This window comes from Pongo abelii, chromosome 17 (genome assembly GCF_028885655.2).
Source record: "Pongo abelii isolate AG06213 chromosome 17, NHGRI_mPonAbe1-v2.0_pri, whole genome shotgun sequence".
Lineage (NCBI taxonomy): Eukaryota > Metazoa > Chordata > Mammalia > Primates > Hominidae > Pongo > Pongo abelii.
Window position 1 is genome coordinate 3,636,296 of NC_072002.2, and position 72,089 is coordinate 3,708,384.

A 72,089-nucleotide genomic window follows, 5' to 3' on the forward strand; every position below is an offset into this window, starting at 1 on the left:
ATCGCAAGAACAAAAAACCAAACACCACATATTCTCACTCATAAGTGGGAATTGAACAATGAGAACACGTGGACACAAGAAGGGGAACATCACACTTTGGGGACTGTTGTGCGGTGGGGGGAGGGGCGAGGGACAGCATTGGGAGATATACCTAATGCTAGATGACGAGTTGGTGGGTGCAGCGCACCAGCATGGCACATGTATACACATGTAGCTTACCTGCACGTTGCGCACATGTACCATAGAGCCGAAAGTATAATAATAATAATAATAATAATAATAATAATGATAAAAAGAAAAAAAATTAAAAAAAAAAGAAAGGGATAAATTCCTCGACACATACACTCTCCCATGACTAAACCAGGAAGAAGTTGAATCTCTGAATAGACTAATAACAGGAGCTGAAATTGTGGCAATAATCAATAGCTTACCAACCAAAAAGAGTCCAGGATCAGATGGGTTCACAGCCGAATTCTACCAGAGGTCCAAGGAGGAACTGGAACCATTACTTCAGAAACTATTCCAATCAATAGAAAAAGAGGGATTCCTTCCTAACTCATTTTATGAGGCCAGCATCATGCTGCTACCAAAGCTGGGCAGAGACACAATCAAAAAAGAGAATTTTAGACCAATATCCTTGATGAATATTGATGCAAAAATCCTCAATAAATTACTGGCAAACCGAATCCAGCAGCACATCAGACAGCTTATCCACCATGATCAACTGGGCTTCATCCCTGGGATGCAAGTCTGGTTCAATATACGCAAATCAATAAATGTAATCCAGCATATAAACAGAACCAAAGTCAAAAACCACATGATTATCTCAATACGTGAAGAAAAGGCCTTTGACAAAATTCAACAACCCTTCATGCTAAAAACTCTCAATAAATTGGGTATTGATGGGTCGTATCTCAAAATAATAAGAGCTATTTATGACAAACCCACAGCCAATATCATACTGAATGGGCAAAAACTGGAAGCATTCACTTTGAAAACTGGCACAAGACAGGGATGCCCTCTCTCACCACTTCTATTCAACATAGTGTTGGAAGTTCTGGCCAGGGCAATTAGGCAAGAGAAGGAAATCAAGGGTATTCAATTAGGAAAAAAAGAAGTCAAATTGTCCCTGTTTGCAGATGACGTGATAGTATATCTAGAAAACCCCATTGTCTCAGCCCAAAATCTCCTTAAGCTGATAAGCAACTTCAGCAAAGTCTCAGGATACAAAATCAATGGACAAAAATCGCAAGCATTCTTATACATCAATAACAGACAAACAGAGAGCCAAATCATGAGTGAACTCCCATTCACAATTGCTTCAAAGAGAATAAAATACCTAGGAATCCAACTTCCAAGGGATGTGAAGGACCTCTTCAAGGAGAAAACTACAAACCACTGCTCAAGGAAATAAAAGAGGAGACAAACAAATGGAAGAACATTCCATGCTCATGGGTAGGAAGAATCAATATCATGAAAATGGCCATCCTTCCCAAGGTAATTTACAGATTCAATGCCATCCCCATCAAGTTACCAATGACTTTCTTCACAGAATTGGAAAAAACTACTTTAAAGTTCATATGGAACCAAAAAAGAGCCCGCATCACCAAGTCAATCCTAAGCCAAAAGAACAAAGCTGGAGGCATCACGCTACCTGACTTCAAACTATACTACAAGGCTACAGTAACCAAAACAGCATGGTACTGGTACCAAACAGAGATATAGATCAATGGAACAGAACAGAGCCGTCAGAAATAATGCCACATATCTACAACAATCTGATCTTTGACAAACTTGACAAAAACAAGAAATGGAGAAAGGATTCCCTATTTAATAAATGGTGCTGGGAAAACTGGCTAGCCACATGTAGAAAGCTGAAACTGGATCCCTTCCTTACACCTTATACAAAAATCAACTCAAGATGGATTAAAGACTTAAACGTTAGACCTAAAACCATAAAAACCCTAGAAGAAAACCGAGGCAATACCATTCAGGACATAGGCATGGGCAAGGAATTCATGTCTAAAACACCAAAAGCAATGGCAACAAAAGCCAAAATTGACAAATGGGATCTAATTAAACTAAAGAGCTTCTGCACAGCAAAGGAAACTACCATCAGAGTGAACAGGCAACCTACACAATGGGAGAAAATTTTCGCAACCTACTCATCTGACAAAGGGCTAATATCCAGAATCTACAATGAACTCCAACAAATTTACAAGAAAACACCAAAGAACCCCATCAAAAAGTGGGCGAAGGACATGAACAGACACTCCTCCAAAGAAGACATTTATGCAGCCAAAAAACACATGAAAAAATGCTCACCATCACTGGCCATCAGAGAAATGCAAATCAAAACCACAATGAGATACCATCTCACACCAGTTAGAATGGCAATCATTAAAAAGTCAGGAAACAACAGGTGCTGGAGAGGATGTGGAGAAATAGGAACACTTTTACACTGTTGGTGGGACTGTAAACTAGTTCAACCCTTGTGGAAGTCACTGTGGCGATTCCTCAGGGATCTAGAACTAGAAATTCCATTTGACCCAGCCATCCCATTACTGGGTATATACCCAAAGGACCATAAATCATGCTGCTAGAAAGACACATGCACACGTATGTTTATAGCGGCATTATACACAATAGCAAAGACTTGGAAGCAACCCAAATGTCCAACAATGATAGACTGGATTAAGAAAATGTGGCACATATACACCATGGAATACTAGGCAGCCATAAAAAATGATGAGTTCATATCCTTTGTAGGGACATGGATGAAATTGGAAATCATCGTTCTCAGTAAACTATCGCAAGAAGAAAAAACCAAACACCACATATTCTCACTCATAGGTGGGAATTGAACAATGAGAACACGTGGACACAAGAAGGGGAACATCACACTTCGGGGACTGTTGTGGGGTGGGGGGAGGGGCGAGGGACAGCATTGGGAGATATACCTAATTCTAGATGACGAGTTGGTGGGTGCAGCGCACCACCATGGCACATGTATACACATGTAGCTTACCTGCACGTTGCGCACATGTAACATAGAGCCGAAAGTATAATAATAATAATAATAACAATAATAATAATAATAATGATAAAAAGAAAAAAAATTAAAAAAAAAAGAAAGGGATAAATTCCTCGACACATACACTCTCCCATGACTAAACCAGGAAGAAGTTGAATCTCTGAATAGACTAATAACAGGAGCTGAAATTGTGGCAATAATCAATAGCTTACCAACCAAAAAGAGTCCAGGATCAGATGGGTTCACAGCCGAATTCTACCAGAGGTCCAAGGAGGAACTGGAACCATTACTTCAGAAACTATTCCAATCAATAGAAAAAGAGGGATTCCTTCCTAACTCATTTTATGAGGCCAGCATCATGCTGCTACCAAAGCTGGGCAGAGACACAATCAAAAAAGAGAATTTTAGACCAATATCCTTGATGAATATTGATGCAAAAATCCTCAATAAATTACTGGCAAACCGAATCCAGCAGCACATCAGACAGCTTATCCACCATGATCAACTGGGCTTCATCCCTGGGATGCAAGTCTGGTTCAATATACGCAAATCAATAAATGTAATCCAGCATATAAACAGAACCAAAGTCAAAAACCACATGATTATCTCAATACGTGAAGAAAAGGCCTTTGACAAAATTCAACAACCCTTCATGCTAAAAACTCTCAATAAATTGGGTATTGATGGGTCGTATCTCAAAATAATAAGAGCTATTTATGACAAACCCACAGCCAATATCATACTGAATGGGCAAAAACTGGAAGCATTCACTTTGAAAACTGGCACAAGACAGGGATGCCCTCTCTCACCACTTCTATTCAACATAGTGTTGGAAGTTCTGGCCAGGGCAATTAGGCAAGAGAAGGAAATCAAGGGTATTCAATTAGGAAAAAAAGAAGTCAAATTGTCCCTGTTTGCAGATGACGTGATAGTATATCTAGAAAACCCCATTGTCTCAGCCCAAAATCTCCTTAAGCTGATAAGCAACTTCAGCAAAGTCTCAGGATACAAAATCAATGGACAAAAATCGCAAGCATTCTTATACATCAATAACAGACAAACAGAGAGCCAAATCATGAGTGAACTCCCATTCACAATTGCTTCAAAGAGAATAAAATACCTAGGAATCCAACTTCCAAGGGATGTGAAGGACCTCTTCAAGGAGAAAACTACAAACCACTGCTCAAGGAAATAAAAGAGGAGACAAACAAATGGAAGAACATTCCATGCTCATGGGTAGGAAGAATCAATATCATGAAAATGGCCATCCTTCCCAAGGTAATTTACAGATTCAATGCCATCCCCATCAAGTTACCAATGACTTTCTTCACAGAATTGGAAAAAACTACTTTAAAGTTCATATGGAACCAAAAAAGAGCCCGCATCACCAAGTCAATCCTAAGCCAAAAGAACAAAGCTGGAGGCATCACGCTACCTGACTTCAAACTATACTACAAGGCTACAGTAACCAAAACAGCATGGTACTGGTACCAAACAGAGATATAGATCAATGGAACAGAACAGAGCCGTCAGAAATAATGCCACATATCTACAACAATCTGATCTTTGACAAACTTGACAAAAACAAGAAATGGAGAAAGGATTCCCTATTTAATAAATGGTGCTGGGAAAACTGGCTAGCCACATGTAGAAAGCTGAAACTGGATCCCTTCCTTACACCTTATACAAAAATCAACTCAAGATGGATTAAAGACTTAAACGTTAGACCTAAAACCATAAAAACCCTAGAAGAAAACCGAGGCAATACCATTCAGGACATAGGCATGGGCAAGGAATTCATGTCTAAAACACCAAAAGCAATGGCAACAAAAGCCAAAATTGACAAATGGGATCTAATTAAACTAAAGAGCTTCTGCACAGCAAAGGAAACTACCATGAGTGAACAGGCAACCTACACAATGGGAGAAAATTTTCGCAACCTACTCATCTGACAAAGGGCTAATATCCAGAATCTACAATGAACTCCAACAAATTTACAAGAAAACACCAAAGAACCCCATCAAAAAGTGGGCGAAGGACATGAACAGACACTCCTCCAAAGAAGACATTTATGCAGCCAAAAAACACATGAAAAAATGCTCACCATCACTGGCCATCAGAGAAATGCAAATCAAAACCACAATGAGATACCATCTCACACCAGTTAGAATGGCAATCATTAAAAAGTCAGGAAACAACAGGTGCTGGAGAGGATGTGGAGAAATAGGAACACTTTTACACTGTTGGTGGGACTGTAAACTAGTTCAACCCTTGTGGAAGTCACTGTGGCGATTCCTCAGGGATCTAGAACTAGAAATTCCATTTGACCCAGCCATCCCATTACTGGGTATATACCCAAAGGACCATAAATCATGCTGCTAGAAAGACACATGCACACGTATGTTTATAGCGGCATTATACACAATAGCAAAGACTTGGAAGCAACCCAAATGTCCAACAATGATAGACTGGATTAAGAAAATGTGGCACATATACACCATGGAATACTAGGCAGCCATAAAAAATGATGAGTTCATATCCTTTGTAGGGACATGGATGAAATTGGAAATCATCGTTCTCAGTAAACTATAGCAAGAAGAAAAAACCAAACACCACATATTCTCACTCATAGGTGGGAATTGAACAATGAGAACACGTGGACACAAGAAGGGGAACATCACACTTCGGGGACTGTTGTGGGGTGGGGGGAGGGGCGAGGGACAGCATTGGGAGATATACCTAATTCTAGATGACGAGTTGGTGGGTGCAGCGCACCACCATGGCACATGTATACACATGTAGCTTACCTGCACGTTGCGCACATGTAACATAGAGCCGAAAGTATAATAATAATAATAATAACAATAATAATAATAATAATGATAAAAAGAAAAAAAATTAAAAAAAAAAGAAAGGGATAAATTCCTCGACACATACACTCTCCCATGACTAAACCAGGAAGAAGTTGAATCTCTGAATAGACTAATAACAGGAGCTGAAATTGTGGCAATAATCAATAGCTTACCAACCAAAAAGAGTCCAGGATCAGATGGGTTCACAGCCGAATTCTACCAGAGGTCCAAGGAGGAACTGGAACCATTACTTCAGAAACTATTCCAATCAATAGAAAAAGAGGGATTCCTTCCTAACTCATTTTATGAGGCCAGCATCATGCTGCTACCAAAGCTGGGCAGAGACACAATCAAAAAAGAGAATTTTAGACCAATATCCTTGATGAATATTGATGCAAAAATCCTCAATAAATTACTGGCAAACCGAATCCAGCAGCACATCAGACAGCTTATCCACCATGATCAACTGGGCTTCATCCCTGGGATGCAAGTCTGGTTCAATATACGCAAATCAATAAATGTAATCCAGCATATAAACAGAACCAAAGTCAAAAACCACATGATTATCTCAATACGTGAAGAAAAGGCCTTTGACAAAATTCAACAACCCTTCATGCTAAAAACTCTCAATAAATTGGGTATTGATGGGTCGTATCTCAAAATAATAAGAGCTATTTATGACAAACCCACAGCCAATATCATACTGAATGGGCAAAAACTGGAAGCATTCACTTTGAAAACTGGCACAAGACAGGGATGCCCTCTCTCACCACTTCTATTCAACATAGTGTTGGAAGTTCTGGCCAGGGCAATTAGGCAAGAGAAGGAAATCAAGGGTATTCAATTAGGAAAAAAAGAAGTCAAATTGTCCCTGTTTGCAGATGACGTGATAGTATATCTAGAAAACCCCATTGTCTCAGCCCAAAATCTCCTTAAGCTGATAAGCAACTTCAGCAAAGTCTCAGGATACAAAATCAATGGACAAAAATCGCAAGCATTCTTATACATCAATAACAGACAAACAGAGAGCCAAATCATGAGTGAACTCCCATTCACAATTGCTTCAAAGAGAATAAAATACCTAGGAATCCAACTTCCAAGGGATGTGAAGGACCTCTTCAAGGAGAAAACTACAAACCACTGCTCAAGGAAATAAAAGAGGAGACAAACAAATGGAAGAACATTCCATGCTCATGGGTAGGAAGAATCAATATCATGAAAATGGCCATCCTTCCCAAGGTAATTTACAGATTCAATGCCATCCCCATCAAGTTACCAATGACTTTCTTCACAGAATTGGAAAAAACTACTTTAAAGTTCATATGGAACCAAAAAAGAGCCCGCATCACCACGTCAATCCTAAGCCAAAAGAACAAAGCTGGAGGCATCACGCTACCTGACTTCAAACTATACTACAAGGCTACAGTAACCAAAACAGCATGGTACTGGTACCAAACAGAGATATAGATCAATGGAACAGAACACAGCCGTCATAAATAATGCCACATATCTACAACAATCTGCACTTTGACAAACTTGACAAAAACAAGAAATAGAGAAAGGATTCCCTATTTAATAAATGGTGCTGGGAAAACTGGCTAGCCACATGTAGAAAGCTGAAACTGGATCCCTTCCTTACACCTTATACAAAAATCAACTCAAGATGGATTAAAGACTTAAACGTTAGACCTAAAACCATAAAAACCCTAGAAGAAAACCTAGGCAATACCATTCAGGACATAGGCATGGGCAAGGACTTCATGTCTAAAACACCAAAAGCAATGGCAACAAAAGCCAAAATTGACAAATGGGATCTAATTAAACTAAAGAGCTTCTGCACAGCAAAGGAAACTACCATCAGAGTGAACAGGCAACCTACAAAATGGGAGAAAATTTTCGCAACCTACTCATCTGACAAAGGGCTAATATCCAGAATCTACAATGAACTCCAACAAATTTACAAGAAAACACCAAACAACCCCATCAAAAAGTGGGCGAAGGACATGAACAGACACTCCTCCAAAGAAGACATTTATGCAGCCAAAAAACACATGAAAAAATGCTCACCATCACTGGCCATCAGAGAAATGCAAATCAAAACCACAATGAGATACCATCTCACACCAGTTAGAATGGCAATCATTAAAAAGTCAGGAAACAACAGGTGCTGGAGAGGATGTGGAGAAATAGGAACACTTTTACACTGTTGGTGGGACTGTAAACTAGTTCAACCCTTGTGGAAGTCACTGTGGCGATTCCTCAGGGATCTAGAACTAGAAGTTCCATTTGACCCAGCCATCCCATTACTGGGTATATACCCAAAGGACTATAAATCATGCTGCTATAAAGACACATGCACACGTATGTTTATTGCGGCATTATACACAATAGCAAAGACTTGGAACCAACCCAAATGTCCAACAATGATAGACTGGAATAAGAAAATGTGGCACATATACACCATGGAATACTAGGCAGCCATAAAAAATGATGAGTTCATATCCTTTGTAGGGACATGGATGAAATTGGAAATCATCGTTCTCAGTAAACTATCGCAAGAACAAAAAACCAAACACCACATATTCTCACTCATAAGTGGGAATTGAACAATGAGAACACGTGGACACAAGAAGGGGAACATCACACTTTGGGGACTGTTGTGCGGTGGGGGGAGGGGCGAGGGACAGCATTGGGAGATATACCTAATGCTAGATGACGAGTTGGTGGGTGCAGCGCACCAGCATGGCACATGTATACACATGTAGCTTACCTGCACGTTGCGCACATGTACCATAGAGCCGAAAGTATAATAATAATAATAATAATAATAATAATAATGATAAAAAGAAAAAAAATTAAAAAAAAAAGAAAGGGATAAATTCCTCGACACATACACTCTCCCATGACTAAACCAGGAAGAAGTTGAATCTCTGAATAGACTAATAACAGGAGCTGAAATTGTGGCAATAATCAATAGCTTACCAACCAAAAAGAGTCCAGGATCAGATGGGTTCACAGCCGAATTCTACCAGAGGTCCAAGGAGGAACTGGAACCATTACTTCAGAAACTATTCCAATCAATAGAAAAAGAGGGATTCCTTCCTAACTCATTTTATGAGGCCAGCATCATGCTGCTACCAAAGCTGGGCAGAGACACAATCAAAAAAGAGAATTTTAGACCAATATCCTTGATGAATATTGATGCAAAAATCCTCAATAAATTACTGGCAAACCGAATCCAGCAGCACATCAGACAGCTTATCCACCATGATCAACTGGGCTTCATCCCTGGGATGCAAGTCTGGTTCAATATACGCAAATCAATAAATGTAATCCAGCATATAAACAGAACCAAAGTCAAAAACCACATGATTATCTCAATACGTGAAGAAAAGGCCTTTGACAAAATTCAACAACCCTTCATGCTAAAAACTCTCAATAAATTGGGTATTGATGGGTCGTATCTCAAAATAATAAGAGCTATTTATGACAAACCCACAGCCAATATCATACTGAATGGGCAAAAACTGGAAGCATTCACTTTGAAAACTGGCACAAGACAGGGATGCCCTCTCTCACCACTTCTATTCAACATAGTGTTGGAAGTTCTGGCCAGGGCAATTAGGCAAGAGAAGGAAATCAAGGGTATTCAATTAGGAAAAAAAGAAGTCAAATTGTCCCTGTTTGCAGATGACGTGATAGTATATCTAGAAAACCCCATTGTCTCAGCCCAAAATCTCCTTAAGCTGATAAGCAACTTCAGCAAAGTCTCAGGATACAAAATCAATGGACAAAAATCGCAAGCATTCTTATACATCAATAACAGACAAACAGAGAGCCAAATCATGAGTGAACTCCCATTCACAATTGCTTCAAAGAGAATAAAATACCTAGGAATCCAACTTCCAAGGGATGTGAAGGACCTCTTCAAGGAGAAAACTACAAACCACTGCTCAAGGAAATAAAAGAGGAGACAAACAAATGGAAGAACATTCCATGCTCATGGGTAGGAAGAATCAATATCATGAAAATGGCCATCCTTCCCAAGGTAATTTACAGATTCAATGCCATCCCCATCAAGTTACCAATGACTTTCTTCACAGAATTGGAAAAAACTACTTTAAAGTTCATATGGAACCAAAAAAGAGCCCGCATCACCACGTCAATCCTAAGCCAAAAGAACAAAGCTGGAGGCATCACGCTACCTGACTTCAAACTATACTACAAGGCTACAGTAACCAAAACAGCATGGTACTGGTACCAAACAGAGATATAGATCAATGGAACAGAACACAGCCGTCATAAATAATGCCACATATCTACAACAATCTGCACTTTGACAAACTTGACAAAAACAAGAAATAGAGAAAGGATTCCCTATTTAATAAATGGTGCTGGGAAAACTGGCTAGCCACATGTAGAAAGCTGAAACTGGATCCCTTCCTTACACCTTATACAAAAATCAACTCAAGATGGATTAAAGACTTAAACGTTAGACCTAAAACCATAAAAACCCTAGAAGAAAACCTAGGCAATACCATTCAGGACATAGGCATGGGCAAGGACTTCATGTCTAAAACACCAAAAGCAATGGCAACAAAAGCCAAAATTGACAAATGGGATCTAATTAAACTAAAGAGCTTCTGCACAGCAAAGGAAACTAAGATCAGAGTGAACAGGCAACCTACAAAATGGGAGAAAATTTTCGCAACCTACTCATCTGACAAAGGGCTAATATCCAGAATCTACAATGAACTCCAACAAATTTACAAGAAAACACCAAACAACCCCATCAAAAAGTGGGCGAAGGACATGAACAGACACTCCTCCAAAGAAGACATTTATGCAGCCAAAAAACACATGAAAAAATGCTCACCATCACTGGCCATCAGAGAAATGCAAATCAAAACCACAATGAGATACCATCTCACACCAGTTAGAATGGCAATCATTAAAAAGTCAGGAAACAACAGGTGCTGGAGAGGATGTGGAGAAATAGGAACACTTTTACACTGTTGGTGGGACTGTAAACTAGTTCAACCCTTGTGGAAGTCACTGTGGCGATTCCTCAGGGATCTAGAACTAGAAGTTCCATTTGACCCAGCCATCCCATTACTGGGTATATACCCAAAGGACTATAAATCATGCTGCTAGAAAGACACATGCACACGTATGTTTATAGCGGCATTATACACAATAGCAAAGACTTGGAAGCAACCCAAATGTCCAACAATGATAGACTGGAATAAGAAAATGTGGCACATATACACCATGGAATACTAGGCAGCCATAAAAAATGATGAGTTCATATCCTTTGTAGGGACATGGATGAAATTGGAAATCATCGTTCTCAGTAAACTATCGCAAGAACAAAAAACCAAACACCACATATTCTCACTCATAGGTGGGAATTGAACAATGAGAACACGTGGACACAAGAAGGGGAACATCACACTTCGGGGACTGTTGTGGGGTGGGGGGAGGGGCGAGGGACAGCATTGGGAGATATACCTAATTCTAGATGACGAGTTGGTGGGTGCAGCGCACCACCATGGCACATGTATACACATGTAGCTTACCTGCACGTTGCGCACATGTACCATAGAGCCGAAAGTATAATAATAATAATAATAATAATAATAATAATGATAAAAAGAAAAAAAATTAAAAAAAAAAGAAAGGGATAAATTCCTCGACACATACACTCTCCCATGACTAAACCAGGAAGAAGTTGAATCTCTGAATAGACTAATAACAGGAGCTGAAATTGTGGCAATAATCAATAGCTTACCAACCAAAAAGAGACCAGGATCAGATGGGTTCATAGCCGAATTCTACCAGAGGTCCAAGGAGGAACTGGAACCATTACTTCAGAAACTATTCCAATCAATAGAAAAAGAGGGAATCCTTCCTAACTCATTTTATGAGGCCAGCATCATGCTGATACCAAAGCTGGGCAGAGACACAATCAAAAAAGAGAATTTTAGACCAATATCCTTGATGAATATTGATGCAAAAATCCTCAATAAATTACTGGCAAACCGAATCCAGCAGCACATCAGACAGCTTATCCACCATGATCAAGTGGGCTTCATCCCTGGGATGCAAGTCTGGTTCAATATACGCAAATCAATAAATGTAATCCAGCATATAAACAGAACCAAAGTCAAAAACCACATGATTATCTCAATACGTGAAGAAACGGCCTTTGACAAAATTCAACAACCCTTCATGCTAAAAACTCTCAATAAATTGGGTATTGATGGGTCGTATCTCAAAATAATAAGAGCTATTTATGACAAACCCACAGCCAATATCATACTGAATGGGCAAAAACTGGAAGCATTCACTTTGAAAACTGGCACAAGACAGGGATGCCCTCTCTCACCACTTGTATTCAACATAGTGTTGGAAGTTGTGGCCAGGGCAATTAGGCAAGAGAAGGAAATCAAGGGTATTCAATTAGGAAAAAAAGAAGTCAAATTGTCCCTGTTTGCAGATGACGTGATAGTATATCTAGAAAACCCCATTGTCTCAGCCCAAAATCTCCTTAAGCTGATAAGCAACTTCAGCAAAGTCTCAGGATACAAAATCAATGGACAAAAATCACAAGCATTCTTATACATCAATAACAGACAAACAGAGAGCCAAATCATGAGTGAACTCCCATTCACAATTGCTTCAAAGAGAATAAAATACCTAGGAATCCAACTTCCAAGGGATGTGAAGGACCTCTTCAAGGAGAAAACTACAAACCACTGCTCAAGGAAATAAAAGAGGATACAAACAAATGGAAGAACATTCCATGCTCATGGGTAGGAAGAATCAATATCATGAAAATGGCCATCGTTCCCAAGGTAATTTACAGATTCAATGCCATCCCCATCAAGTTACCAATGACTTTCTTCACAGAATTGGAAAAAACTACTTTAAAGTTCATATGGAACCAAAAAAGAGCCCGCATCACCAAGTCAATCCTAAGCCAAAAGAACAAAGCTGGAGGCATCACGCTACCTGATTTCAAACTGTACTACAAGGCTACAGTAACCAAAACAGCATGGTACTGGTACCAATCAGAGATATAGATCAATGGAACAGAAAAGAGCCGTCAGAAATAATACCACATATCTACAACAATCTGATCTTTGACAAACTTGACAAAAACAAGAAATGGAGAAAGGATTCCCTATTTAATAAATGGTGCTGGGAAAACTGGCTAGCCACATGTAGAAAGCTGAAACTGGATCCCTTCCTTACACCTTATACAAAAATCAACTCAAGATGGATTAAAGACTTAAACGTTAGACCTAAAACCATAAAAACCCTAGAAAAAATCCTAGGCAATACCATTCAGGACATAGGCATGGGCAAGGACTTCATGTCTAAAACACCAAAAGCAATGGCAACAAAAGCCAAAATTGACAAATGGGATCTAATTAAACTAAAGAGCTTCTGCACAGCAAAGGAAACTACCATCAGAGTGAACAGGCAACCTACAAAATGGGAGAAAATTTTCTCAACCTACTCATCTGACAAAGGGCTAATATCCAGAATCTACAATGAACTCCAACAAATTTACAAGAAAACACCAAACAACCCCATCAAAAAGTGGGCAAAGGACATGAACAGACACTCCTCCAAAGAAGACATTTATGCAGCCAAAAAACACATGAAAAAATGCTCACCATCACTGGCCATCAGAGAAATGCAAATCAAAACCACAATGAGATACCATCTCACACCAGTTAGAATGGCAATCATTAAAAAGTCAGGAAACAACAGGTGCTGGAGAGGATGTGGAGAAATAGGAACACTTTTACACCGTTGGTGGGACTGTAAACTAGTTCAACCCTTGTGGAAGTCACTGTGGCGATTCCTCAGGGATCTAGAACTAGAAATTCCATTTGACCCAGCCATCCCATTACTGGGTATATACCCAAAGGACCATAAATCATGCTGCTATGAAGACACATGCACACGTATGTTTATTGCGGCATTATGCACAATAGCAAAGACTTGGAACCAACCCAAATGTCCAACAATGATAGACTGGATTAAGAAAATGTGGAACATATACACCATGGAATACTAGGCAGCCATAAAAAATGATGAGTTCATATCCTTTGTAGGGACATGGATGAAATTGGAAATCATAGTTCTCAGTAAACTATAGCAAGAACAAAAAACCAAACACCACATATTCTCACTCATAGGTGGGAATTGAACAATGAGAACACGTGGACACAAGAAGGGGAACATCACACTTCGGGGACTGTTGTGGGGTGGGGGGAGGGGCGAGGGACAGCATTGGGAGATATACCTAATGCTAGATGACGAGTTGGTGGGTGCAGCGCACCAGCATGGCACATGTATACACATGTAGCTTACCTGCACGTTGCGCACATGTACCATAGAGCCGAAAGTATAATAATAATAATAATAATAATAAAAATAATGATAAAAAGAAAAAAAATTAAAAAAAAAAAGAAAGGGATAAATACCTCGACACATACACTCTCCCATGACTAAACCAGGAAGAAGTTGAATCTCTGAATAGACTAATAACAGGAGCTGAAATTGTGGCAATAATCAATAGCTTACCAACCAAAAAGAGTCCAGGATCAGATGGGTTCACAGCCGAATTCTACCAGAGGTCCAAGGAGGAACTGGAACCATTACTTCAGAAACTATTCCAATCAATAGAAAAAGAGGGAATCCTTCCTAACTCATTTTATGAGGCCAGCATCATGCTGATACCAAAGCTGGGCAGAGACACAATCAAAAAAGAGAATTTTAGACCAATATCCTTGATGAATATTGATGCAAAAATCCTCAATAAATTACTGGCAAACCGAATCCAGCAGCACATCAGACAGCTTATCCACCATGATCAAGTGGGCTTCATCCCTGGGATGCAAGTCTGGTTCAATATACGCAAATCAATAAATGTAATCCAGCATATAAACAGAACCAAAGTCAAAAACCACATGATTATCTCAATACGTGAAGAAACGGCCTTTGACAAAATTCAACAACCCTTCCTGCTAAAAACTCTCAATAAATTGGGTATTGATGGGTCGTATCTCAAAATAATAAGAGCTATTTATGACAAACCCACAGCCAATATCATACTGAATGGGCAAAAACTGGAAGCATTCACTTTGAAAACTGGCACAAGACAGGGATGCCCTCTCTCACCACTTGTATTCAACATAGTGTTGGAAGTTCTGGCCAGGGCAATTAGGCAAGAGAAGGAAATCAAGGGTATTCAATTAGGAAAAAAAGAAGTCAAATTGTCCCTGTTTGCAGATGACGTGATAGTATATCTAGAAAACCCCATTGTCTCAGCCCAAAATCTCCTTAAGCTGATAAGCAACTTCAGCAAAGTCTCAGGATACAAAATCAATGCACAAAAATCACAAGCATTCTTATACATCAATAACAGACAAACAGAGAGCCAAATCATGAGTGAACTCCCATTCACAATTGCTTCAAAGAGAATAAAATACCTAGGAATCCAACTTCCAAGGGATGTGAAGGACCTCTTCAAGGAGAAAACTACAAACCACTGCTCAAGGAAATAAAAGAGGATACAAACAAATGGAAGAACATTCCATGCTCATGGGTAGGAAGAATCAATATCATGAAAATGGCCATCCTTCCCAAGGTAATTTACAGATTCAATGCCATCCCCATCAAGTTACCAATGACTTTCTTCACAGAATTGGAAAAAACTACTTTAAAGTTCATATGGAACCAAAAAAGAGCCCGCATCACCAAGTCAATCCTAAGCCAAAAGAACAAAGCTGGAGGCATCACGCTACCTGACTTCAAACTATACTACAAGGCTACATTAACCAAAACAGCATGGTACTGGTACCAAACAGAGATATAGATCAATGGAACAGAACAGAGCCGTCAGAAATAATGCCACATATCTACAACAATCTGATCTTTGACAAACTTGACAAAAACAAGAAATAGAGAAAGGATTCCCTATTTAATAAATGGTGCTGGGAAAACTGGCTAGCCACATGTAGAAAGCTGAAACTGGATCCCTTCCCTACACCTTATGCAAAAATCAACTCAAGATGGATTAAAGACTTAAACGTTAGACCTAAAACCATAAAAACCCTAGAAGAAAACCTAGGCAATACCATTCAGGACATAGGCATGGGCAAGGACTTCATGTCTAAAACACCAAAAGCAATGGCAACAAAAGCCAAAATTGACAAATGGGATCTAATTAAACTAAAGAGCTTCTGCACAGCAAAGGAAACTACCATCAGAGTGAACAGGCAACCTACACAATGGGAGAAAATTTTCGCAACCTACTCATCTGACAAAGGGCTAATATCCAGAATCTACAATGAACTCCAACAAATTTACAAGAAAACACCAAAGAACCCCATCAAAAAGTGGGCGAAGGACATGAACAGACACTCCTCCAAAGAAGACATTTATGCAGCCAAAAAACACATGAAAAAATGCTCACCATCACTGGCCATCAGAGAAATGCAAATCAAAACCACAATGAGATACCATCTCACACCAGTTAGAATGGCAATCATTAAAAAGTCAGGAAACAACAGGTGCTGGAGAGGATGTGGAGAAATAGGAACACTTTTACACTGTTGGTGGGACTGTAAACTAGTTCAACCCTTGTGGAAGTCACTGTGGCGATTCCTCAGGGATCTAGAACTAGACATTCCATTTGACCCAGCCATCCCATTACTGGGTATATACCCAAAGGACTATAAATCATGCTGCTATAAAGACACATGCACACGTATGTTTATTGCGGCATTATACACAATAGCAAAGACTTGGAACCAACCCAAATGTCCAACAATGATAGACTGGATTAAGAAAATGTGGCACATATACACCATGGAATACTAGGCAGCCATAAAAAATGATGAGTTCATATCCTTTGTAGGGACATGGATGAAATTGGAAATCATCGTTCTCAGTAAACTACCGCAAGAACAAAAAACCAAACACCACATATTCTCACTCATAGGTGGGAATTGAACAATGAGAACACGTGGACACAAGAAGGGGAACATCACACTTCGGGGACTGTTGTGGGGTGGGGGGAGGGGCGAGGGACAGCATTGGGAGATATACCTAATGCTAGATGACGAGTTGGTGGGTGCAGCGCACCAGCATGGCACATGTATACACATGTAGCTTACCTGCACGTTGCGCACATGTACCATAGAGCCGAAAGTGTAATAATAATAATAATAATAATAATGATAAAAAGAAAAAAAATTAAAAAAAAAAGAAAGGGATAAATTCCTCGACACATACACTCTCCCATGACTAAACCAGGAAGAAGTTGAATCTCTGAATAGACTAATAACAGGAGCTGAAATTGTGGCAATAATCAATAGCTTACCAACCAAAAAGAGTCCAGGATCAGATGGGTTCACAGCCGAATTCTACCAGAGGTCCAAGGAGGAACTGGAACCATTACTTCAGAAACTATTCCAATCAATAGAAAAAGAGGGAATCCTTCCTAACTCATTTTATGAGGCCAGCATCATGCTGCTACCAAAGCTGGGCAGAGACACAATCAAAAAAGAGAATTTTAGACCAATATCCTTGATGAATATTGATGCAAAAATCCTCAATAAATTACTGGCAAACTGAATCCAGCAGCACATCAGACAGCTTATCCACCATGATCAAGTGGGCTTCATCCCTGGGATGCAAGTCTGGTTCAATATATGCAAATCAATAAATGTAATCCAGCATATAAACAGAACCAAAGTCAAAAACCACATGATTATCTCAATACGTGAAGAAACGGCCTTTGACAAAATTCAACAACCCTTCATGCTAAAAACTCTCAATAAACTGGGCATTGATGGGTCGTATCTCAAAATAATAAGAGCTATTTATGACAAACCCACAGCCAATATCATACTGAATGGGCAAAAACTGGAAGCATTCACTTTGAAAAGTGGCACAAGACAGGGATGCCCTCTCTCACCACTTGTATTCAACATAGTGTTGGAAGTTCTGGCCAGGGCAATTAGGCAAGAGAAGGAAATCAAGGGTATTCAATTAGGAAAAAAAGAAGTCAAATTGTCCCTGTTTGCAGATGACGTGATAGTATATCTAGAAAACCCCATTGTCTCAGCCCAAAATCTCCTTAAGCTGATAAGCAACTTCAGCAAAGTCTCAGGATACAAAATCAATGGACAAAAATCACAAGCATTCTTATACATCAATAACAGACAAACAGAGAGCCAAATCATGAGTGAACTCCCATTCACAATTGCTTCAAAGAGAATAAAATACCTAGGAATCCAACTTCCAAGGGATGTGAAGGACCTCTTCAAGGAGAAAACTACAAACCACTGCTCAAGGAAATAAAAGAGGATACAAACAAATGGAAGAACATTCCATGCTCATGGGTAGGAAGAATCAATATCATGAAAATGGCCATCCTTCCCAAGGTAATTTACAGATTCAATGCCATCCCCATCAATTTACCAATGACTTTCTTCACAGAATTGGAAAAAACTACTTTAAAGTTCATATGGAACCAAAAAAGAACCCGCATCACCACGTCAATCCTAAGCCAAAAGAACAAAGCTGGAGGCATCACGCTACCTGACTTCAAACTATACTACAAGGCTACAGTAACCAAAACAGCATGGTACTGGTACCAAACAGAGGTATAGATCAATGGAACAGAACACAGCCGTCATAAATAATGCCACATATCTACAACTATCTGATCTTTGACAAACCTGACAAAAACAAGAAATGGAGAAAGGATTCCCTATTTAATAAATGGTGCTGGGAAAACTGGCTAGCCACATGTAGAAAGCTGAAACTGGATCCCTTCCTTACACCTTATACAAAAATCAACTCAAGATGGATTAAAGACTTAAACGTTAGACCTAAAACCATAAAAACCCTAGAAGAAAACCTAGGCAATACCATTCAGGACATAGGCATGGGCAAGGACTTCATGTCTAAAACACCAAAAGCAATGGCAACAAAAGCCAAAATTGACAAATGGGATCTAATTAAACTAAAGAGCTTCTGCACAGCAAAGGAAACTACCATCAGAGTGAACAGGCAACCTACAAAATGGGAGAAAATTTTCGCAACCTACTCATCTGACAAAGGGCTAATATCCAGAATCTACAATGAACTCCAACAAATTTAGAAGAAAACACCAAAGAACCCCATCAAAAAGTGGGCGAAGGACATGAACAGACACTCCTCCAAAGAAGACATTTATGCAGCCAAAAAACACATGAAAAAATGCTCACCATCACTGGCCATCAGAGAAATGCAAATCAAAACCACAATGAGATACCATCTCACACCAGTTAGAATGGCAATCATTAAAAAGTCAGGAAACAACAGGTGCTGGAGAGGATGTGGAGAAATAGGAACACTTTTACACTGTTGGTGGGACTGTAAACTAGTTCAACCCTTGTGGAAGTCACTGTGGCGATTCCTCAGGGATCTAGAACTAGAAATTCCATTTGACCCAGCCATCCCATTACTGGGTATATACCCAAAGGACTATAAATCATGCTGCTATAAAGACACATGCACACGTATGTTTATTGCGGCATTATACACAATAGCAAAGACTTGGAACCAACCCAAATGTCCAACAATGATAGACTGGATTAAGAAAATGTGGCACATATACACCATGGAATACTAGGCAGCCATAAAAAATGATGAGTTCATATCCTTTGTAGGGACATGGTTGAAATTGGAAATCATCGTTCTCAGTAAACTATCACAAGAACAAAAAACCAAACACCGCATATTCTCACTCATAGGTGGGAATTGAACAATGAGAACACGTGGACACAAGAAGGGGAACATCACACTTCGGGGACTGTTGTGGGGTGGGGGGAGGGGCGAGGGACAGCATTGGGAGATATACCTAATGCTAGATGACGAGTTGGTGGGTGCAGCGCACCAGCATGGCACATGTATACACATGTAGCTTACCTGCACGTTGCGCACATGTACCATAGAGCCTAAAGTATAATAATAATAATAATAATAATAAAAATAATGATGAAAAGAAAAAAAATTAAAAAAAAAAAATGGATAAATTCCTCGACACATACACTCTCCCATGACTAAACCAGGAAGAAGTTGAATCTCTGAATAGACTAATAACAGGAGCTGAAATTGTGGCAATAATCAATAGCTTACCAACCAAAAAGAGTCCAGGATCAGATGGGTTCACAGCCGAATTCTACCAGAGGTCCAAGGAGGAACTGGAACCATTACTTCAGAAACTATTCCAATCAATAGAAAAAGAGGGAATCCTTCCTAACTCATTTTATGAGGCCAGCATCATGCTGATACCAAAGCTGGGCAGAGACACAATCAAAAAAGAGAATTTTAGACCAATATCCTTGATGAATATTGATGCAAAAATCCTCAATAAATTACTGGCAAACCGAATCCAGCAGCACATCAGACAGCTTATCCACCATGATCAAGTGGGCTTCATCCCTGGGATGCAAGTCTGGTTCAATATACGCAAATCAATAAATGTAATCCAGCATATAAACAGAACCAAAGTCAAAAACCACATGATTATCTCAATACGTGAAGAAACGGCCTTTGACAAAATTCAACAACCCTTCCTGCTAAAAACTCTCAATAAATTGGGTATTGATGGGTCGTATCTCAAAATAATAAGAGCTATTTATGACAAACCCACAGCCAATATCATACTGAATGGGCAAAAACTGGAAGCATTCACTTTGAAAACTGGCACAAGACAGGGATGCCCTCTCTCACCACTTGTATTCAACATAGTGTTGGAAGTTCTGGCCAGGGCAATTAGGCAAGAGAAGGAAATCAAGGGTATTCAATTAGGAAAAAAAGAAGTCAAATTGTCCCTGTTTGCAGATGACGTGATAGTATATCTAGAAAACCCCATTGTCTCAGCCCAAAATCTCCTTAAGCTGATAAGCAACTTCAGCAAAGTCTCAGGATACAAAATCAATGCACAAAAATCACAAGCATTCTTATACATCAATAACAGACAAACAGAGAGCCAAATCATGAGTGAACTCCCATTCACAATTGCTTCAAAGAGAATAAAATACCTAGGAATCCAACTTCCAAGGGATGTGAAGGACCTCTTCAAGGAGAAAACTACAAACCACTGCTCAAGGAAATAAAAGAGGATACAAACAAATGGAAGAACATTCCATGCTCATGGGTAGGAAGAATCAATATCATGAAAATGGCCATCCTTCCCAAGGTAATTTACAGATTCAATGCCATCCCCATCAAGTTACCAATGACTTTCTTCACAGAATTGGAAAAAACTACTTTAAAGTTCATATGGAACCAAAAAAGAGCCCGCATCACCAAGTCAATCCTAAGCCAAAAGAACAAAGCTGGAGGCATCACGCTACCTGACTTCAAACTATACTACAAGGCTACAGTAACCAAAACAGCATGGTACTGGTACCAAACAGAGATATAGATCAATGGAACAGAACAGAGCCGTCAGAAATAATGCCACATATCTACAACAATCTGATCTTTGACAAACTTGACAAAAACAAGAAATGGAGAAAGGATTCCCTATTTAATAAATGGTGCTGGGAAAACTGGCTAGCCACATGTAGAAAGCTGAAACTGGATCCCTTCCTTACACCTTATACAAAAATCAACTCAAGATGGATTAAAGACTTAAACGTTAGACCTAAAACCATAAAAACCCTAGAAGAAAACCTAGGCAATACCATTCAGGACATAGGCATGGGCAAGGACTTCATGTCTAAAACACCAAAAGCAATGGCAACAAAAGCCAAAATTGACAAATGGGATCTAATTAAACTAAAGAGCTTCTGCACAGCAAAGGAAACTACCATCAGAGTGAACAGGAAACCTACACAATGGGAGAAAATTTTCGCAACCTACTCATCTGACAAAGGGCTAATATCCAGAATCTACAAAGAACTCCAACAAATTTACAAGAAAACACCAAAGAACCCCATCAAAAAGTGGGCGAAGGACATGAACAGACACTCCTCCAAAGAAGACATTTATGCAGCCAAAAAACACATGAAAAAATGCTCACCATCACTGGCCATCAGAGAAATGCAAATCAAAACCACAATGAGATACTATCTCACACCAGTTAGAATGGCAATCATTAAAAAGTCAGGAAACAACAGGTGCTGGAGAGGATGTGGAGAAATAGAAACACTTTAACACTGTTGGTGGGACTGTAAACTAGTTCAACCCTTGTGGAAGTCACTGTGGCGATTCCTCAGGGATCTAGAACTAGAAATTCCATTTGACCCAGCCATCCCATTACTGGGTATATACCCAAAGGACTATAAATCATGCTGCTATAAAGACACATGCACACGTATGTTTATTGCGGCATTATACACAATAGCAAAGACTTGGAACCAACCCAAATGTCCAACAATGATAGACTGGATTAAGAAAATGTGGCACATATACACCATGGAATACTAGGCAGCCATAAAAAATGATGAGTTCATATCCTTTGTAGGGACATGGATGAAATTGGAAATCATCGTTCTCAGTAAACTATCGCAAGAACAAAAAACCAAACACCACATATTCTCACTCATAGGTGGGAATTGAACAATGAGAACACGTGGACACAAGAAGGGGAACATCACACTTCGGGGACTGTTGTGGGGTGGGGGGAGGGGCGAGGGACAGCATTGGGAGATATACCTAATGCTAGATGACGAGTTGGTGGGTGCAGCGCACCAGCATGGCACATGTATACACATGTAGCTTACCTGCACGTTGCGCACATGTACCATAGAGCCTAAAGTATAATAATAATGATAATAATAATAAAAATAATGATAAAAAGAAAAAAAATTAAAAAAAAAAAGAAAGGGATAAATACCTCGACACATACACTCTCCCATGACTAAACCAGGAAGAAGTTGAATCTCTGAATAGACTAATAACAGGAGCTGAAATTGTGGCAATAATCAATAGCTTACCAACCAAAAAGAGTCCAGGATCAGATGGGTTCACAGCCGAATTCTACCAGAGGTCCAAGGAGGAACTGGAACCATTACTTCAGAAACTATTCCAATCAATAGAAAAAGAGGGAATCCTTCCTAACTCATTTTATGAGGCCAGCATCATGCTGATACCAAAGCTGGGCAGAGACACAATCAAAAAAGAGAATTTTAGACCAATATCCTTGATGAATATTGATGCAAAAATCCTCAATAAATTACTGGCAAACCGAATCCAGCAGCACATCAGACAGCTTATCCACCATGATCAAGTGGGCTTCATCCCTGGGATGCAAGTCTGGTTCAATATACGCAAATCAATAAATGTAATCCAGCATATAAACAGAACCAAAGTCAAAAACCACATGATTATCTCAATACGTGAAGAAACGGCCTTTGACAAAATTCAACAACCCTTCCTGCTAAAAACTCTCAATAAATTGGGTATTGATGGGTCGTATTTCAAAATAATAAGAGCTATTTATGACAAACCCACAGCCAATATCATACTGAATGGGCAAAAACTGGAAGCATTCACTTTGAAAACTGGCACAAGACAGGGATGCCCTCTCTCACCACTTGTATTCAACATAGTGTTGGAAGTTCTGGCCAGGGCAATTAGGCAAGAGAAGGAAATCAAGTGTATTCAATTAGGAAAAAAAGAAGTCAAATTGTCCCTGTTTGCAGATGACGTGATAGTATATCTAGAAAACCCCATTGTCTCAGCCCAAAATCTCCTTAAGCTGATAAGCAACTTCAGCAAATTCTCAGGATACAAAATCAATGCACAAAAATCACAAGCATTCTTATACATCAATAACAGACAAACAGAGAGCCAAATCATGAGTGAACTCCCATTCACAATTGCTTCAAAGAGAATAAAATACCTAGGAATCCAACTTCCAAGGGATGTGAAGGACCTCTTCAAGGAGAAAACTACAAACCACTGCTCAAGGAAATAAAAGAGGATACAAACAAATGGAAGAACATTCCATGCTCATGGGTAGGAAGAATCAATATCATGAAAATGGCCATCCTTCCCAAGGTAATTTACAGATTCAATGCCATCCCCATCAAGTTACCAATGACTTTCTTCACAGAATTGGAAAAAACTACTTTAAAGTTCATATGGAACCAAAAAAGAGCCCGCATCACCAAGTCAATCCTAAGCCAAAAGAACAAAGCTGGAGGCATCACGCTACCTGACTTCAAACTATACTACAAGGCTACATTAACCAAAACAGCATGGTACTGGTACCAAACAGAGATATAGATCAATGGAACAGAACAGAGCCGTCAGAAATAATGCCACATATCTACAACAATCTGATCTTTGACAAACTTGACAAAAACAAGAAATAGAGAAAGGATTCCCTATTTAATAAATGGTGCTGGGAAAACTGGCTAGCCACATGTAGAAAGCTGAAACTGGATCCCTTCCCTACACCTTATGCAAAAATCAACTCAAGATGGATTAAAGACTTAAACGTTAGACCTAAAACCATAAAAACCCTAGAAGAAAACCTAGGCAATACCATTCAGGACATAGGCATGGGCAAGGACTTCATGTCTAAAACACCAAAAGCAATGGCAACAAAAGCCAAAATTGACAAATGGGATCTAATTAAACTAAAGAGCTTCTGCACAGCAAAGGAAACTACCATCAGAGTGAACAGGCAACCTACACAATGGGAGAAAATTTTCGCAACCTACTCATCTGACAAAGGGCTAATATCCAGAATCTACAATGAACTCCAACAAATTTACAAGAAAACACCAAAGAACCCCATCAAAAAGTGGGCGAAGGACATGAACAGACACTCCTCCAAAGAAGACATTTATGCAGCCAAAAAACACATGAAAAAATGCTCACCATCACTGGCCATCAGAGAAATGCAAATCAAAACCACAATGAGATACCATCTCACACCAGTTAGAATGGCAATCATTAAAAAGTCAGGAAACAACAGGTGCTGGAGAGGATGTGGAGAAATAGGAACACTTTTACACTGTTGGTGGGACTGTAAACTAGTTCAACCCTTGTGGAAGTCACTGTGGCGATTCCTCAGGGATCTAGAACTAGACATTCCATTTGACCCAGCCATCCCATTACTGGGTATATACCCAAAGGACTATAAATCATGCTGCTATAAAGACACATGCACACGTATGTTTATTGCGGCATTATACACAATAGCAAAGACTTGGAACCAACCCAAATGTCCAACAATGATAGACTGGATTAAGAAAATGTGGCACATATACACCATGGAATACTAGGCAGCCATAAAAAATGATGAGTTCATATCCTTTGTAGGGACATGGATGAAATTGGAAATCATCGTTCTCAGTAAACTACCGCAAGAACAAAAAACCAAACACCACATATTCTCACTCATAGGTGGGAATTGAACAATGAGAACACGTGGACACAAGAAGGGGAACATCACACTTCGGGGACTGTTGTGGGGTGGGGGGAGGGGCGAGGGACAGCATTGGGAGATATACCTAATGCTAGATGACGAGTTGGTGGGTGCAGCGCACCAGCATGGCACATGTATACACATGTAGCTTACCTGCACGTTGCGCACATGTACCATAGAGCCGAAAGTGTAATAATAATAATAATAATAATAATGATAAAAAGAAAAAAAATTAAAAAAAAAAGAAAGGGATAAATTCCTCGACACATACACTCTCCCATGACTAAACCAGGAAGAAGTTGAATCTCTGAATAGACTAATAACAGGAGCTGAAATTGTGGCAATAATCAATAGCTTACCAACCAAAAAGAGTCCAGGATCAGATGGGTTCACAGCCGAATTCTACCAGAGGTCCAAGGAGGAACTGGAACCATTACTTCAGAAACTATTCCAATCAATAGAAAAAGAGGGAATCCTTCCTAACTCATTTTATGAGGCCAGCATCATGCTGCTACCAAAGCTGGGCAGAGACACAATCAAAAAAGAGAATTTTAGACCAATATCCTTGATGAATATTGATGCAAAAATCCTCAATAAATTACTGGCAAACTGAATCCAGCAGCACATCAGACAGCTTATCCACCATGATCAAGTGGGCTTCATCCCTGGGATGCAAGTCTGGTTCAATATATGCAAATCAATAAATGTAATCCAGCATATAAACAGAACCAAAGTCAAAAACCACATGATTATCTCAATACGTGAAGAAACGGCCTTTGACAAAATTCAACAACCCTTCATGCTAAAAACTCTCAATAAACTGGGCATTGATGGGTCGTATCTCAAAATAATAAGAGCTATTTATGACAAACCCACAGCCAATATCATACTGAATGGGCAAAAACTGGAAGCATTCACTTTGAAAAGTGGCACAAGACAGGGATGCCCTCTCTCACCACTTGTATTCAACATAGTGTTGGAAGTTCTGGCCAGGGCAATTAGGCAAGAGAAGGAAATCAAGGGTATTCAATTAGGAAAAAAAGAAGTCAAATTGTCCCTGTTTGCAGATGACGTGATAGTATATCTAGAAAACCCCATTGTCTCAGCCCAAAATCTCCTTAAGCTGATAAGCAACTTCAGCAAAGTCTCAGGATACAAAATCAATGGACAAAAATCACAAGCATTCTTATACATCAATAACAGACAAACAGAGAGCCAAATCATGAGTGAACTCCCATTCACAATTGCTTCAAAGAGAATAAAATACCTAGGAATCCAACTTCCAAGGGATGTGAAGGACCTCTTCAAGGAGAAAACTACAAACCACTGCTCAAGGAAATAAAAGAGGATACAAACAAATGGAAGAACATTCCATGCTCATGGGTAGGAAGAATCAATATCATGAAAATGGCCATCCTTCCCAAGGTAATTTACAGATTCAATGCCATCCCCATCAATTTACCAATGACTTTCTTCACAGAATTGGAAAAAACTACTTTAAAGTTCATATGGAACCAAAAAAGAACCCGCATCACCACGTCAATCCTAAGCCAAAAGAACAAAGCTGGAGGCATCACGCTACCTGACTTCAAACTATACTACAAGGCTACAGTAACCAAAACAGCATGGTACTGGTACCAAACAGAGGTATAGATCAATGGAACAGAACACAGCCGTCATAAATAATGCCACATATCTACAACTATCTGATCTTTGACAAACCTGACAAAAACAAGAAATGGAGAAAGGATTCCCTATTTAATAAATGGTGCTGGGAAAACTGGCTAGCCACATGTAGAAAGCTGAAACTGGATCCCTTCCTTACACCTTATACAAAAATCAACTCAAGATGGATTAAAGACTTAAACGTTAGACCTAAAACCATAAAAACCCTAGAAGAAAACCTAGGCAATATCATTCAGGACATAGGCATGGGCAAGGACTTCATGTCTAAAACACCAAAAGCAATGGCAACAAAAGCCAAAATTGACAAATGGGATCTAATTAAACTAAAGAGCTTCTGCACAGCAAAGGAAACTACCATCAGAGTGAACAGGCAACCTACAAAATGGGAGAAAATTTTCGCAACCTACTCATCTGACAAAGGGCTAATATCCAGAATCTACAATGAACTCCAACAAATTTAGAAGAAAACACCAAAGAACCCCATCAAAAAGTGGGCGAAGGACATGAACAGACACTCCTCCAAAGAAGACATTTATGCAGCCAAAAAACACATGAAAAAATGCTCACCATCACTGGCCATCAGAGAAATGCAAATCAAAACCACAATGAGATACCATCTCACACCAGTTAGAATGGCAATCATTAAAAAGTCAGGAAACAACAGGTGCTGGAGAGGATGTGGAGAAATAGGAACACTTTTACACTGTTGGTGGGACTGTAAACTAGTTCAACCCTTGTGGAAGTCACTGTGGCGATTCCTCAGGGATCTAGAACTAGAAATTCCATTTGACCCAGCCATCCCATTACTGGGTATATACCCAAAGGACTATAAATCATGCTGCTATAAAGACACATGCACACGTATGTTTATTGCGGCATTATACACAATAGCAAAGACTTGGAACCAACCCAAATGTCCAACAATGATAGACTGGATTAAGAAAATGTGGCACATATACACCATGGAATACTAGGCAGCCATAAAAAATGATGAGTTCATATCCTTTGTAGGGACATGGATGAAATTGGAAATCATCGTTCTCAGTAAACTATCACAAGAACAAAAAACCAAACACCGCATATTCTCACTCATAGGTGGGAATTGAACAATGAGAACACGTGGACACAAGAAGGGGAACATCACACTTCGGGGACTGTTGTGGGGTGGGGGGAGGGGCGAGGGACAGCATTGGGAGATATACCTAATGCTAGATGACGAGTTGGTGGGTGCAGCGCACCAGCATGGCACATGTATACACATGTAGCTTACCTGCACGTTGCGCACATGTACCATAGAGCCTAAAGTATAATAATAATAATAATAATAATAAAAATAATGATGAAAAGAAAAAAAATTAAAAAAAAAAAAATGGATAAATTCCTCGACACATACACTCTCCCATGACTAAACCAGGAAGAAGTTGAATCTCTGAATAGACTAATAACAGGAGCTGAAATTGTGGCAATAATCAATAGCTTACCAACCAAAAAGAGTCCAGGATCAGATGGGTTCACAGCCGAATTCTACCAGAGGTCCAAGGAGGAACTGGAACCATTACTTCAGAAACTATTCCAATCAATAGAAAAAGAGGGAATCCTTCCTAACTCATTTTATGAGGCCAGCATCATGCTGATACCAAAGCTGGGCAGAGACACAATCAAAAAAGAGAATTTTAGACCAATATCCTTGATGAATATTGATGCAAAAATCCTCAATAAATTACTGGCAAACCGAATCCAGCAGCACATCAGACAGCTTATCCACCATGATCAAGTGGGCTTCATCCCTGGGATGCAAGTCTGGTTCAATATACGCAAATCAATAAATGTAATCCAGCATATAAACAGAACCAAAGTCAAAAACCACATGATTATCTCAATACGTGAAGAAACGGCCTTTGACAAAATTCAACAACCCTTCCTGCTAAAAACTCTCAATAAATTGGGTATTGATGGGTCGTATCTCAAAATAATAAGAGCTATTTATGACAAACCCACAGCCAATATCATACTGAATGGGCAAAAACTGGAAGCATTCACTTTGAAAACTGGCACAAGACAGGGATGCCCTCTCTCACCACTTGTATTCAACATAGTGTTGGAAGTTCTGGCCAGGGCAATTAGGCAAGAGAAGGAAATCAAGGGTATTCAATTAGGAAAAAAAGAAGTCAAATTGTCCCTGTTTGCAGATGACGTGATAGTATATCTAGAAAACCCCATTGTCTCAGCCCAAAATCTCCTTAAGCTGATAAGCAACTTCAGCAAAGTCTCAGGATACAAAATCAATGCACAAAAATCACAAGCATTCTTATACATCAATAACAGACAAACAGAGAGCCAAATCATGAGTGAACTCCCATTCACAATTGCTTCAAAGAGAATAAAATACCTAGGAATCCAACTTCCAAGGGATGTGAAGGACCTCTTCAAGGAGAAAACTACAAACCACTGCTCAAGGAAATAAAAGAGGATACAAACAAATGGAAGAACATTCCATGCTCATGGGTAGGAAGAATCAATATCATGAAAATGGCCATCCTTCCCAAGGTAATTTACAGATTCAATGCCATCCCCATCAAGTTACCAATGACTTTCTTCACAGAATTGGAAAAAACTACTTTAAAGTTCATATGGAACCAAAAAAGAGCCCGCATCACCAAGTCAATCCTAAGCCAAAAGAACAAAGCTGGAGGCATCACGCTACCTGACTTCAAACTATACTACAAGGCTACAGTAACCAAAACAGCATGGTACTGGTACCAAACAGAGATATAGATCAATGGAACAGAACAGAGCCGTCAGAAATAATGCCACATATCTACAACAATCTGATCTTTGACAAACTTGACAAAAACAAGAAATGGAGAAAGGATTCCCTATTTAATAAATGGTGCTGGGAAAACTGGCTAGCCACATGTAGAAAGCTGAAACTGGATCCCTTCCTTACACCTTATACAAAAATCAACTCAAGATGGATTAAAGACTTAAACGTTAGACCTAAAACCATAAAAACCCTAGAAGAAAACCTAGGCAATACCATTCAGGACATAGGCATGGGCAAGGACTTCATGTCTAAAACACCAAAAGCAATGGCAACAAAAGCCAAAATTGACAAATGGGATCTAATTAAACTAAAGAGCTTCTGCACAGCAAAGGAAACTACCATCAGAGTGAACAGGCAACCTACACAATGGGAGAAAATTTTCGCAACCTACTCATCTGACAAAGGGCTAATATCCAGAATCTACAAAGAACTCCAACAAATTTACAAGAAAACACCAAAGAACCCCATCAAAAAGTGGGCGAAGGACATGAACAGACACTCCTCCAAAGAAGACATTTATGCAGCCAAAAAACACATGAAAAAATGCTCACCATCACTGGCCATCAGAGAAATGCAAATCAAAACCACAATGAGATACTATCTCACACCAGTTAGAATGGCAATCATTAAAAAGTCAGGAAACAACAGGTGCTGGAGAGGATGTGGAGAAATAGAAACACTTTAACACTGTTGGTGGGACTGTAAACTAGTTCAACCCTTGTGGAAGTCACTGTGGCGATTCCTCAGGGATCTAGAACTAGAAATTCCATTTGACCCAGCCATCCCATTACTGGGTATATACCCAAAGGACTATAAATCATGCTGCTATAAAGACACATGCACACGTATGTTTATTGCGGCATTATACACAATAGCAAAGACTTGGAACCAACCCAAATGTCCAACAATGATAGACTGGATTAAGAAAATGTGGCACATATACACCATGGAATACTAGGCAGCCATAAAAAATGATGAGTTCATATCCTTTGTAGGGACATGGATGAAATTGGAAATCATCGTTCTCAGTAAACTATCACAAGAACAAAAAACCAAACACCACATATTCTCACTCATAGGTGGGAATTGAACAATGAGAACACGTGGACACAAGAAGGGGAACATCACACTTCGGGGACTGTTGTGGGGTGGGGGGAGGGGCGAGGGACAGCATTGGGAGATATACCTAATGCTAGATGACGAGTTGGTGGGTGCAGCGCACCAGCATGGCACATGTATACACATGTAGCTTACCTGCACGTTGCGCACATGTACCATAGAGCCTAAAGTATAATAATAATAATAATAATAATAAAAATAATGATAAAAAGAAAAAAAATTAAAAAAAAAAAGAAAGGGATAAATACCTCGACACATACACTCTCCCATGACTAAACCAGGAAGAAGTTGAATCTCTGAATAGACTAATAACAGGAGCTGAAATTGTGGCAATAATCAATAGCTTACCAACCAAAAAGAGTCCAGGATCAGATGGGTTCACAGCCGAATTCTACCAGAGGTCCAAGGAGGAACTGGAACCATTACTTCAGAAACTATTCCAATCAATAGAAAAAGAGGGAATCCTTCCTAACTCATTTTATGAGGCCAGCATCATGCTGATACCAAAGCTGGGCAGAGACACAATCAAAAAAGAGAATTTTAGACCAATATCCTTGATGAATATTGATGCAAAAATCCTCAATAAATTACTGGCAAACCGAATCCAGCAGCACATCAGACAGCTTATCCACCATGATCAAGTGGGCTTCATCCCTGGGATGCAAGTCTTGTTCAATATACGCAAATCAATAAATGTAATCCAGCATATAAACAGAACCAAAGTCAAAAACCACATGATTATCTCAATACGTGAAGAAACGGCCTTTGACAAAATTCAACAACCCTTCCTGCTAAAAACTCTCAATAAATTGGGTATTGATGGGTCGTATTTCAAAATAATAAGAGCTATTTATGACAAACCCACAGCCAATATCATACTGAATGGGCAAAAACTGGAAGCATTCACTTTGAAAACTGGCACAAGACAGGGATGCCCTCTCTCACCACTTGTATTCAACATAGTGTTGGAAGTTCTGGCCAGGGCAATTAGGCAAGAGAAGGAAATCAAGTGTATTCAATTAGGAAAAAAAGAAGTCAAATTGTCCCTGTTTGCAGATGACGTGATAGTATATCTAGAAAACCCCATTGTCTCAGCCCAAAATCTCCTTAAGCTGATAAGCAACTTCAGCAAATTCTCAGGATACAAAATCAATGCACAAAAATCACAAGCATTCTTATACATCAATAACAGACAAACAGAGAGCCAAATCATGAGTGAACTCCCATTCACAATTGCTTCAAAGAGAATAAAATACCTAGGAATCCAACTTCCAAGGGATGTGAAGGACCTCTTCAAGGAGAAAACTACAAACCACTGCTCAAGGAAATAAAAGAGGATACAAACAAATGGAAGAACATTCCATGCTCATGGGTAGGAAGAATCAATATCATGAAAATGGCCATCCTTCCCAAGGTAATTTACAGATTCAATGCCATCCCCATCAAGTTACCAATGACTTTCTTCACAGAATTGGAAAAAACTACTTTAAAGTTCATATGGAACCAAAAAAGAGCCCGCATCACCAAGTCAATCCTAAGCCAAAAGAACAAAGCTGGAGGCATCACGCTACCTGACTTCAAACTATACTACAAGGCTACATTAACCAAAACAGCATGGTACTGGTACCAAACAGAGATATAGATCAATGGAACAGAACAGAGCCGTCAGAAATAATGCCACATATCTACAACAATCTGATCTTTGACAAACTTGACAAAAACAAGAAATAGAGAAAGGATTCCCTATTTAATAAATGGTGCTGGGAAAACTGGCTAGCCACATGTAGAAAGCTGAAACTGGATCCCTTCCCTACACCTTATGCAAAAATCAACTCAAGATGGATTAAAGACTTAAACGTTAGACCTAAAACCATAAAAACCCTAGAAGAAAACCTAGGCAATACCATTCAGGACATAGGCATGGGCAAGGACTTCATGTCTAAAACACCAAAAGCAATGGCAACAAAAGCCAAAATTGACAAATGGGATCTAATTAAACTAAAGAGCTTCTGCACAGCAAAGGAAACTACCATCAGAGTGAACAGGCAACCTACACAATGGGAGAAAATTTTCGCAACCTACTCATCTGACAAAGGGCTAATATCCAGAATCTACAATGAACTCCAACAAATTTACAAGAAAACACCAAAGAACCCCATCAAAAAGTGGGCGAAGGACATGAACAGACACTCCTCCAAAGAAGACATTTATGCAGCCAAAAAACACATGAAAAAATGCTCACCATCACTGGCCATCAGAGAAATGCAAATCAAAACCACAATGAGATACCATCTCACACCAGTTAGAATGGCAATCATTAAAAAGTCAGGAAACAACAGGTGCTGGAGAGGATGTGGAGAAATAGGAACACTTTTACACTGTTGGTGGGACTGTAAACTAGTTCAACCCTTGTGGAAGTCACTGTGGCGATTCCTCAGGGATCTAGAACTAGAAATTCCATTTGACCCAGCCATCCCATTACTGGGTATATACCCAAAGGACCATAAATCATGCTGCTATAAAGACACATGCACACGTATGTTTATTGCGGCATTATACACAATAGCAAAGACTTGGAACCAACCCAAATGTCCAACAATGATAGACTGGATTAAGAAAATGTGGCACATATACACCATGGAATACTAGGCAGCCATAAAAAATGATGAGTTCATATCCTTTGTAGGGACATGGATGAAATTGGAAATCATCGTTCTCAGTAAACTACCGCAAGAACAAAAAACCAAACACCACATATTCTCACTCATAGGTGGGAATTGAACAATGAGAACACGTGGACACAAGAAGGGGAACATCACACTTCGGGGACTGTTGTGGGGTGGGGGGAGGGGCGAGGGACAGCATTGGGAGATATACCTAATGCTAGATGACGAGTTGGTGGGTGCAGCGCACCAGCATGGCACATGTATACACATGTAGCTTACCTGCACGTTGCGCACATGTACCATAGAGCCGAAAGTGTAATAATAATAATAATAATAATAATGATAAAAAGAAAAAAAATTAAAAAAAAAAGAAAGGGATAAATTCCTCGACACATACACTCTCCCATGACTAAACCAGGAAGAAGTTGAATCTCTGAATAGACTAATAACAGGAGCTGAAATTGTGGCAATAATCAATAGCTTACCAACCAAAAAGAGTCCAGGATCAGATGGGTTCACAGCCGAATTCTACCAGAGGTCCAAGGAGGAACTGGAACCATTACTTCAGAAACTATTCCAATCAATAGAAAAAGAGGGAATCCTTCCTAACTCATTTTATGAGGCCAGCATCATGCTGCTACCAAAGCTGGGCAGAGACACAATCAAAAAAGAGAATTTTAGACCAATATCCTTGATGAATATTGATGCAAAAATCCTCAATAAATTACTCTCAAACTGAATCCAGCAGCACATCAGACAGCTTATCCACCATGATCAAGTGGGCTTCATCCCTGGGATGCAAGTCTGGTTCAATATATGCAAATCAATAAATGTAATCCAGCATATAAACAGAACCAAAGTCAAAAACCACATGATTATCTCAATACGTGAAGAAACGGCCTTTGACAAAATTCAACAACCCTTCATGCTAAAAACTCTCAATAAACTGGGCATTGATGGGTCGTATCTCAAAATAATAAGAGCTATTTATGACAAACCCACAGCCAATATCATACTGAATGGGCAAAAACTGGAAGCATTCACTTTGAAAAGTGGCACAAGACAGGGATGCCCTCTCTCACCACTTGTATTCAACATAGTGTTGGAAGTTCTGGCCAGGGCAATTAGGCAAGAGAAGGAAATCAAGGGTATTCAATTAGGAAAAAAAGAAGTCAAATTGTCCCTGTTTGCAGATGACGTGATAGTATATCTAGAAAACCCCATTGTCTCAGCCCAAAATCTCCTTAAGCTGATAAGCAACTTCAGCAAAGTCTCAGGATACAAAATCAATGGACAAAAATCACAAGCATTCTTATACATCAATAACAGACAAACAGATAGCCAAATCATGAGTGAACTCCCATTCACAATTGCTTCAAAGAGAATAAAATACCTAGGAATCCAACTTCCAAGGGATGTGAAGGACCTCTTCAAGGAGAAAACTACAAACCACTGCTCAAGGAAATAAAAGAGGATACAAACAAATGGAAGAACATTCCATGCTCATGGGTAGGAAGAATCAATATCATGAAAATGGCCATCCTTCCCAAGGTAATTTACAGATTCAATGCCATCCCCATCAAGTTACCAATGACTTTCTTCACAGAATTGGAAAAAACTACTTTAAAGTTCATATGGAACCAAAAAAGAACCCGCATCACCACGTCAATCCTAAGCCAAAAGAAGAAAGCTGGAGGCATCACGCTACCTGACTTCAAACTATACTACAAGGCTACAGTAACCAAAACAGCATGGTACTGGTACCAAACAGAGGTATAGATCAATGGAACAGAACACAGCCGTCATAAATAATGCCACATATCTACAACTATCTGATCTTTGACAAACCTGACAAAAACAAGAAATGGAGAAAGGATTCCCTATTTAATAAATGGTGCTGGGAAAACTGGCTAGCCACATGTAGAAAGCTGAAACTGGATCCCTTCCTTACACCTTATACAAAAATCAACTCAAGATGGATTAAAGACTTAAACGTTAGACCTAAAACCATAAAAACCCTAGAAGAAAACCTAGGCAATATCATTCAGGACATAGGCATGGGCAAGGACTTCATGTCTAAAACACCAAAAGCAATGGCAACAAAAGCCAAAATTGACAAATGGGATCTAATTAAACTAAAGAGCTTCTGCACAGCAAAGGAAACTACCATCAGAGTGAACAGGCAACCTACAAAATGGGAGAAAATTTTCGCAACCTACTCATCTGACAAAGGGCTAATATCCAGAATCTACAATGAACTCCAACAAATTTAGAAGAAAACACCAAAGAACCCCATCAAAAAGTGGGCGAAGGACATGAACAGACACTCCTCCAAAGAAGACATTTATGCAGCCAAAAAACACATGAAAAAATGCTCACCATCACTGGCCATCAGAGAAATGCAAATCAAAACCACAATGAGATACCATCTCACACCAGTTAGAATGGCAATCATTAAAAAGTCAGGAAACAACAGGTGCTGGAGAGGATGTGGAGAAATAGGAACACTTTTACACTGTTGGTGGGACTGTAAACTAGTTCAACCCTTGTGGAAGTCACTGTGGCGATTCCTCAGGGATCTAGAACTAGAAATTCCATTTGACCCAGCCATCCCATTACTGGGTATATACCCAAAGGACTATAAATCATGCTGCTATAAAGACACATGCACACGTATGTTTATTGCGGCATTATACACAATAGCAAAGACTTGGAACCAACCCAAATGTCCAACAATGATAGACTGGATTAAGAAAATGTGGCACATATACACCATGGAATACTAGGCAGCCATAAAAAATGATGAGTTCATATCCTTTGTAGGGACATGGATGAAATTGGAAATCATCGTTCTCAGTAAACTATCACAAGAACAAAAAACCAAACACCACATATTCTCACTCATAGGTGGGAATTGAACAATGAGAACACGTGGACACAAGAAGGGGAACATCACACTTCGGGGACTGTTGTGGGGTGGGGGGAGGGGCGAGGGACAGCATTGGGAGATATACCTAATGCTAGATGACGAGTTGGTGGGTGCAGCGCACCAGCATGGCACATGTATACACATGTAGCTTACCTGCACGTTGCGCACATGTACCATAGAGCCTAAAGTATAATAATAATAATAATAATAATAAAAATAATGATGAAAAGAAAAAAAATTAAAAAAAAAAGAAAGGGATAAATTCCTCGACACATACACTCTCCCATGACTAAACCAGGAAGAAGTTGAATCTCTGAATAGACTAATAACAGGAGCTGAAATTGTGGCAATAATCAATAGCTTACCAACCAAAAAGAGTCCAGGATCAGATGGGTTCACAGCCGAATTCTACCAGAGGTCCAAGGAGGAACTGGAACCATTACTTCAGAAACTATTCCAATCAATAGAAAAAGAGGGAATCCTTCCTAACTCATTTTATGAGGCCAGCATCATGCTGATACCAAAGCTGGGCAGAGACACAATCAAAAAAGAGAATTTTAGACCAATATCCTTGATGAATATTGATGCAAAAATCCTCAATAAATTACTGGCAAACCGAATCCAGCAGCACATCAGACAGCTTATCCACCATGATCAAGTGGGCTTCATCCCTGGGATGCAAGTCTGGTTCAATATACGCAAATCAATAAATGTAATCCAGCATATAAACAGAACCAAAGTCAAAAACCACATGATTATCTCAATACGTGAAGAAACGGCCTTTGACAAAATTCAACAACCCTTCCTGCTAAAAACTCTCAATAAATTGGGTATTGATGGGTCGTATCTCAAAATAATAAGAGCTATTTATGACAAACCCACAGCCAATATCATACTGAATGGGCAAAAACTGGAAGCATTCACTTTGAAAACTGGCACAAGACAGGGATGCCCTCTCTCACCACTTGTATTCAACATAGTGTTGGAAGTTCTGGCCAGGGCAATTAGGCAAGAGAAGGAAATCAAGGGTATTCAATTAGGAAAAAAAGAAGTCAAATTGTCCCTGTTTGCAGATGACGTGATAGTATATCTAGAAAACCCCATTGTCTCAGCCCAAAATCTCCTTAAGCTGATAAGCAACTTCAGCAAAGTCTCAGGATACAAAATCAATGCACAAAAATCACAAGCATTCTTATACATCAATAACAGACAAACAGAGAGCCAAATCATGAGTGAACTCCCATTCACAATTGCTTCAAAGAGAATAAAATACCTAGGAATCCAACTTCCAAGGGATGTGAAGGACCTCTTCAAGGAGAAAACTACAAACCACTGCTCAAGGAAATAAAAGAGGATACAAACAAATGGAAGAACATTCCATGCTCATGGGTAGGAAGAATCAATATCATGAAAATGGCCATCCTTCCCAAGGTAATTTACAGATTCAATGCCATCCCCATCAAGTTACCAATGACTTTCTTCACAGAATTGGAAAAAACTACTTTAAAGTTCATATGGAACCAAAAAAGAGCCCGCATCACCAAGTCAATCCTAAGCCAAAAGAACAAAGCTGGAGGCATCACGCTACCTGACTTCAAACTATACTACAAGGCTACAGTAACCAAAACAGCATGGTACTGGTACCAAACAGAGATATAGATCAATGGAACAGAACAGAGCCGTCAGAAATAATGCCACATATCTACAACAATCTGATCTTTGACAAACTTGACAAAAACAAGAAATGGAGAAAGGATTCCCTATTTAATAAATGGTGCTGGGAAAACTGGCTAGCCACATGTAGAAAGCTGAAACTGGATCCCTTCCTTACACCTTATACAAAAATCAACTCAAGATGGATTAAAGACTTAAACGTTAGACCTAAAACCATAAAAACCCTAGAAGAAAACCTAGGCAATACCATTCAGGACATAGGCATGGGCAAGGACTTCATGTCTAAAACACCAAAAGCAATGGCAACAAAAGCCAAAATTGACAAATGGGATCTAATTAAACTAAAGAGCTTCTGCACAGCAAAGGAAACTACCATCAGAGTGAACAGGCAACCTACACAATGGGAGAAAATTTTCGCAACCTACTCATCTGACAAAGGGCTAATATCCAGAATCTACAAAGAACTCCAACAAATTTACAAGAAAACACCAAAGAACCCCATCAAAAAGTGGGCGAAGGACATGAACAGACACTCCTCCAAAGAAGACATTTATGCAGCCAAAAAACACATGAAAAAATGCTCACCATCACTGGCCATCAGAGAAATGCAAATCAAAACCACAATGAGATACTATCTCACACCAGTTAGAATGGCAATCATTAAAAAGTCAGGAAACAACAGGTGCTGGAGAGGATGTGGAGAAATAGGAACACTTTAACACTGTTGGTGGGACTGTAAACTAGTTCAACCCTTGTGGAAGTCACTGTGGCGATTCCTCAGGGATCTAGAACTAGAAATTCCATTTGACCCAGCCATCCCATTACTGGGTATATACCCAAAGGACTATAAATCATGCTGCTATAAAGACACATGCACACGTATGTTTATTGCGGCATTATACACAATAGCAAAGACTTGGAACCAACCCAAATGTCCAACAATGATAGACTGGATTAAGAAAATGTGGCACATATACACCATGGAATACTAGGCAGCCATAAAAAATGATGAGTTCATATCCTTTGTAGGGACATGGATGAAATTGGAAATCATCGTTCTCAGTAAACTATCGCAAGAACAAAAAACCAAACACCACATATTCTCACTCATAGGTGGGAATTGAACAATGAGAACACGTGGACACAAGAAGGGGAACATCACACTTCGGGGACTGTTGTGGGGTGGGGGGAGGGGCGAGGGACAGCATTGGGAGATATACCTAATGCTAGATGACGAGTTGGTGGGTGCAGCGCACCAGCATGGCACATGTATACACATGTAGCTTACCTGCACGTTGCGCACATGTACCATAGAGCCTAAAGTATAATAATAATAATAATAATAATAAAAATAATGATAAAAAGAAAAAAAATTAAAAAAAAAAAGAAAGGGATAAATACCTCGACACATACACTCTCCCATGACTAAACCAGGAAGAAGTTGAATCTCTGAATAGACTAATAACAGGAGCTGAAATTGTGGCAATAATCAATAGCTTACCAACCAAAAAGAGTCCAGGATCAGATGGGTTCACAGCCGAATTCTACCAGAGGTCCAAGGAGGAACTGGAACCATTACTTCAGAAACTATTCCAATCAATAGAAAAAGAGGGAATCCTTCCTAACTCATTTTATGAGGCCAGCATCATGCTGATACCAAAGCTGGGCAGAGACACAATCAAAAAAGAGAATTTTAGACCAATATCCTTGATGAATATTGATGCAAAAATCCTCAATAAATTACTGGCAAACCGAATCCAGCAGCACATCAGACAGCTTATCCACCATGATCAAGTGGGCTTCATCCCTGGGATGCAAGTCTGGTTCAATATACGCAAATCAATAAATGTAATCCAGCATATAAACAGAACCAAAGTCAAAAACCACATGATTATCTCAATACGTGAAGAAACGGCCTTTGACAAAATTCAACAACCCTTCCTGCTAAAAACTCTCAATAAATTGGGTATTGATGGGTCGTATCTCAAAATAATAAGAGCTATTTATGACAAACCCACAGCCAATATCATACTGAATGGGCAAAAACTGGAAGCATTCACTTTGAAAACTGGCACAAGACAGGGATGCCCTCTCTCACCACTTGTATTCAACATAGTGTTGGAAGTTCTGGCCAGGGCAATTAGGCAAGAGAAGGAAATCAAGGGTATTCAATTAGGAAAAAAAGAAGTCAAATTGTCCCTGTTTGCAGATGACGTGATAGTATATCTAGAAAACCCCATTGTCTCAGCCCAAAATCTCCTTAAGCTGATAAGCAACTTCAGCAAATTCTCAGGATACAAAATCAATGCACAAAAATCACAAGCATTCTTATACATCAATAACAGACAAACAGAGAGCCAAATCATGAGTGAACTCCCATTCACAATTGCTTCAAAGAGAATAAAATACCTAGGAATCCAACTTCCAAGGGATGTGAAGGACCTCTTCAAGGAGAAAACTACAAACCACTGCTCAAGGAAATAAAAGAGGATACAAACAAATGGAAGAACATTCCATGCTCATGGGTAGGAAGAATCAATATCATGAAAATGGCCATCCTTCCCAAGGTAATTTACAGATTCAATGCCATCCCCATCAAGTTACCAATGACTTTCTTCACAGAATTGGAAAAAACTACTTTAAAGTTCATATGGAACCAAAAAAGAGCCCGCATCACCAAGTCAATCCTAAGCCAAAAGAACAAAGCTGGAGGCATCACGCTACCTGACTTCAAACTATACTACAAGGCTACATTAACCAAAACAGCATGGTACTGGTACCAAACAGAGATATAGATCAATGGAACAGAACAGAGCCGTCAGAAATAATGCCACATATCTACAACAATCTGATCTTTGACAAACTTGACAAAAACAAGAAATAGAGAAAGGATTCCCTATTTAATAAATGGTGCTGGGAAAACTGGCTAGCCACATGTAGAAAGCTGAAACTGGATCCCTTCCCTACACCTTATGCAAAAATCAACTCAAGATGGATTAAAGACTTAAACGTTAGACCTAAAACCATAAAAACCCTAGAAGAAAACCTAGGCAATACCATTCAGGACATAGGCATGGGCAAGGACTTCATGTCTAAAACACCAAAAGCAATGGCAACAAAAGCCAAAATTGACAAATGGGATCTAATTAAACTAAAGAGCTTCTGCACAGCAAAGGAAACTACCATCAGAGTGAACAGGCAACCTACACAATGGGAGAAAATTTTCGCAACCTACTCATCTGACAAAGGGCTAATATCCAGAATCTACAATGAACTCCAACAAATTTACAAGAAAACACCAAAGAACCCCATCAAAAAGTGGGCGAAGGACATGAACAGACACTCCTCCAAAGAAGACATTTATGCAGCCAAAAAACACATGAAAAAATGCTCACCATCACTGGCCATCAGAGAAATGCAAATCAAAACCACAATGAGATACCATCTCACACCAGTTAGAATGGCAATCATTCAAAAGTCAGGAAACAACAGGTGCTGGAGAGGATGTGGAGAAATAGGAACACTTTTACACTGTTGGTGGGACTGTAAACTAGTTCAACCCTTGTGGAAGTCACTGTGGCGATTCCTCAGGGATCTAGAACTAGAAATTCCATTTGACCCAGCCATCCCATTACTGGGTATATACCCAAAGGACTATAAATCATGCTGCTATAAAGACACATGCACACGTATGTTTATTGCGGCATTATACACAATAGCAAAGACTTGGAACCAACCCAAATGTCCAACAATGATAGACTGGATTAAGAAAATGTGGCACATATACACCATGGAATACTAGGCAGCCATAAAAAATGATGAGTTCATATCCTTTGTAGGGACATGGATGAAATTGGAAATCATCGTTCTCAGTAAACTACCGCAAGAACAAAAAACCAAACACCACATATTCTCACTCATAGGTGGGAATTGAACAATGAGAACACGTGGACACAAGAAGGGGAACATCACACTTCGGGGACTGTTGTGGGGTGGGGGGAGGGGCGAGGGACAGCATTGGGAGATATACCTAATGCTAGATGACGAGTTGGTGGGTGCAGCGCACCAGCATGGCACATGTATACACATGTAGCTTACCTGCACGTTGCGCACATGTACCATAGAGCCGAAAGTGTAATAATAATAATAATAATAATAATGATAAAAAGAAAAAAAATTAAAAAAAAAAGAAAGGGATAAATTCCTCGACACATACACTCTCCCATGACTAAACCAGGAAGAAGTTGAATCTCTGAATAGACTAATAACAGGAGCTGAAATTGTGGCAATAATCAATAGCTTACCAACCAAAAAGAGTCCAGGATCAGATGGGTTCACAGCCGAATTCTACCAGAGGTCCAAGGAGGAACTGGAACCATTACTTCAGAAACTATTCCAATCAATAGAAAAAGAGGGAATCCTTCCTAACTCATTTTATGAGGCCAGCATCATGCTGCTACCAAAGCTGGGCAGAGACACAATCAAAAAAGAGAATTTTAGACCAATATCCTTGATGAATATTGATGCAAAAATCCTCAATAAATTACTGGCAAACTGAATCCAGCAGCACATCAGACAGCTTATCCACCATGATCAAGTGGGCTTCATCCCTGGGATGCAAGTCTGGTTCAATATATGCAAATCAATAAATGTAATCCAGCATATAAACAGAACCAAAGTCAAAAACCACATGATTATCTCAATACGTGAAGAAACGGCCTTTGACAAAATTCAACAACCCTTCATGCTAAAAACTCTCAATAAACTGGGCATTGATGGGTCGTATCTCAAAATAATAAGAGCTATTTATGACAAACCCACAGCCAATATCATACTGAATGGGCAAAAACTGGAAGCATTCACTTTGAAAACTGGCACAAGACAGGGATGCCCTCTCTCACCACTTGTATTCAACATAGTGTTGGAAGTTCTGGCCAGTTCAATTAGGCAAGAGAAGGAAATCAAGGGTATTCAATTAGGAAAAAAAGAAGTCAAATTGTCCCTGTTTGCAGATGACGTGATAGTATATCTAGAAAACCCCATTGTCTCAGCCCAAAATCTCCTTAAGCTGATAAGCAACTTCAGCAAAGTCTCAGGATACAAAATCAATGGACAAAAATCACAAGCATTCTTATACATCAATAACAGACAAACAGAGAGCCAAATCATGAGTGAACTCCCATTCACAATTGCTTCAAAGAGAATAAAATACCTAGGAATCCAACTTCCAAGGGATGTGAAGGACCTCCTCAAGGAGAAAACTACAAACCACTGCTCAAGGAAATAAAAGAGGATACAAACAAATGGAAGAACATTCCATGCTCATGGGTAGGAAGAATCAATATCATGAAAATGGCCATCCTTCCCAAGGTAATTTACAGATTCAATGCCATCCCCATCAAGTTACCAATGACTTTCTTCACAGAATTGGAAAAAACTACTTTAAAGTTCATATGGAACCAAAAAAGAGCCCGCATCACCAAGTCAATCCTAAGCCAAAAGAACAAAGCTGGAGGCATCACGCTACCTGACTTCAAACTATACTACAAGGCTACAGTAACCAAAACAGCATGGTACTGGTACCAAACAGAGATATAGATCAATGGAACAGAACAGAGCCGTCAGAAATAATGCCACATATCTACAACAATCTGATCTTTGACAAACTTGACAAAAACAAGAAATGGAGAAAGGATTCCCTATTTAATAAATGGTGCTGGGAAAACTGGCTAGCCACATGTAGAAAGCTGAAACTGGATCCCTTCCTTACACCTTATACAAAAATCAACTCAAGATGGATTAAAGACTTAAACGTTAGACCTAAAACCATAAAAACCCTAGAAGAAAACCTAGGCAATACCATTCAGGACATAGGCATGGGCAAGGAATTCATGTCTAAAACACCAAAAGCAATGGCAACAAAAGCCAAAATTGACAAATGGGATCTAATTAAACTAAAGAGCTTCTGCACAGCAAAGGAAACTACCATCAGAGTGAACAGGCAACCTACACAATGGGAGAAAATTTTCGCAACCTACTCATCTGACAAAGGGCTAATATCCAGAATCTACAAAGAACTCCAACAAATTTACAAGAAAACACCAAAGAACCCCATCAAAAAGTGGGCGAAGGACATGAACAGACACTCCTCCAAAGAAGACATTTATGCAGCCAAAAAACACATGAAAAAATGCTCACCATCACTGGCCATCAGAGAAATGCAAATCAAAACCACAATGAGATACTATCTCACACCAGTTAGAATGGCAATCATTAAAAAGTCAGGAAACAACAGGTGCTGGAGAGGATGTGGAGAAATAGGAACACTTTAACACTGTTGGTGGGACTGTAAACTAGTTCAACCCTTGTGGAAGTCACTGTGGCGATTCCTCAGGGATCTAGAACTAGAAATTCCATTTGACCCAGCCATCCCATTACTGGGTATATACCCAAAGGACTATAAATCATGCTGCTATAAAGACACATGCACACGTATGTTTATTGCGGCATTATACACAATAGCAAAGACTTGGAACCAACCCAAATGTCCAACAATGATAGACTGGATTAAGAAAATGTGGCACATATACACCATGGAATACTAGGCAGCCATAAAAAATGATGAGTTCATATCCTTTGTAGGGACATGGATGAAATTGGAAATCATCGTTCTCAGTAAACTATCGCAAGAACAAAAAACCAAACACCACATATTCTCACTCATAGGTGGGAATTGAACAATGAGAACACGTGGACACAAGAAGGGGAACATCACACTTCGGGGACTGTTGTGGGGTGGGGGGAGGGGCGAGGGACAGCATTGGGAGATATACCTAATGCTAGATGACGAGTTGGTGGGTGCAGCGCACCAGCATGGCACATGTATACACATGTAGCTTACCTGCACGTTGCGCACATGTACCATAGAGCCTAAAGTATAATAATAATAATAATAATAATAAAAATAATGATAAAAAGAAAAAAAATTAAAAAAAAAAAGAAAGGGATAAATACCTCGACACATACACTCTCCCATGACTAAACCAGGAAGAAGTTGAATCTCTGAATAGACTAATAACAGGAGCTGAAATTGTGGCAATAATCAATAGCTTACCAACCAAAAAGAGTCCAGGATCAGATGGGTTCACAGCCGAATTCTACCAGAGGTCCAAGGAGGAACTGGAACCATTACTTCAGAAACTATTCCAATCAATAGAAAAAGAGGGAATCCTTCCTAACTCATTTTATGAGGCCAGCATCATGCTGATACCAAAGCTGGGCAGAGACACAATCAAAAAAGAGAATTTTAGACCAATATCCTTGATGAATATTGATGCAAAAATCCTCAATAAATTACTGGCAAACCGAATCCAGCAGCACATCAGACAGCTTATCCACCATGATCAAGTGGGCTTCATCCCTGGGATGCAAGTCTGGTTCAATATACGCAAATCAATAAATGTAATCCAGCATATAAACAGAACCAAAGTCAAAAACCACATGATTATCTCAATACGTGAAGAAACGGCCTTTGACAAAATTCAACAACCCTTCATGCTAAAAACTCTCAATAAATTGGGTATTGATGGGTCGTATCTCAAAATAATAAGAGCTATTTTTGACAAACCCACAGCCAATATCATACTGAATGGGCAAAAACTGGAAGCATTCACTTTGAAAACTGGCACAAGACAGGGATGCCCTCTCTCACCACTTGTATTCAACATAGTGTTGGAAGTTCCGGCCAGGGCAATTAGGCAAGAGAAGGAAATCAAGGGTATTCAATTAGGAAAAAAAGAAGTCAAATTGTCCCTGTTTGCAGATGACGTGATAGTATATCTAGAAAACCCCATTGTCTCAGCCCAAAATCTCCTTAAGCTGATAAGCAACTTCAGCAAAGTCTCAGGATACAAAATCAATGCACAAAAATCACAAGCATTCTTATACATCAATAACAGACAAACAGAGAGCCAAATCATGAGTGAACTCCCATTCACAATTGCTTCAAAGAGAATAAAATACCTAGGAATCCAACTTCCAAGGGATGTGAAGGACCTCTTCAAGGAGAAAACTACAAACCACTGCTCAAGGAAATAAAAGAGGAGACAAACAAATGGAAGAACATTCCATGCTCATGGGTAGGAAGAATCAATATCATGAAAATGGCCATCCTTCCCAAGGTAATTTACAGATTCAATGCCATCCCCATCAAGTTACCAATGACTTTCTTCACAGAATTGGAAAAAACTACTTTAAAGTTCATATGGAACCAAAAAAGAGCCCGCATCACCACGTCAATCCTAAGCCAAAAGAACAAAGCTGGAGGCATCACGCTACCTGACTTCAAACTATACTACAAGGCTACAGTAACCAAAACAGCATGGTACTGGTACCAAACAGAGATATAGATCAATGGAACAGAACACAGCCGTCATAAATAATGCCACATATCTACAACAATCTGCACTTTGACAAACTTCACAAAAACAAGAAATAGAGAAAGGATTCCCTATTTAATAAATGGTGCTGGGAAAACTGGCTAGCCACATGTAGAAAGCTGAAACTGGATCCCTTCCTTACACCTTATACAAAAATCAACTCAAGATGGATTAAAGACTTAAACGTTAGACCTAAAACCATAAAAACCTTAGAAGAAAACCTAGGCAATACCATTCAGGACATAGGCATGGGCAAGGACTTCATGTCTAAAACACCAAAAGCAATGGCAACAAAAGCCAAAATTGACAAATGGGATCTAATTAAACTAAAGAGCTTCTGCACAGCAAAGGAAACTACCATCAGAGTGAACAGGCAACCTACAAAATGGGAGAAAATTTTCGCAACCTACTCATCTGACAAAGGGCTAATATCCAGAATCTACAATGAACTCCAACAAATTTACAAGAAAACACCAAACAACCCCATCAAAAAGTGGGCGAAGGACATGAACAGACACTCCTCCAAAGAAGACATTTATGCAGCCAAAAAACACATGAAAAAATGCTCACCATCACTGGCCATCAGAGAAATGCAAATCAAAACCACAATGAGATACCATCTCACACCAGTTAGAATGGCAATCATTAAAAAGTCAGGAAACAACAGGTGCTGGAGAGGATGTGGAGAAATAGGAACACTTTTACACTGTTGGTGGGACTGTAAACTAGTTCAACCCTTGTGGAAGTCACTGTGGCGATTCCTCAGGGATCTAGAACTAGAAGTTCCATTTGACCCAGCCATCCCATTACTGGGTATATACCCAAAGGACTATAAATCATGCTGCTATAAAGACACATGCACACGTATGATTATTGCGGCATTATACACAATAGCAAAGACTTGGAACCAACCCAAATGTCCAACAATGATAGACTGGAATAAGAAAATGTGGCACATATACACCATGGAATACTAGGCAGCCATAAAAAATGATGAGTTCATATCCTTTGTAGGGACATGGATGAAATTGGAAATCATCGTTCTCAGTAAACTATCGCAAGAACAAAAAACCAAACACCACATATTCTCACTCATAATTGGGAATTGAACAATGAGAACACGTGGACACAAGAAGGGGAACATCACACTTTGGGGACTGTTGTGGGGTGGGGGGAGGGGCGAGGGACAGCATTGGGAGATATACCTAATGCTAGATGACGAGTTGGTGGGTGCAGCACACCAGCATGGCACATGTATACACATGTAGCTTACCTGCACGTTGCGCACATGTACCATAGAGCCGAAAGTATAATAATAATAATAATAATAATAATAATAATGATAAAAAGAAAAAAAATTAAAAAAAAAAGAAAGGGATAAATTCCTCGACACATACACTCTCCCATGACTAAACCAGGAAGAAGTTGAATCTCTGAATAGACTAATAACAGGAGCTGAAATTGTGGCAATAATCAATAGCTTACCAACCAAAAAGAGTCCAGGATCAGATGGGTTCACAGCCGAATTCTACCAGAGGTCCAAGGAGGAACTGGAACCATTACTTCAGAAACTATTCCAATCAATAGAAAAAGAGGGATTCCTTTCTAACTCATTTTATGAGGCCAGCATCATGCTGCTACCAAAGCTGGGCAGAGACACAATCAAAAAAGAGAATTTTAGACCAATATCCTTGATGAATATTAATGCAAAAATCCTCAATAAATTACTGGCAAACCAAATCAAGCAGCACATCAGACAGCTTATCCACCATGATCAACTGGGCTTCATCCCTGGGATGCAAGGCTGGTTCAATGTACGCAAATCAATAAATGTAATCCAGCATATAAACAGAACCAAAGTCAAAAACCACATGATTATCTCAATACGTGAAGAAAAGGCCTTTGACAAAATTCAACAACCCTTCATGCTAAAAACTCTCAATAAATTGGGTATTGATGGGTCGTATCTCAAAATAATAAGAGCTATTTATGACAAACCCACAGCCAATATCATACTGAATGGGCAAAAACTGGAAGCATTCACTTTGAAAACTGGCACAAGACAGGGATGCCCTCTCTCACCACTTCTATTCAACATAGTGTTGGAAGTTCTGGCCAGGGCAATTAGGCAAGAGAAGGAAATCAAGGGTATTCAATTAGGAAAAAAAGAAGTCAAATTGTCCCTGTTTGCAGATGACGTGATAGTATATCTAGAAAACCCCATTGTCTCAGCCCAAAACCTCCTTAAGCTGATAAGCAACTTCAGCAAAGTCTCAGGATACAAAATCAATGGACAAAAATCGCAAGCATTCTTATACATCAATAACAGACAAACAGAGAGCCAAATCATGAGTGAACTCCCATTCACAATTGCTTCAAAGAGAATAAAATACCTAGGAATCCAACTTCCAAGGGATGTGAAGGACCTCTTCAAGGAGAAAACTACAAACCACTGCTCAAGGAAATAAAAGAGGATACAAACAAATGGAAGAACATTCCATGCTCATGGGTAGGAAGAATCAATATCATGAAAATGGCCATCCTTCCCAAGGTAATTTACAGATTCAATGCCATCCCCATCAAGTTACCAATGACTTTCTTCACAGAATTGGGAAAAACTACTTTAAAGTTCATATGGAACCAAAAAAGAGCCCGCATCACCAAGTCAATCCTAAGCCAAAAGAACAAAGCTGGAGGCATCACGCTACCTGACTTCAAACTATACTACAAGGCTACAGTAACCAAAACAGCATGGTACTGATACCAAACAGAGATATAGATCAATGGAACAGAACAGAGCCGTCAGAAATAATGCCACATATCTACAACAATCTGATCTTTGACAAACTTGACAAAAACAAGAAATGGAGAAAGGATTCCCTATTTAATAAATGGTGCTGGGAAAACTGGCTAGCCACATGTAGAAAGCTGAAACTGGATCCCTTCCTTACACCTTATACAAAAATCAACTCAAGATGGATTAAGACTTAAACGTTAGACCTAAAACCATAAAAACCCTAGAAGAAAACCTAGGCAATACCATTCAGGACATAGGCATGGGCAAGGACTTCATGTCTAAAACACCAAAAGCAATGGCAACAAAAGCCAAAATTGACAAATGGGATCTAATTAAACTAAAGAGCTTCTGCACAGCAAAGGAAACTACCATCAGAGTGAACAGGCAACCTACACAATGGGAGAAAATTTTCGCAACCTACTCATCTGACAAAGGGCTAATATCCAGAATCTACAATGAACTCCAACAAATTTACAAGAAAACACCAAAGAACCCCATCAAAAAGTGGGCGAAGGACATGAACAGACACTCCTCCAAAGAAGACATTTATGCAGCCAAAAAACACATGAAAAAATGCTCACCATCACTGGCCATCAGAGAAATGCAAATCAAAACCACAATGAGATACCATCTCACACCAGTTAGAATGGCAATCATTAAAAAGTCAGGAAACAACAGGTGCTGGAGAGGATGTGGAGAAATAGGAACACTTTTACACTGTTGGTGGGACTGTAAACTAGTTCAACCCTTGTGGAAGTCACTGTGGCGATTCCTCAGGGATCTAGAACTAGAAATTCCATTTGACCCAGCCATCCCATTACTGGGTATATACCCAAAGGACTATAAATCATGCTGCTATAAAGACACATGCACACGTATGTTTATTGCGGCATTATACACAATAGCAAAGACTTGGAAGCAACCCAAATGTCCAACAATGATAGACTGGATTAAGAAAATGTGGCACATATACACCATGGAATACTAGGCAGCCATAAAAAATGATGAGTTCATATCCTTTGTAGGGACATGGATGAAATTGGAAATCATCGTTCTCAGTAAACTATCGCAAGAACAAAAAACCAAACACCACATATTCTCACTCATAGGTGGGAATTGAACAATGAGAACACGTGGACACAAGAAGGGGAACATCACACTTCGGGGACTGTTGTGGGGTGGGGGAGGGGCGAGGGACAGCATTGGGAGATATACCTAATGCTAGATGACGAGTTGGTGGGTGCAGCGCACCAGCATGGCACATGTATACACATGTAGCTTACCTGCACGTTGCGCACATGTAACATAGAGCCGAAAGTATAATAATAATAATAATAATAACAATAATAATAATAATAATGATAAAAAGAAAAAAAATTAAAAAAAAAAGAAAGGGATAAATTCCTCGACACATACACTCTCCCATGACTAAACCAGGAAGAAGTTGAATCTCTGAATAGACTAATAACAGGAGCTGAAATTGTGGCAATAATCAATAGCTTACCAACCAAAAAGAGTCCAGGATCAGATGGGTTCACAGCCGAATTCTACCAGAGGTCCAAGGAGGAACTGGAACCATTACTTCAGAAACTATTCCAATCAATAGAAAAAGAGGGATTCCTTCCTAACTCATTTTATGAGGCCAGCATCATGCTGCTACCAAAGCTGGGCAGAGACACAATCAAAAAAGAGAATTTTAGACCAATATCCTTGATGAATATTGATGCAAAAATCCTCAATAAATTACTGGCAAACCGAATCCAGCAGCACATCAGACAGCTTATCCACCATGATCAACTGGGCTTCATCCCTGGGATGCAAGTCTGGTTCAATATACGCAAATCAATAAATGTAATCCAGCATATAAACAGAACCAAAGTCAAAAACCACATGATTATCTCAATACGTGAAGAAAAGGCCTTTGACAAAATTCAACAACCCTTCATGCTAAAAACTCTCAATAAATTGGGTATTGATGGGTCGTATCTCAAAATAATAAGACCTATTTATGACAAACCCACAGCCAATATCATACTGAATGGGCAAAAACTGGAAGCATTCACTTTGAAAACTGGCACAAGACAGGGATGCCCTCTCTCACCACTTCTATTCAACATAGTGTTGGAAGTTCTGGCCAGGGCAATTAGGCAAGAGAAGGAAATCAAGGGTATTCAATTAGGAAAAAAAGAAGTCAAATTGTCCCTGTTTGCAGATGACGTGATAGTATATCTAGAAAACCCCATTGTCTCAGCCCAAAATCTCCTTAAGCTGATAAGCAACTTCAGCAAAGTCTCAGGATACAAAATCAATGGACAAAAATCGCAAGCATTCTTATACATCAATAACAGACAAACAGAGAGCCAAATCATGAGTGAACTCCCATTCACAATTGCTTCAAAGAGAATAAAATACCTAGGAATCCAACTTCCAAGGGATGTGAAGGACCTCTTCAAGGAGAAAACTACAAACCACTGCTCAAGGAAATAAAAGAGGAGACAAACAAATGGAAGAACATTCCATGCTCATGGGTAGGAAGAATCAATATCATGAAAATGGCCATCCTTCCCAAGGTAATTTACAGATTCAATGCCATCCCCATCAAGTTACCAATGACTTTCTTCACAGAATTGGAAAAAACTACTTTAAAGTTCATATGGAACCAAAAAAGAGCCCGCATCACCACGTCAATCCTAAGCCAAAAGAACAAAGCTGGAGGCATCACGCTACCTGACTTCAAACTATACTACAAGGCTACAGTAACCAAAACAGCATGGTACTGGTACCAAACAGAGATATAGATCAATGGAACAGAACACAGCCGTCATAAATAATGCCACATATCTACAACAATCTGCACTTTGACAAACTTGACAAAAACAAGAAATAGAGAAAGGATTCCCTATTTAATAAATGGTGCTGGGAAAACTGGCTAGCCACATGTAGAAAGCTGAAACTGGATCCCTTCCTTACACCTTATACAAAAATCAACTCAAGATGGATTAAAGACTTAAACGTTAGACCTAAATCCATAAAAACCCTAGAAGAAAACCTAGGCAATACCATTCAGGACATAGGCATGGGCAAGGACTTCATGTCTAAAACACCAAAAGCAATGGCAACAAAAGCCAAAATTGACAAATGGGATCTAATTAAACTAAAGGGCTTCTGCACAGCAAAGGAAACTACCATCAGAGTGAACAGGCAACCTACACAATGGGAGAAAATTTTCGCAACCTACTCATCTGACAAAGGGCTAATATCCAGAATCTACAATGAACTCCAACAAATTTACAAGAAAACACCAAAGAACCCCATCAAAAAGTGGGCGAAGGACATGAACAGACACTCCTCCAAAGAAGACATTTATGCAGCCAAAAAACACATGAAAAAATGCTCACCATCACTGGCCATCAGAGAAATGCAAGTCAAAACCACAATGAGATACCATCTCACACCAGTTAGAATGGCAATCATTAAAAAGTCAGGAAACAACAGGTGCTGGAGAGGATGTGGAGAAATAGGAACACTTTTACACTGTTGGTGGGACTGTAAACTAGTTCAACCCTTGTGGAAGTCACTGTGGCGATTCCTCAGGGATCTAGAACTAGAAGTTCCATTTGACCCAGCCATCCCATTACTGGGTATATACCCAAAGGACTATAAATCATGCTGCTATAAAGACACATGCACACGTATGTTTATTGCGGCATTATACACAATAGCAAAGACTTGGAACCAACCCAAATGTCCAACAATGATAGACTGGATTAAGAAAATGTGGCACATATACACCATGGAATACTAGGCAGCCATAAAAAATGATGAGTTCATATCCTTTGTAGGGACATGGATGAAATTGGAAATCATCGTTCTCAGTAAACTATCGCAAGAACAAAAAACCAAACACAACATATTCTCACTCATAGGTGTGAATTGAACAATGAGAACACATGGACACAGGAAGGGGAACATCACACTTTGGGGACTGTTGTGGGGTGGGGGGAGGGGCGAGGGACAGCATTGGGAGATATACCTAATGCTAGATGACGAGTTGGTGGGTGCAGCGCACCAGCATGGCACATGTGTACACATGTAGCTTACCTACACGTTGCGCACATGTACCATAGAGCCTAAAGTATAATAATAATAATAATAATAATAATAAAAATAATGATAAAAAGAAAAAAAATTAAAAAAAAAAGAAAGGGATAAATTCCTCGACACATACACTCTCCCATGACTAAACCAGGAAGAAGTTGAATCTCTGAATAGACTAATAACAGGAGCTGAAATTGTGGCAATAATCAATAGCTTACCAACCAAAAAGAGTCCAGGATCAGATGGGTTCACAGCCGAATTCTACCAGAGGTCCAAGGAGGAACTGGAACCATTACTTCAGAAACTATTCCAATCAATAGAAAAAGAGGGAATCCTTCCTAACTCATTTTATGAGGCCAGCATCATGCTGATACCAAAGCTGGGCAGAGACACAATCAAAAAAGAGAATTTTAGACCAATATCCTTGATGAATATTGATGCAAAAATCCTCAATAAATTACTGGCAAACCGAATCCAGCCGCACATCAGACAGCTTATCCACCATGATCAAGTGGGCTTCATCCCTGGGATGCAAGTCTGGTTCAATATATGTAAATCAATAAATGTAATCCAGCATATAAACAGAACCAAAGTCAAAAACCACATGATTATCTCAATACGTGAAGAAACGGCCTTTGACAAAATTCAACAACCCTTCATGCTAAAAACTCTCAATAAATTGGGTATTGATGGGTCGTATCTCAAAATAATAAGAGCTATTTATGACAAACCCACAGCCAATATCATACTGAATGGGCAAAAACTGGAAGCATTCACTTTGAAAACTGGCACAAGACAGGGATGCCCTCTCTCACCACTTCTATTCAACATAGTGTTGGAAGTTCTGGCCAGGGCAATTAGGCAAGAGAAGGAAATCAAGGGTATTCAATTAGGAAAAAAAGAAGTCAAATTGTCCCTGTTTGCAGATGACGTGATAGTATATCTAGAAAACCCCATTGTCTCAGCCCAAAATCTCCTTAAGCTGATAAGCAACTTCAGCAAAGTCTCAGGATACAAAATCAATGGACAAAAATCACAAGCATTCTTATACATCAATAACAGACAAACAGAGAGCCAAATCATGAGTGAACTCCCATTCACAATTGCTTCAAAGAGAATAAAATACCTAGGAATCCAACTTCCAAGGGATGTGAAGGACCTCTTCAAGGAGAAAACTACAAACCACTGCTCAAGGAAATAAAAGAGGATACAAACAAATGGAAGAACATTCCATGCTCATGGGTAGGAAGAATCAATATCATGAAAATGGCCATCCTTCCCAAGGTAATTTACAGATTCAATGCCATCCCCATCAAGTTACCAATGACTTTCTTCACAGAATTGGAAAAAACTATTTTAAAGTTCATATGGAACCAAAAAAGAGCCCGCATCACCAAGTCAATCCTAAGCCAAAAGGACAAAGCTGGAGGCATCACGCTACCTGACTTCAAACTATACTACAAGGCTACAGTAACCAAAACAGCATGGTACTGGTACCAAACAGAGATATAGATCAATGGAACAGAACAGAGCCGTCAGAAATAATGCCACATATCTACAACAATCTGATCTTTGACAAACTTGACAAAAACAAGAAATAGAGAAAGGATACCCTATTTAATAAATGGTGCTGGGAAAACTGGCTAGCCACATGTAGAAAGCTGAAACTGGATCCCTTCCTTACACCTTATACAAAAATCAACTCAAGATGGATTAAAGACTTAAACGTTAGACCTAAAACCATAAAAACCCCAGAAGAAATCCTAGGCAATACCATTCAGGACATAGGCATGGGCAAGGACTTCATGTCTAAAACACCAAAAGCAATGGCAACAAAAGCCAAAATTGACAAATGGGATCTAATTGAACTAAAGAGCTTCTGCACAGCAAAGGAAACTACCATCAGAGTGAAAAGGCAACCTACAAAATGGGAGAAAATTTTCGCAACCTACTCATCTTACAAAGGGCTAATATCCAGAATCTACAATGAACTCCAACAAATTTACAAGAAAACACCAAACAACCCCATCAAAAAGTGGGTGAAGGACATGAACAGACACTCCTCCAAAGAAGACATTTATGCAGCCGAAAAACACATGAAAAAATGCTCACCATCACTGGCCATCAGAGAAATGCAAATCAAAACCACAATGAGATACCATCTCACACCAGTTAGAATGGCAATCATTAAAAAGTCAGGAAACAACAGGTGCTGGAGAGGATGTGGAGAAATAGGAACACTTTTACACTGTTGGTGGGACTGTAAACTAGTTCAACCCTTGTGGAAGTCACTGTGGCGATTCCTCAGGGATCTAGAACTAGAAATTCCATTTGACCCAGCCATCCCATTACTGGGTATATACCCAAAGGACTATAAATCATGCTGCTATAAAGACACATGCACACGTATGTTTATTGCGGCATTATACACAATAGCAAAGACTTGGAACCAACCCAAATGTCCAACAATGATAGACTGGATTAAGAAAATGTGGCACATATACACCATGGAATACTAGGCAGCCATAAAAAATGATGAGTTCATATCCTTTGTAGGGACATGGATGAAATTGGAAATCATCGTTCTCAGTAAACTATCGCAAGAACAAAAAACCAAACACCACATATTCTCACTCATAGGTGGGAATTGAACAATGAGAACACGTGGACACAAGAAGGGGAACATCACACTTCGGGGACTGTTGTGGGGTGGGGGGAGGGGCGAGGGACAGCATTGGGAGATATACCTAATGCTAGATGACGAGTTGGTGGGTGCAGCGCACCAGCATGGCACATGTATACACATGTAGCTTACCTGCACGTTGCGCACATGTACCATAGAGCCTAAAGTATAATAATAATAATAATAATAATAATAATGATAAAAAGAAAAAAAATTAAAAAAAAAAGGGATAAATTCCTCGACACATACACTCTCCCATGACTAAACCAGGAAGAAGTTGAATCTCTGAATAGACTAATAACAGGAGCTGAAATTGTGGCAATAATCAATAGCTTACCAACCAAAAAGAGACCAGGATCAGATGGGTTCACAGCCGAATTCTACCAGAGGTCCAAGGAGGAACTGGAACCATTACTTCAGAAACTATTCCAATCAATAGAAAAAGAGGGAATCCTTCCTAACTCATTTTATGAGGCCAGCATCATGCTGATACCAAAGCTGGGCAGAGACACAATCAAAAAAGAGAATTTTAGACCAATATCCTTGATGAATATTGATGCAAAAATCCTCAATAAATTACTGGCAAACCGAATCCAGCAGCACATCAGACAGCTTATCCACCATGATCAAGTGGGCTTCATCCCTGGGATGCAAGTCTGGTTCAATATACGCAAATCAATAAATGTAATCCAGCATATAAACAGAACCAAAGTCAAAAACCACATGATTATCTCAATACGTGAAGAAACGGCCTTTGACAAAATTCAACAACCCTTCATGCTAAAAACTCTCAATAAATTGGGTATTGATGGGTCGTATCTCAAAATAATAAGAGCTATTTATGACAAACCCACAGCCAATATCATACTGAATGGGCAAAAACTGGAAGCATTCACTTTGAAAACTGGCACAAGACAGGGATGCCCTCTCTCACCACTTGTATTCAACATAGTGTTGGAAGTTGTGGCCAGGGCAATTAGGCAAGAGAAGGAAATCAAGGGTATTCAATTAGGAAAAAAAGAAGTCAAATTGTCCCTGTTTGCAGATGACGTGATAGTATATCTAGAAAACCCCATTGTCTCAGCCCAAAATCTCCTTAAGCTGATAAGCAACTTCAGCAAAGTCTCAGGATACAAAATCAATGGACAAAAATCACAAGCATTCTTATACATCAATAACAGACAAACAGAGAGCCAAATCATGAGTGAACTCCCATTCACAATTGCTTCAAAGAGAATAAAATACCTAGGAATCCAACTTCCAAGGGATGTGAAGGACCTCTTCAAGGAGAAAACTACAAACCACTGCTCAAGGAAATAAAAGAGGATACAAACAAATGGAAGAACATTCCATGCTCATGGGTAGGAAGAATCAATATCATGAAAATGGCCATCGTTCCCAAGGTAATTTACAGATTCAATGCCATCCCCATCAAGTTACCAATGACTTTCTTCACAGAATTGGAAAAAACTACTTTAAAGTTCATATGGAACCAAAAAAGAGCCCGCATCACCAAGTCAATCCTAAGCCAAAAGAACAAAGCTGGAGGCATCACGCTACCTGATTTCAAACTGTACTACAAGGCTACAGTAACCAAAACAGCATGGTACTGGTACCAATCAGAGATATAGATCAATGGAACAGAAAAGAGCCGTCAGAAATAATACCACATATCTACAACAATCTGATCTTTGACAAACTTGACAAAAACAAGAAATGGAGAAAGGATTCCCTATTTAATAAATGGTGCTGGGAAAACTGGCTAGCCACATGTAGAAAGCCGAAACTGGATCCCTTCCTTACACCTTATACAAAAATCAACTCAAGATGGATTAAAGACTTAAATGTTAGACCTAAAACCATAAAAACCCTAGAAGAAATCCTAGGCAATACCATTCAGGACATAGGCATGGGCAAGGACTTCATGTCTAAAACACCAAAAGCAATGGCAACAAAAGCCAAAATTGACAAATGGGATCTAATTAAACTAAAGAGCTACTGCACAGCAAAGGAAACTACCATCAGAGTGAACAGGCAACCTACAAAATGGGAGAAAGTTTTCGCAACCTACTCATCTGACAAAGGGCTAATATCCAGAATCTACAATGAACTCCAACAAATTTACAAGAAAACACCAAACAACCCCATCAAAAAGTGGGCAAAGGACATGAACAGACACTCCTCCAAAGAAGACATTTATGCAGCCAAAAAACACATGAAAAAATGCTCACCATCACTGGCCATCAGAGAAATGCAAATCAAAACCACAATGAGATACCATCTCACACCAGTTAGAATGGCAATCATTAAAAAGTCAGGAAACAACAGGTGCTGGAGAGGATGTGGAGAAATAGGAACACTTTTACACCGTTGGTGGGACTGTAAACTAGTTCAACCCTTGTGGAAGTCACTGTGGCGATTCCTCAGGGATCTAGAACTAGAAATTCCATTTGACCCAGCCATCCCATTATTGGGTATATACCCAAAGGACCATAAATCATGCTGCTATGAAGACACATGCACACGTATGTTTATTGCGGCATTATGCACAATAGCAAAGACTTGGAACCAACCCAAATGTCCAACAATGATAGACTGGATTAAGAAAATGTGGAACATATACACCATGGAATACTAGGCAGCCATAAAAAATGATGAGTTCATATCCTTTGTAGGGACATGGATGAAATTGGAAATCATAGTTCTCAGTAAACTATCGCAAGAACAAAAAACCAAACACCACATATTCTCACTCATAGGTGGGAATTGAACAATGAGAACACGTGGACACAAGAAGGGGAACATCACACTTCGGGGACTGTTGTGGGGTGGGGGGAGGGGCGAGGGACAGCATTGGGAGATATACCTAATGCTAGATGACGAGTTGGTGGGTGCAGTGCACCAGCATTGCACATGTATACACATGTAGCTTACCTGCAGGTTGCGCACGTGTACCATAGAGCCTAAAGTATAATAATAATAACAATAATAATAATAATAATAATAATGACAAAAGAAAAAAAATTTAAAAAAAAGAAAGGGATAAATTCCTCGACACATACACTCTCCCATGACTAAACCAGGAAGAAGTTGAATCTCTGAATAGACTAATAACAGGAGCTGAAATTGTGGCAATAATCAATAGCTTACCAACCAAAAAGAGTCCAGGATCAGATGGGTTCACAGCCGAATTCTACCAGAGGTCCAAGGAGGAACTGGAACCATTACTTCAGAAACTATTCCAATCAATAGAAAAAGAGGGAATCCTTCCTAACTCATTTTATGAGGCCAGCATCATGCTGATACCAAAGCTGGGCAGAGACACAACCAAAAAAGAGAATTTTAGACCAATATCCTTGATGAATATTGATGTAAAAATCCTCAATAAATTACTGGCAAACCGAATCCAGCAGCACATCAGACAGCTTATCCACCATGATCAAGTGGGCTTCATCCCTGGGATGCAAGTCTGGTTCAATATACGCAAATCAATAAGTGTAATCCAGCATATAAACAGAACCAAAGTCAAAAACCACATGATTATCTCAATACGTGAAGAAACGGCCTTTGACAAAATTCAACAACCCTTCATGCTAAAAACTCTCAATAAATTGGGTATTGATGGGTCGTATCTCAAAATAATAAGAGCTATTTATGACAAACCCACAGCCAATATCATACTGAATGGGCAAAAACTGGAAGCATTCACTTTGAAAACTGGCACAAGACAGGGATGCCCTCTCTCACCACTTCTATTCAACATAGTGTTGGAAGTTCTGGCCAGGGCAATTAGGCAAGAGAAGGAAATCAAGGGTATTCAATTAGGAAAAAAAGAAGTCAAATTGTCCCTGTTTGCAGATGACGTGATAGTATATCTAGAAAACCCCATTGTCTCAGCCCAAAATCTCCTTAAGCTGATAAGCAACTTCAGCAAAGTCTCAGGATACAAAATCAATGGACAAAAATCACAAGCATTCTTATACATCAATAACAGACAAACAGAGAGCCAAATCATGAGTGAACTCCCATTCACAATTGCTTCAAAGAGAATAAAATACCTAGGAATCCAACTTCCAAGGGATGTGAAGGACCTCTTCAAGGAGAAAACTACAAACCACTGCTCAAGGAAATAAAAGAGGATACAAACAAATGGAAGAACATTCCATGCTCATGGGTAGGAAGAATCAATATCATGAAAATGGCCATCGTTCCCAAGGTAATTTACAGATTCAATGCCATCCCCATCAAGTTACCAATGACTTTCTTCACAGAATTGGAAAAAACTACTTTAAAGTTCATATGGAACCAAAAAAGAGCCCGCATCACCAAGTCAATCCTAAGCCAAAAGAACAAAGCTGGAGGCATCACGCTACCTGATTTCAAACTGTACTACAAGGCTACAGTAACCAAAACAGCATGGTACTGGTACCAATCAGAGATATAGATCAATGGAACAGAAAAGAGCCGTCAGAAATAATACCACATATCTACAACAATCTGATCTTTGACAAACTTGACAAAAACAAGAAATGGAGAAAGGATTCCCTATTTAATAAATGGTGCTGGGAAAACTGGCTAGCCACATGTAGAAAGCTGAAACTGGATCCCTTCCTTACACCTTATACAAAAATCAACTCAAGATGGATTAAAGACTTAAACGTTAGACCTAAAACCATAAAAACCCTAGAAGAAATCCTAGGCAATACCATTCAGGACATAGGCATGGGCAAGGACTTCATGTCTAAAACACCAAAAGCAATGGCAACAAAAGCCAAAATTGACAAATGGGATCTAATTAAACTAAAGAGCTTCTGCACAGCAAAGGAAACTACCATCAGAGTGAACAGGCAACCTACAAAATGGGAGAAAATTTTCTCAACCTACTCATCTGACAAAGGGCTAATATCCAGAATCTACAATGAACTCCAACAAATTTACAAGAAAACACCAAACAACCCCATCAAAAAGTGGGCAAAGGACATGAACAGACACTCCTCCAAAGAAGACATTTATGCAGCCAAAAAACACATGAAAAAATGCTCACCATCACTGGCCATCAGAGAAATGCAAATCAAAACCACAATGAGATACCATCTCACACCAGTTAGAATGGCAATCATTAAAAAGTCAGGAAACAACAGGTGCTGGAGAGGATGTGGAGAAATAGGAACACTTTTACACCGTTGGTGGGACTGTAAACTAGTTCAACCCTTGTGGAAGTCACTGTGGCGATTCCTCAGGGATCTAGAACTAGAAATTCCATTTGACCCAGCCATCCCATTACTGGGTATATACCCAAAGGACCATAAATCATGCTGCTATGAAGACACATGCACACGTATGTTTATTGCGGCATTATGCACAGTAGCAAAGACTTGGAACCAACCCAAATGTCCAACAATGATAGACTGGATTAAGAAAATGTGGAACATATACACCATGGAATACTAGGCAGCCATAAAAAATGATGAGTTCATATCCTTTGTAGGGACATGGATGAAATTGGAAATCATAGTTCTCAGTAAACTATCGCAAGAACAAAAAACCAAACACCACATATTCTCACTCATAGGTGGGAATTGAACAATGAGAACACGTGGACACAAGAAGGGGAACATCACACTTCGGGGACTGTTGTGGGGTGGGGGGAGGGGCGAGGGACAGCATTGGGAGATATACCTAATGCTAGATGACGAGTTGGTGGGTGCAGTGCACCAGCATTGCACATGTATACACATGTAGCTTACCTGCAGGTTGCGCACGTGTACCATAGAGCCTAAAGTATAATAATAATAACAATAATAATAATAATAATAATAATGACAAAAGAAAAAAAATTTAAAAAAAAGAAAGGGATAAATTCCTCGACACATACACTCTCCCATGACTAAACCAGGAAGAAGTTGAATCTCTGAATAGACTAATAACAGGAGCTGAAATTGTGGCAATAATCAATAGCTTACCAACCAAAAAGAGTCCAGGATCAGATGGGTTCACAGCCGAATTCTACCAGAGGTCCAAGGAGGAACTGGAACCATTACTTCAGAAACTATTCCAATCAATAGAAAAAGAGGGAATCCTTCCTAACTCATTTTATGAGGCCAGCATCATGCTGATACCAAAGCTGGGCAGAGACACAACCAAAAAAGAGAATTTTAGACCAATATCCTTGATGAATATTGATGTAAAAATCCTCAATAAATTACTGGCAAACCGAATCCAGCAGCACATCAGACAGCTTATCCACCATGATCAAGTGGGCTTCATCCCTGGGATGCAAGTCTGGTTCAATATACGCAAATCAATAAGTGTAATCCAGCATATAAACAGAACCAAAGTCAAAAACCACATGATTATCTCAATACGTGAAGAAAAGGCCTTTGACAAAATTCAACAACCCTTCATGCTAAAAACTCTCAATAAATTAGGTATTGATGGGTCGTATCTCAAAATAATAAGAGCTATTTATGACAAACCCACAGCCAATATCATACTGAATGGGCAAAAACTGGAAGCATTCACTTTGAAAACTGGCACAAGACAGGGATGCCCTCTCTCAGCACTTCTATTCAACATAGTGTTGGAAGTTCTGGCCAGGGCAATTAGGCAAGAGAAGGAAATCAAGGGTATTCAATTAGGAAAAAAGGAATTCAAATTGTCCCTGTTTGCAGATGACGTGATAGTATATCTAGGAAACCCCATTGTCTCAGCCCAAAATCTCCTTAAGCTGATAAGCAACTTCAGCAAAGTCTCAGGATACAAAATCAATGGACAAAAATCACAAGCATTCTTATACATCAATAACAGACAAACAGAGAGCCAAATCATGAGTGAACTCCCATTCACAATTGCTTCAAAGAGAATAAAATACCTAGGAATCCAACTTCCAAGGGATGTGAAGGACCTCTTCAAGGAGAAAACTACAAACCACTGCTCAAGGAAATAAAAGAGGATACAAACAAATGGAAGAACATTCCATGCTCATGGGTAGGAAGAATCAATATCATGAAAATGGCCATCCTTCCCAAGGTAATTTACAGATTCAATGCCATCCCCATCAAGTTACCAATGACTTTCTTCACAGAATTGGAAAAAACTATTTTAAAGTTCATATGGAACCAAAAAAGAGCCCGCATCACCAAGTCAATCCTAAGCCAAAAGAACAAAGCTGGAGGCATCACGCTACCTGACTTCAAACTCTACTACAAGGCAACAGTAACCAAAACAGCATGGTACTGGTACCAAACAGAGATATAGATCAATGGAACAGAACATAGCCGTCAGAAATAATGCCACATATCTACAACAATCTGATCTTTGACAAACTTGACAAAAACAAGAAATAGAGAAAGGATTCCCTATTTAATAAATGGTGCTGGGAAAACTGGCTAGCCACATGTAGAAAGCTGAAACTGGATCCCTTCCTTACACCTTATACAAAAATCAACTCAAGATGGATTAAAGACTTAAACGTTAGACCTAAAACCATAAAAACCCTAGAAGAAATCCTAGGCAATACCATTCAGGACATAGGCATGGGCAAGGACTTCATGTCTAAAACACCAAAAGCAATGGCAACAAAAGCCAAAATTGACAAATGGGATCTAATTGAACTAAAGAGCTTCTGCACAGCAAAGGAAACTACCATCAGAGTGAACAGGCAACCTACAAAATGGGAGAAAATTTTCGCAACCTACTCATCTTACAAAGGGCTAATATCCAGAATCTACAATGAACTCCAACAAATTTACAAGAAAACACCAAACAACCCCATCAAAAAGTGGGTGAAGGACATGAACAGACACTCCTCCAAAGAAGACATTTATGCAGCCAAAAAACACATGAAAAAATGCTCACCATCACTGGCCATCAGAGAAATGCAAATCAAAACCACAATGAGATACCATCTCACACCAGTTAGAATGGCAATCATTAAAAAGTCAGGAAACAACAGGTGCTGGAGAGGATGTGGAGAAATAGGAACACTTTTACACTGTTGGTGGGACTGTAAACTAGTTCAACCCTTGTGGAAGGCACTGTGGCGATTCCTCAGGGATCTAGAACTAGAAATTCCATTTGACCCAGCCATCCCATTACTGGGTATATACCCAAAGGACTATAAATCATGCTGCTATAAAGACACATGCACACGTATGTTTATTGCGGCATTATACACAATAGCAAAGACTTGGAACCAACCCAAATGTTCAACAATGATAGACTGGATTAAGAAAATGTGGAACATATACACCATGGAATACTAGGCAGCCATAAAAAATGATGAGTTCATATCCTTTGTAGGGACATGGATGAAATTGGAAATCATCGTTCTCAGTAAACTATCGCAAGAACAAAAAACCAAACACCACATATTCTCACTCATAGGTGGGAATTGAACAATGAGAACACGTGGACACAAGAAGGGGAACATCACACTTCGGGGACTGTTGTGGGGTGGCTGGAGGGGCGAGGGACAGCATTGGGAGATATACCTAATGCTAGATGACGAGTTGGTGGGTGCAGCGCACCAGCATGGCACATGTATACACATGTAGCTTACCTGCACATTGCGCACATGTACCATAGAGCCTAAAGTATAATAATAATAAAAATAATAATAATAATAATAATGATAAAAAGAAAAAAAATTAAAAAAAAAGAAAGGGATAAATTCCTCGACACATACACTCTCCCATGATTAAACCAGGAAGAAGTTGAATCTCTGAATAGACTAATAACAGGAGCTGAAATTGTGGCAATAATCAATAGCTTACCAACCAAAAAGAGTCCAGGATCAGATGGGTTCACAGCCGAATTCTACCAGAGGTCCAAGGAGGAACTGGAACCATTACTTCAGAAACTATTCCAATCAATAGAAAAAGAGGGAATCCTTCCTAACTCATTTTATGAGGCCAGCATCATGCTGATACCAAAGCTGGGCAGAGACACAATCAAAAAAGAGAATTTTAGACCAATATCCTTGATGAATATTGATGCAAAAATCCTCAATAAATTACTGGCAAACCGAATCCAGCAGCACATCAGACAGCTTATCCACCATGATCAAGTGGGCTTCATCCCTGGGATGCAAGTCTGGTTCAATATACGCAAATCAATAAATGTAATCCAGCATATAAACAAAACCAAAGTCAAAAACCACATGATTATCTCAATACGTGAAGAAACGGCCTTTGACAAAATTCAACAACCCTTCATGCTAAAAACTCTCAATAAATTGGGTATTGATGGGTCGTATCTCAAAATAATAAGAGCTATTTATGACAAACCCACAGCCAATATCATACTGAATGGGCAAAAACTGGAAGCATTCACTTTGAAAACTGGCACAAGACAGGGATGCCCTCTCTCACCACTTGTATTCAACATAATGTTGGAAGTTCTGGCCAGGGCAATTAGGCAAGAGAAGGAAATCAAGGGTATTCAATTAGGAAAAAAAGAAGTCAAATTGTCCCTGTTTGCAGATGACGTGATAGTATATCTAGAAAACCCCATTGTCTCAGCCCAAAATCTCCTTAAGCTGATAAGCAACTTCAGCAAAGTCTCAGGATACAAAATCAATGGACAAAAATCACAAGCATTCTTATACATCAATAACAGACAAACAGAGAGCCAAATCATGAGTGAACTCCCATTCACAATTGCTTCAAAGAGAATAAAATACCTAGGAATCCAACTTCCAAGGGATGTGAAGGACCTCTTCAAGGAGAAAACTACAAACCACTGCTCAAGGAAATAAAAGAGGATACAAACAAATGGAAGAACATTCCATGCTCATGGGTAGGAAGAATCAATATCATGAAAATGGCCATCCTTCCCAAGGTAATTTACAGATTCAATGCCATCCCCATCAAGTTACCAATGACTTTCTCCACAGAATTGGAATAAACTATTTTAAAGTTCATATGGAACCAAAAAAGAGCCCGCATCACCAAGTCAATCCTAAGCCAAAAGAACAAAGCTGGAGGCATCAAGCTACCTGACTTCAAACTATACTACAAGGCTACAGTAACCAAAACAGCATGGTACTGGTACCAAACAGAGATATAGATCAATGGAACAGAACAGAGCCGTCAGAAATAATGCCACATATCTACAACAATCTGATCTTTGACAAACTTGACAAAAACAAGAAATAGAGAAAGGATTCCCTATTTAATAAATGGTGCTGGGAAAACTGGCTAGCCACATGTAGAAAGCTGAAACTGGAACCCTTCCTTACACCTTATACAAAAATCAACTCAAGATGGATTAAAGACTTAAACGTTAGACCTAAAACCATAAAAACCTTAGAAGAAATCCTAGGCCATACCATTCAGGACATAGGCATGGGCAAGGACTTCATGTCTAAAACACCAAAAGCAATGGCAACAAAAGCCAAAATTGACAGATGGGATCTAATTGAACTAAAGAGCTTCTGCACAGCAAAGGAAACTACCATCAGAGTGAACAGGCAACCTACAAAATGGGAGAAAATTTTCGCAACCTACTCATCTTACAAAGGGCTAATATCCAGAATCTACAATGATCTCCAACAAATTTACAAGAAAACACCAAACAACCCCATCAAAAAGTGGGCGAAGGACATGAACAGACACTCCTCCAAAGAAGACATTTATGCAGCCAAAAAACACATGAAAAAATGCTCACCATCACTGGCCATCAGAGAAATGCAAATCAAAACCACAATGAGATACCATCTCACACCAGTTAGAATGGCAATCATTAAAAAGTCAGGAAACAACAGGTGCTGGAGAGGATGTGGAGAAATAGGAACACTTTTACACTGTTGGTGGGACTGTAAACTAGTTCAACCCTTGTGGAAGTCACTGTGGCGATTCCTCAGGGATCTAGAACTAGAAATTCAATTTGACCCAGCCATCCCATTACTGGGTATATACCCAAAGGACTATAAATCATGCTGCTATAAAGACACATGCACACGTATGTTTATTGCGGCATTATACACAATAGCAAAGACTTGGAACCAACCCAAATGTCCAACAATGATAGACTGGATTAAGAAAATGTGGCGCATATACACCATGGAATACTAGGCAGCCATAAAAAATGATGAGTTCATGTCCTTTGTAGGGACATGGATGAAATTGGAAATCATCGTTCTCAGTAAACTATCGCAAGAACAAAAAACCAAACACCACATATTCTCACTCATAGGTGGGAATTGAACAATGAGAACACATGGACACAAGAAGGGGAACATCACACTTCGGGGACTGTTGTGGGGTGGGGGGAGGGGCGAGGGACAGCATTGGGGAGATATACCTAATGCTAGATGACGAGTTGGTGGGTGAAGCGCACCAGTATGGCACATGTATACACATGTAGCTTACCTGTACGTTGCGCACATGTACCATAGAGCCTCAAGTATAATAATAATAATAATAGTAATGATAAAAAGAAAAAAAATTAAAAAAAAAAGAAAGGGATAAATTCCTCGACACATACACTCTCAAATGACTAAACCAGGAAGAAGTTGAATCTCTGAATAGACTAATAACAGGAGCTGAAATTGTGGCAATAATCAATAGCTTACCAACCAAAAAGAGTCCAGGATCAGATGGGTTCACAGCCGAATTCTACCAGAGGTCCAAGGAGGAACTGGAACCATTACTTCAGAAACTATTCCAATCAATAGAAAAAGAGGGAATCCTTCCTGACTCATTTTAGGAGGCCAGCATCATGCTGACACCAAAGCTGGGCAGAGACACAACCAAAAAAGAGAATTTTAGACCAATATCCTTGATGAATATTGATGCAAAAATCCTCAATAAATTACTGGCAAACCGAATCCAGCAGCACAACAGACAGCTTATCCACCATGATCAAGTGGGCTTCATCCCTGGGATGCAAGGCTGGTTCAATATACGCAAATCAATAAATGTAATCCAGCATATAAACAGAACCAAAGTCAAAAACCACATGATTATCTCAATACGTGAAGAAAAGGCCTTTGACAAAATTCAACAACCCTTCATGCTAAAAACTCTCAATAAATTGGGTATTGATGGGTCGTATCTCAAAATAATAAGAGCTATTTATGACAAACCCACAGCCAATATCATACTGAATGGGCAAAAACTGGAAGCATTCACTTTGAAAACTGGCACAACACAGGGATGCCCTCTCTCTCCACTTCTATTCAACATAGTGTTGGAAGTTCTGGCCAGGGCAATTAGGCAAGAGAAGGAAATCAAGGGTATTCAATTAGGAAAAAAGGAAGTCAAATTGTCCCTGTTTGCAGATGACGTGATAGTATATCTAGAAAACCCCATTGTCTCAGCCCAAAATCTCCTTAAGCTGATAAGCAACTTCAGCAAAGTCTCAGGATACAAAATCAATGTACAAAAATCACAAGCATTCTTATACATCAATAACAGACAAACAGAGAGCCAAATCATGAGTGAACTCCCATTCACAATTGCTTCAAAGAGAATAAAATACCTAGGAATCCAACTTACAAGGGATGTGAAGGACCTCTTCAAGGAGAAAACTACAAACCACTGCTCAAGGAAATAAAAGAGGAGACAGACAAATGGAAGAACATTCCATGCTCATGGGTAGGAAGAATCAATATGATGAAAATGGCCATCCTCCCAAGGTAATTTACAGATTCAATGCCCTCCCCATCAAGTTACCAATGACTTTCTTCACAGAATTGGAAAACACTACTTTAAAGTTCATATGGAACCAAAAAGAGCCCACATCACCAAGTCAATCCTAAGCCAAAAGAACAAAGCTGGAGGCATCACGCTACCTGACTTCAAACTATACTACAAGGCTACAGTAACCAAAACAGCATGGTACTGGTACCAAAACAGAGATCTAGATCAATGGAACAGAACAGAGCCGTCAGAAATAATGCCACATATCTACAACTATCTGATCTTTGACAAACCTGACAAAAACAAGAAATGGAGAAAGGATTCCCTATTTAATAAATGGTGCTGGGAAAACTGGCTAGCCACATGTAGAAAGCTGAAACTGGATCCCTTCCTTACACCTTATACAAAAATCAACTCAAGATGGATTAAAGACTTAAACGTTAGACCTAAAACCATAAAAACCCTAGAAGAAAACCTAGGCAATACCATTCAGGACATAGGCATGGGCAAGGACTTCATGTCTAAAACACCAAAAGCAATGGCAACAAAAGCAAAAATTGACAAATGGGATCTAATTAAACTAAAGAGCTTCTGCACAGCAAAGGAAACTACCATCAGAGTGAACAGGCAACCTACAAAATGGGAGAAAATTTTCGCAACCTACTCATCTGACAAAGGGCTAATATCCAGAATCTACAATGAACTCCAACAAATTTACAAGAAAACACCAAACAACCACATCAAAAAGTGGGCTAAGGACATGAACAGACACTCCTCCAAAGAAGACATTTATGCAGCCAAAAAACACATGAAAAAATGCTCACCATCACTGGCCATCAGAGAAATGCAAATCAAAACCACAATGAGATACCATCTCACACCAGCTAGAATGGCAATCATTAAAAAGTCAGGAAACAACAGGTGCTGGAGAGGATGTGGAGAAATAGGAACACTTTTACACTGTTGGTGGGACTGTAAACTAGTTCAACCCTTGTGGAAGTCACTGTGGCGATTCCTCAGGGATCTAGAACTAGAAATTCCATTTGACCCAGCCATCCCATTACAGGGTATATACCCAAAGGACTATAAATCATGCTGCTATAAAGACACATGCACACGTATGTTTATTGCGGCATTATACACAATAGCAAAGACTTGGAACCAACCCAAATGTCCAACAATGATAGACTGGAATAAGAAAATGTGGCACATATACACCATGGAATACTAGGCAGCCATAAAAAATGATGAGTTCATATCCTTTGTAGGGACATGGATGAAATTGGAAATCATCGTTCTCAGTAAACTATCGCAGGAACAAAAAACCAAACACCACATATTCTCACTCATAGGTGGGAATTGAACAATGAGAACACGTGGACACAAGAAGGGGAACATCACACTTCGGGGACTGTTGTGGGGTGGGGGGAGGGGCGAGGGACAGCATTGGGAGATATACCTAATGCTAGATGACGAGTTGGTGGGTGCAGCGCACCAGCATGGCACATGTATACACATGTAGCTTACCTGCACGTTGCGCACATGTACCATAGAGCCTAAAGTATAATAATAATAATAATAATAATAAAAATAATGATAAAAAGAAAAAAAATTAAAAAAAAAGGAAAGGGATAAATTCCTCGACACATACACTCTCCCATGACTAAACCAGGAAGAAGTTGAATCTCTGAATAGACTAATAACAGGAGCTGAAATTGTGGCAATAATCAATAGCTTACCAACCAAAAAGAGTCCAGGATCAGATGGGTTCACAGCCGAATTCTACCAGAGGTCCAAGGAGGAACTGGAACCATTACTTCAGAAACTATTCCAATCAATAGAAAAAGAGGGAATCCTTCCTAACTCATTTTATGAGGCCAGCATCATGCTGATACCAAAGCTGGGCAGAGACACAATCAAAAAAGAGAATTTTAGACCAATATCTTTGATGAATATTGATGCAAAAATCCTCAATAAATTACTGGCAAACCGAATCCAGCCGCACATCAGACAGCTTATCCACCATGATCAAGTGGGCTTCATCCCTGGGATGCAAGGCTGGTTCAATATACGCAAATCAATAAATGTAATCCAGCATATAAACAGAACCAAAGTCAAAAACCACATGATTATCTCAATACGTGAAGAAAAGGACTTTGACAAAATTCAACAACCCTTCATGCTAAAAACTCTCAATAAATTAGGTATTGATGGGTCGTATCTCAAAATAATAAGAGCTATTTATGACAAACCCACAGCCAATATCATACTGAATGGGCAAAAACTGGAAGCATTCACTTTGAAAACTGGCACAAGACAGGGATGCCCTCTCTCACCACTTCTATTCAACATAGTGTTGGAAGTTCTGGCCAGGGCAATTAGGCAAGAGAAGGAAATCAAGGGTATTCAATTAGGAAAAAAGGAAGTCAAATTCTCCCTGTTAGCAGATGACGTGATAGTATATCTAGAAAACCCCATTGTCTCAGCCCAAAATCTCCTTAAGCTGATAAGCAACTTCAGCAAAGTCTCAGGATACAAAATCAATGCACAAAAATCACAAGCATTCTTATACATCAATAACAGACAAACAGAGAGCCAAATCATGAGTGAACTCCCATTCACAATTGCTTCAAAGAGAATAAACTACCTAGGAATCCAACTTACAAGGGATGTGAAGGACCTCTTCAAGGAGAAAACGACAAACCACTGCTCAAGGAAATAAAAGAGGAGACAAACAAATGGAAGAACATTCCATGCTCATGGGTAGGAAGAATCAATATCATGAAAATGGCCATCCTTCCCAAGGTAATTTACAGATTCAATGCCCTCCCCATCAAGTTACCAATGACTTTCTGCACAGAATTGGAAAAAACTACTTTAAAGTTCATATGGAACCAAAAAAGAGCCCGCATCACCAAGTCAATCCTAAGCCAAAAGAACAAAGCTGGAGGCATCACGCTACCTGACTTCAAACTCTACTACAAGGCTACAGTAACCAAAACAGCATGGTACTGGTACCAAAACAGAGATCTAGATCAATGGAACAGAACAGAGCCGTCAGAAATAATGCCACATATCTACAACTATCTGATCTTTGACAAACCTGACAAAAACAAGAAATGGAGAAAGGATTCCCTATTTAATAAATGGTGCTGGGAAAACTGGCTAGCCACATGTAGA